The 70,095-nt window shown below is 58.8% G+C and overlaps 1 long non-coding RNA gene across 1 annotated transcript; it reads right to left on the bottom strand.

The window, feature by feature from the left end:
• Nucleotides 1–25,602: 25,602 nt before the first annotated feature.
• LOC138063560 (uncharacterized) lies at nucleotides 25,603–28,232 on the bottom strand. The gene is made up of 3 exons (XR_011137090.1): nucleotides 28,179–28,232; nucleotides 27,437–27,514; nucleotides 25,603–25,900 (listed from the first exon to the last, which is right to left on the bottom strand). It is a non-coding gene; the product is annotated as an uncharacterized lncRNA (long non-coding RNA).
• Nucleotides 28,233–70,095: the final 41,863 nt, after the last annotated feature.

The following is a 70,095-nucleotide window of genomic DNA, read 5'->3' as shown; positions in this document are numbered from 1 at the left end:
CACAGTGGCTATAACGGCCACCATTGATTACAATAAGTAAGTAATTGTCTACAATTCCACAAACCAGGCACACCTCATTACTACACAGCCGACACTTCATACAGTTTGAGCTACAGTTATCAGGACATTTTACAACTCCATTCAGTCATCCTCTTTCCCATTGGTTCCTGCTACGTCTCATCTTCGTTTAACGTTACAGTATCCTCCTTTTCTGCTACGCATGCTCCATGGGGAAGGGGCTTTGGTTGTTAGGGGGGGCTTCCCTGCTCCTGGATGGGTGCTTTACTATGCTAATTAGGAAAGTTCACCCATAGTTCAAGCAGTTTTCTTTGGTTTATCAGCTGTCTTTGTTCTCTTCAAGCTCATGTGAATGGATACTCCCTTATCTGGCCGACTTACTTATGGTGTCATCTTGCTGCTTTCTTCAAGGCCTTGTTTTGTTAACTCTCTGTGAAAGACTGAGTAATGAGCTTCTTCCTGGAGCTGTGGGTGCTCAGCCAAGCATTATCTACAACAATAATTACACCTAGTTACATCCTCAGGTCTTTGAAATGGCATTTCTCACACAGATGCATCACTGGGAAGCCAAGCTCCAGTTGCTGCCTCGTGGCTTGCTCCGTGTTTGGAGGGTTCTGGATGTGGCAGTGGAGAAGGCTGCGAGGCCTCTCTGGTCGACCGCTGCCTGGGGGGGTTTGGCTGCTGCTAGAGCAATGCCTTGTGGTGCCCCGCTCTGCAGTGGGGTCTTTGGCGTTGCCCTTGCTGATCCCTTGGGCTCACAGGCAGTCCCAGGAGACAAAGTGTGACGCAAAGTGGCTGTTCTCTCTGTGGTGGAAAGCACTCGTGTTGGTGCCGGTTACGTGTGGGCAGCCTGCAAGGGGTTTGTGGAGTGCTTTTGGCCTGTGCAGGTGAGAGAGAAGCGTGGAGGGCAGGGGGAGATGTTCCTTGCCTGCACCATCACTCGGAGCCTCGCAGCAGTCGAGGGTCAGGTCAAGCCATGGTGTACGTGATGTGCCTGCCTGCTTGCAGAGCTCCTCGGGTTCTCTTCACAGTTTCACTGAACAGAGCAGGGGTTTGGGACCGAGGTCGTGCCCATGTGTGGCCAAGGCAAGGCGAGCTGCAGGTGCTCGACCTTTAGAGCTCTCGGCTCTTGCCTGGGGTGTGCAGACTTTGCTTCAGAGATGCCGGCATCTTCCTTAAGGTTTTTTTTCTGGGGGGGGAGGGGCAGGGTTGAGGGGTTGGGGGGTGAAAAGAGTGAAAATACCATTTCTTCCCAGCCTGCATGTTTCTGGTGAGTGCTGCAGCAGAGGGCTGGAAGGGAGCCAGGGGATTTTGTTCCTGCTAGTTTGTTGCAGGGCTGCATTGTGCCCCTTGCCTTTGTCTCCCTAAAGAAATGACAGGCCCACGTGGTAAAGAACCAGGGCTGCTTCTTTGTGGAAAGCACAAAAGGCAAGGGGTGAAGGGGGAGCTTGGTGATGGGGCGGGATGTGCCTGCGGCATGCCGCTGTCCTGTGGGCAGGGCGAGATGCCAGCCAGGAGCCAGTGTGCCCAGCACAGGGAGCCAGTGTGTCCCAGCGGGCAGCAGCAGGGCATCAGGAGCGTTGCTCTGGCTCTGCTCAGGCAGAGCCATCTCCCGCAGAACGGTGCCACCTGTCCCACCCTCTCTGCATCCAGGAGCGCAGGGCTTGCAGCTTGGATCCTGATGGGGACTTTTTCCCTGGAGATGTCAGGATCAGGATGGTCTGTGTCACCAGGGAACGCATCGCGGGTTGGCTGTCGTTCTCGAGGGGCTGGAGGACTGAGAGAGAAAGCCACGGAGCAGAGCTCAGCCACCTGTCTCTGCAGAGAGCTCAGCCAGCCCCTCCATGCAGGGTCAGCCCCAGCCAGCTCTTCCCATGGGGAGGAGGGAGCAGGTGGCACAAGTGGTTCAGCTGGAAGTTGCTGGGCAGGAATGCCCCAAATGCCCCCCAAATGCCCCTGCCCCCTCCACCCAGGCAGCCCAAGCCTTCCTTGCTTGGGGCAGGCCAGGGAATTGGAGCTCACTGCCCAGGCTCCTTCCTCCTCCCCGCCAGCCCCAGCTGATGCACCACTGTCCACGCTCACCCTTGCACATGTTCTGCAGCTTCTCCTCGCTCCAGGTCTTCACTTGCCTCCCGGTGAGCCCTGAGGGTGGTGCAACAGAGACAGAGCTTGACCCTGCCGGGCCCTGGGAAACCCCTGCTGGCCGCCTCCAGCTGCCAAGACCTCCAGAAGCCCCTTCCCACCCCAGCTGCTCTCTGACTCTGTGACTGCTTCAACGGGTTTCTCTCCAGACCTGCCTGGCTTCGTTGCCACTGCCTGCACTAGTCTTGCTATGGAGATTTGCCTGCAACAAGTAACACAGGGGGAAAAAAAGCTTCCGAGGGTTTTATTCAAAGCAGGAAAAAGGCTGTCACCAACAAGGGTTGGTGTGGGCCCATGGGTGCTACGGGACACGATGGGGCAGCATTTCTGTAGCAGCCGGGACAGTCTCCGTCACTCTGCCTCTCTGCTCTGTGCCAGCCCCCATCTCAGGGGACCTGCCTGGCACTGGCCTCCTGGCGCCGTTGCTCTCACTGCCCCGTGGCACAGCTGCAGCAGAAAGCTCTGCGCAGAGCCCGAAGCACCGTCCTGAGCAGCGAGGGCCGTCGCCTGGGAGCTGCGGTGTCCGGGAGGGTGGTGATGCCTGTGGGGGAAGGAGAGGCGTGGGCGAGGGGCTGTGGGGGTGCAGGACCTGCCTGTCGCCACCACCAAGGCCTTTCCCGAGGGGTCATGGCCTCAGCACGGCCAGCCCCCGAGCGCTTGCTGCTGCCGGCCCCGGTGCCGCTCGCTGTGCTGGCACGGGCCCGCCGTGCCCAGAAGGGCTCTTGACTTGGGTGCGTACCTGGGTCCACCTCTGGTGCTTGTCTGAAGATAGGGGATGACTTCTCCTCTTTGGGCTCAGAGGCAACCTGCACGGGGAGAGCAAGCACACACACCACGTGCCATCAGCTGGTGATGCTCAGGACACTGGTGCCCCGGGATGGATGTGCGGAAGGGTTTGGGGTTGTGGGATGCTGCCAAGAGCTGTGAGTCCCAAGGCAAGGGACTTGCGGGTGGCACAGAGACGGGACAAGGCTTGTCGTGGGGCTGTAGCAGCAGGGCTGGGCTGGGGGCTGTGACGGGCAGGGGGGAAGAGAGGTGGCCAGGTGGGTGGCAGAAGGGGGCTGGCTCGCTGGGTGTGGGAGGGGGCTGCTGCTGGGGTCACCCCTTCCCTCCTCGCTCTGCATCCAGGCCCCAGGGCTGACCGCAGTGCAGGCGTTGGAGGGGACCTCAGCCCTGGGCCTTGGGCACTTGGAAATGGAGAGCACCAGGCAGCTCCCCCATGGCAGATATCGCAGAGGGCAAAGGCCTCAGGGGGACAGCTTGGCACCATGGGCAGGGGGGTCCCACAGGACGGGGCAGCTCTCTGCCCCCACCCTGCACACCCCAGACACAGCTCACACAGCAGACCCCTTTGATGGTGGACACCAATGATGTGCTCCTTGCTCACCTGGGGAGGAGGGCCTCCACACAAGGCAGAAGCCACTGCTTTTCTTCCCTCGGGCAGTGGTGCTTTGAGAGGCAGGCTGTTGCTCTCCTCGCAAGGGCCTCCAGCCAAGAGACGGGCCTCCGGCACAGCTTCTGCTGCAGAGGCAGGCACTTTTTCCTCTGCCTCCTGAGGGTCTCGGGCTGCAGGACAGGCCTCTGGCTTTGTTTCTGGTCTCTCTGATGGCGCCAGAGACACGCTGTCCCCTGCCTCCTGAAAGCCATCCCCCAAAGCACATGCCCCTGCTTCGGCTCCTCCAAGCACTGCTGGGTCCAGAGGCATGTTCTCCATGTCACCGGCTGCCTCCCTGGCAGTGCCTCCAGCCTTGACGCTGGGTGAGCAAGGCACCTTCTGGGGGCACGTTTCCTCGTCTGCTAAGAGGCTCCTGAGGCTAGGTCTGACCCAGATCTCGCGCAAGGACGTGTTTTCCTCCAGCTCCTCGCTTTGCAGAAGTTCTTCATCTGCGTCCGCCTCCTCTTCCTCAGTGCTCCAGTCCCCTTGCTCTTCCTGCGCCGCTCCCAGCACTCTCTTCCTGGCTCCCACCTCCCACTCCCTCCTGGGGGCATGGGCATACAGCCGCTCCAGCACCTCCCACTTGCACCTGGCATCCTTCAGCAGCTCCACTCGCGTTAGCTCTGGTTTCCACAAATTATAGAAAGAATTTCTGGCCAGCAGCTAAAAGAAGAGAGGCACATTTGTGAAGGGTGCTGCTTTTCCCACCACGAAAGGCCTCCCGGGGCCCTGCTCCCACTGGGAGAGTCACGCTGCTGCAGTGTGGCGCAGCGGCTGGCCCCAGCGCAGGCAGGGTTGCCACCTGGCCCAGCCCATCCTTGGCACTCACCTCCTTGCGTTTGACGTTGAGGGATCCTGACGCTGTCAGGGAGAAACGTTTCCCCTTGGCCTCCTCGCCCTCGCTCTCCTGCAGGCTCAGCTTCTTCCTTTGGAAACAGGCTTCTCGCAGCTGCGCCAAGGTGTGCCCGGTGCGCGCCAGGCTGCTCCTCTCGAGCTCCTCCAGCGGCTCTGTTTTGATGGAGAGCACTGCGAGATACTGCGAGGTGTTGTCGGGGTGCACGCGCAGAGGCTGTCCTTGCACATGGCAGATGATGCCCAAAGGCTGCTGTTTTGGGCCCTGCCCTGCCCGGGGGCATCGTGGGGTCCCATGCGCACCGCCCTTGCCTGGGGAAGCGGGTGCACCGGCCCCGCTGACCTCCCTTTTGCCCCCACCAGCACGGGCATCAGGCCCTTGCTGAGCTGCAGGGACTGTGCTTTTGTCCTGCTCTGTGGGCTCGTCCTGGCCTGGGCTTGCTGGTACTGCTAGACTGCTGGTTTGTGCTGATGATGTCCTTTTGGGCACGGCTGCACTGAGCTCCGTCGTGGCTTCGTTCACATCAGGCTGTGCTGGATGCCGGCCAGGTCCAGGGCTCATGTCATCAGGACGGCTCAAGGCAGCAGACTCCAGCCCCAGGCCTGCACCCTGCACAGCCCCAGCAGGCGGGGCAGGGCCCTGTGGGGCAGGGCCCTGGCTCTCAGCCATCATTTCCAGGCCAACTCCTCCAAGGATGTTCTGCACAAGGCTGGCAGGCTCAGGCACGGAAGGCGATGGTGGGGCCATGTCACTGTGGGAGATGGCAGGGATGTCTTCTTCAAAGCCAGCTGACACCTCTGCACAGCAGGGCATGGGGAGTCCAGCTTCCTCTGAAACACCTGTGGCTGTTGTCGCACACTGCAGGGCATCATCCGGGGCAGAAGAGGCTATTTCTCCCTGGCACGTCTCAGCAGGGGGCACTTGCAGTTCACGAGGCTGCAGGTCTGCACCTTGGGACACTGAGGACTTGCTTAGCACCAAGTCCTGCCTCTGCACCAGCGTGCCTGAACAGTGTGCCTTGACCTCCTGCCCACAGGCATCTCCGGGAGCAGAAAGCAGCTCATCCTGCTCCTTGTATGCTGGCGTGCTTCGCATCTCCCTTTCAGGAATGGCCTGTGCTGCTGGGACAAAGGAGGAGCTTCCGGAGAGTTGCTGGCTTGTCAGGGGAAGAGTTGTCCTGGTACTGTTGTCTAGCAAGAGCCTTGCTTTTCCCAGGGCTGATGCACAAGAGCCAGGCCTGGGCTCAGGCAAGCAGTGGACGAGCTCTTGCATTGCCCGGGTGGGACCGTGAGCTTCCTGCTTGCGTTTTGGAAGGGGAGGCAAGGAAAGAGGGCATGGCTTTAGCTCTTCTTCTGCCAGGCTCTTCCCTGAGTCCACAGCCTTCCCAGCAGCACTACCAGGTGGGAAGGGTTCCCTGGCAGCAGCTGTGCTGGAATTCACTGCCAGCTTCTCTAATCCTTTGGTCTCTCTCTCCAGGGTTCTCCTGGCCACCCCTTTGGTGTCCATGGCATTGGCCCTGCCTCGGGGAGAAGACCTGCCGGATGTTTCGAGAGCAGGCAGCTTGGCTTGCCTTGTAGATCCTGCAGTTTTAGCTGCAGAGGTCTCCAGGCCTCCATGGGCCTGCCGAGCTGCCTTGGTTGGGAGAGGTGGTAAGCCAGGCAGATGTGGTGGCCCTGCTCTTGCGCGAGTCCTGCCAGGCGCTGTCTCCCTGTGCCCCAGAGGAGCCTTCCTTACAGGGCTGGTGGAGGGATGCAGAGCTTGTGCCACAATGGGAACGTCCCTGGCAGTCTCCTCCACCACCTGCAATCAAAGCCCATGAGAAAGGCTAAGTTCCTGCCATCCTCCCCCCTGCCCTCCATCCTTCCCACATGGAAACTTCCTGTGGCCCCGATGGCCTCGCCAATGGCTGCACTCTCCCATGTGGGCGGCTGCTGCTCTGCTCCCAAAGGCCGGGTGGGGAGAGGGTTTGTCACCGTGGGGCAAGAGACAGGCAAAGGCAGCTCTCTCGGACACCCCAAGGCATGTCCTTGCAGACTGCTGTGCAGAGCAGGCAGTCAGCCTGCTGGGGGCAGAGACCTCCCGGTCTCTCCCAGCACTTCCCACCCGCTTCTTGGCACCTCCGGGGAGTCAGGCAGAGGCTTTGCCACCATCGCCGCTCAGCTCTGTACCTTTGCAACGATGCCGTGTTCAGAGGCCCACGAGCTCTGTGGGCCGGGGAGCGAAGGCAGCCTGTCCCTTTGGTGGGACGAAGCCGGGGTCCGGCTGCGCCGCATCACTGCGTGCAGCTCCTGCTGGCCCACCTGCGGGAAGAAGGGGGCACATGATGGAGGTGGTTGTGTTGGTACGAGCAGCCCCTGCAGCACAGGAAACCCCAGCCCCATGTCAAAGGGAACCTCATGGCCACGCATGGCCCAGCTGCGCTTGGCCCACAGCTTCTCCCTGTCCCTCAGTGCAGAGCTCACGGGCTCCCTGTGGGCCTTGGAGTATCCAGGCTGGTGTGTGCTTTACCTGAGAGAAAATCCCCAGGGCCACGAATAAATGCCCCCTCACTGGGCGAGCTCATGCCTGGCTGTCTTGCCCCACCTCCCCTTCCCCACCATCCTCGTGCTCTGCACGCAGGTCCCAGCCCTGCTGCCTGCCTCTCCCTCCAGACCCACCACTCACCTTCCTCCTGCACTCCTGCGTGCCTGGGTGCCCGTCCGTGGACTGGGAGCAGGCGTTCGCCTGCCGCTCCTTGTCCATGTCTGGGATCCACTCGTGAGGACCTGCTACTCTGGCACCAAGGGGGAGCTGCTCCCTCCTGGTCGAGCTGCTCTCCTCAGAGTGGGGACCCCTGGGGGCTCTGGTCCCAGTAGGGATACGGTCACCATGGCAACCGCCCCATCACAATGGCCTTGTGGCCATGATGCCACCTCCATCACAAAGCCCTGGTGGCCGCCGTGGGGACCCCATCACAGTGCTTTGGTGGTCCCCCTGGGGACACACAGCACCATGCTATTGCCTCCATGCCTCTGGTCTCAGCTTTTGAGCCTAGCTGAGAGCTGCTATCTAGGTAGCAGGAAGAGTTTTCTTCTCCTCAACTCTACACTCCTCAGGCCTTGCAGAGGCTGCCCTTCTTCAGGCAGTCCATAGCACACATCCACTACAAGGCCACCCCTCTTGGTCTGCCTGCTAATCCTCACTCATAGCTCTCGACAGGCCCATCCTCCATCCCTAGGCAGAGCTCCCTGCATTCCCACTACTTTCTCTCTGGGGTTTCTCTTGTCCACATCTCCCTGCACCTTTTTCTTGCCAGCCCAGGCCAGCACTTCCTCCCTCTTTTTTGACTCACCCTCTCCCCGCAGTTGCTCCCACTTTAAGGCTTTCCTCACCAGCTCAGCCACCTGGTTGACCATCAGGTCAGCAGATGGGAACACTCTCCTCCCAAATGAAGTGAGACAACCCGCAGCCTCAGTCCCTTGCTGTGGGCTCGGCTTTCAGCACCTCCTCCAGCTGCTAGAACCCCAGGCCAGATGGGGAGCTGCCCTCTCCTCTCTCTTCCTGCTCGTGGGGCTTTTTTTCAGCTAGAAATCCCTCTCACCACAAAACTGCAAGGACTGGCATGGGCTAGGAGCAGGACTGTAGGCAACAGACCATGCACTGCTGCAGCATGGCTTTACCTCCCCTCAGCCCCATGTGACACCTACCCCTAACCCGACACCATAACAAGAGACAAAAAAGCTCATCTCTAGTGCAGAGGTTCATGGAGCTGTTTCTCCCCACACTCCTTTACTACCCCCAGCCCCCTGCCCTGGGGCTGCACTCAAGAGCCAGCCCAAAGCCCCTTCACTCTGCCCTTTCCCATCGGGCCCCTGGCACACTCCGAATGAAAGTCAGCCCTGGAGTGTGAAGGACGGGGGAATGGACTTAATACCATGAATTAATTGCAATTAATAGGCAACCTATTGACTTTCCTTTCAGAAAAAAAGGTTCTTTTCTGTTCTGCCCCTCAATTTCCTGCTGTGTCCCATAACAAGAAAGCAGAAAATCGGGATCTTTGAACAGGATTCCCCAGTTTTAAATAGCTGCCTTCTGCTCCTTTGAAGCAGCCCCTCTCTCCCCTGCCTCCCACACACACACCAACCCTAGTTTCTTTCCTTTGCTTCAGCAGCATGCTAAGGTTCAGAAAGCATACATATGGGGGGGGGGGGCGTGGGGGGAAAAGAGACACAGGAACGAAGAGCAGAGGGAAGAGAAAGGAACACGATGTAAGACAACGCTTGCAAGCCGTGTCAGACACACACAAGTCAGGAGGCACCTGCTCTGCGGCCAGACCTCCGGCAGAGGAGAGGGGCATCGCTCCTGCCGCGGGCCTGGCTCCCGCCGCCCCAGCACGGGGCTGAGAGCGACGGCCCTCGAGGGCTCCGCGGGCAGCTGGGGGGCGCTGCGGGGGGGGGGGCCCGGCTGTCCCGAGGGCCTGTCTGCCTCTGCCCCGGGCTTCCCCCAGCAGCAGCATCCCAGCGCTTCCCCTCGCTCCTCCCTGGCTCAGCTGCTCTGGGGCTTCCTCTGGAAATCTCTACTGCAAAATACTACCTGCAAATCTCGCCAATCAGGATTATGATTTTCTATTACTGTTTCTAAAACTTTAACTACTTTATCTGGAGCCTCCCTATGGTTTCCTGCCATTTCCTTCCAAGACCCTCAATCCATTGTGGAAAAAGGGACTTTCACATCCCCTGCATTTCCGCTGGGTCCTCCAGCCTGTCTCCGGAGTGCTAGCAGAACCGCACCTCCTCTCCGAGGACGCCTTGCTACAGGGCTAGACAAATCATCCTCCCCATCAGGATCACTCTTCTCTGCAGGAGGGCGGTGGCGCCGCTTCCTCCTCTTCCTTTTCTCCACCATCCCCGGCTCTGCCCCTTCTTCTCGGAGCTACCAGGAATTCAACATCCTCTTCCTCCTCGGGATGGTCTTTCAGCTTTTTACACCTTTTCCCAATACTGCATGCAGAACAACAACGCTTTGCCATTCCTCTGTCTCCTTCGTTCTCTAAAACTAACACATTCGTCTCTTTTGCCATTAATCCACATTTTTTCCTGCTCTTGTAATCATTTTGGAACTCAAAGAACATATCAACATACGGTACTTCATCCCATTTTCCTCTCTTGTCTATAGAACAACATCAACTGTAAAATGGTATTATAAGTCCAAGCTCCATTTTTAGGCCATTTTCCTGATCTTCCACAGTGGCTATAACGGCCACCATTGATTACAATAAGTAAGTAATTGTCTACAATTCCACAAACCAGGCACACCTCATTACTACACAGCCGACACTTCATACAGTTTGAGCTACAGTTATCAGGACATTTTACAACTCCATTCAGTCATCCTCTTTCCCATTGGTTCCTGCTACGTCTCATCTTCGTTTAACGTTACAGTATCCTCCTTTTCTGCTACGCATGCTCCATGGGGAAGGGGCTTTGGTTGTTAGGGGGGGCTTCCCTGCTCCTGGATGGGTGCTTTACTATGCTAATTAGGAAAGTTCACCCATAGTTCAAGCAGTTTTCTTTGGTTTATCAGCTGTCTTTGTTCTCTTCAAGCTCATGTGAATGGATACTCCCTTATCTGGCCGACTTACTTATGGTGTCATCTTGCTGCTTTCTTCAAGGCCTTGTTTTGTTAACTCTCTGTGAAAGACTGAGTAATGAGCTTCTTCCTGGAGCTGTGGGTGCTCAGCCAAGCATTATCTACAACAATAATTACACCTAGTTACATCCTCAGGTCTTTGAAATGGCATTTCTCACACAGATGCATCACTGGGAAGCCAAGCTCCAGTTGCTGCCTCGTGGCTTGCTCCGTGTTTGGAGGGTTCTGGATGTGGCAGTGGAGAAGGCTGCGAGGCCTCTCTGGTCGACCGCTGCCTGGGGGGGTTTGGCTGCTGCTAGAGCAATGCCTTGTGGTGCCCCGCTCTGCAGTGGGGTCTTTGGCGTTGCCCTTGCTGATCCCTTGGGCTCACAGGCAGTCCCAGGAGACAAAGTGTGACGCAAAGTGGCTGTTCTCTCTGTGGTGGAAAGCACTCGTGTTGGTGCCGGTTACGTGTGGGCAGCCTGCAAGGGGTTTGTGGAGTGCTTTTGGCCTGTGCAGGTGAGAGAGAAGCGTGGAGGGCAGGGGGAGATGTTCCTTGCCTGCACCATCACTCGGAGCCTCGCAGCAGTCGAGGGTCAGGTCAAGCCATGGTGTACGTGATGTGCCTGCCTGCTTGCAGAGCTCCTCGGGTTCTCTTCACAGTTTCACTGAACAGAGCAGGGGTTTGGGACCGAGGTCGTGCCCATGTGTGGCCAAGGCAAGGCGAGCTGCAGGTGCTCGACCTTTAGAGCTCTCGGCTCTTGCCTGGGGTGTGCAGACTTTGCTTCAGAGATGCCGGCATCTTCCTTAAGGTTTTTTTTCTGGGGGGGGAGGGGCAGGGTTGAGGGGTTGGGGGGTGAAAAGAGTGAAAATACCATTTCTTCCCAGCCTGCATGTTTCTGGTGAGTGCTGCAGCAGAGGGCTGGAAGGGAGCCAGGGGATTTTGTTCCTGCTAGTTTGTTGCAGGGCTGCATTGTGCCCCTTGCCTTTGTCTCCCTAAAGAAATGACAGGCCCACGTGGTAAAGAACCAGGGCTGCTTCTTTGTGGAAAGCACAAAAGGCAAGGGGTGAAGGGGGAGCTTGGTGATGGGGCGGGATGTGCCTGCGGCATGCCGCTGTCCTGTGGGCAGGGCGAGATGCCAGCCAGGAGCCAGTGTGCCCAGCACAGGGAGCCAGTGTGTCCCAGCGGGCAGCAGCAGGGCATCAGGAGCGTTGCTCTGGCTCTGCTCAGGCAGAGCCATCTCCCGCAGAACGGTGCCACCTGTCCCACCCTCTCTGCATCCAGGAGCGCAGGGCTTGCAGCTTGGATCCTGATGGGGACTTTTTCCCTGGAGATGTCAGGATCAGGATGGTCTGTGTCACCAGGGAACGCATCGCGGGTTGGCTGTCGTTCTCGAGGGGCTGGAGGACTGAGAGAGAAAGCCACGGAGCAGAGCTCAGCCACCTGTCTCTGCAGAGAGCTCAGCCAGCCCCTCCATGCAGGGTCAGCCCCAGCCAGCTCTTCCCATGGGGAGGAGGGAGCAGGTGGCACAAGTGGTTCAGCTGGAAGTTGCTGGGCAGGAATGCCCCAAATGCCCCCCAAATGCCCCTGCCCCCTCCACCCAGGCAGCCCAAGCCTTCCTTGCTTGGGGCAGGCCAGGGAATTGGAGCTCACTGCCCAGGCTCCTTCCTCCTCCCCGCCAGCCCCAGCTGATGCACCACTGTCCACGCTCACCCTTGCACATGTTCTGCAGCTTCTCCTCGCTCCAGGTCTTCACTTGCCTCCCGGTGAGCCCTAAGCGCACACCGCGAAGGGGAGGGTGGGGAGAGGATGGAGCCAGACCCTTCCCGAGGTGCCTGGGGACAGGACGAGGGGCCACGACACAAGGGGCAGCAGGGAAAATTCCCCTGAGAGAGGGCCAAGAGCCTGTGAAGCCTGAGGGTGGTGCAACAGAGACAGAGCTTGACCCTGCCGGGCCCTGGGAAACCCCTGCTGGCCGCCTCCAGCTGCCAAGACCTCCAGAAGCCCCTTCCCACCCCAGCTGCTCTCTGACTCTGTGACTGCTTCAACGGGTTTCTCTCCAGACCTGCCTGGCTTCGTTGCCACTGCCTGCACTAGTCTTGCTATGGAGATTTGCCTGCAACAAGTAACACAGGGGGGAAAAAAGCTTCCGAGGGTTTTATTCAAAGCAGGAAAAAGGCTGTCACCAACAAGGGTTGGTGTGGGCCCATGGGTGCTACGGGACACGATGGGGCAGCATTTCTGTAGCAGCCGGGACAGTCTCCGTCACTCTGCCTCTCTGCTCTGTGCCAGCCCCCATCTCAGGGGACCTGCCTGGCACTGGCCTCCTGGCGCCGTTGTTCTCACTGCCCCGTGGCACAGCTGCAGCAGAAAGCTCTGCGCAGAGCCCGAAGCACCGTCCTGAGCAGCGAGGGCCGTCGCCTGGGAGCTGCGGCGTCCGGGAGGGTGGTGATGCCTGTGGGGGAAGGAGAGGCGTGGGCGAGGGGCTGTGGGGGTGCAGGACCTGCCTGTCCCCACCACCAAGGCCTTTCCCGAAGGGTCATGGCCTCAGCACGGCCAGCCCCCGAGCGCTTACTGCTGCCGGCCCCGGTGCCGCTCGCTGTGCTGGCACGGGCCCGCCGTGCCCAGAAGGGCTCTTGACTTGGGTACGTACCTGGGTCCACCTCTGGTGCTTGTCTGAAGATAGGGGATGACTTCTCCTCTTTGGGCTCAGAGGCAACCTGCACGGGGAGAGCAAGCACACACACCACGTGCCATCAGCTGGTGATGCTCAGGACACTGGTGCCCCGGGATGGATGTGCGGAAGGGTTTGGGGTTGTGGGATGGTGCCAAGAGCTGTGAGTCCCAAGGCAAGGGACTTGCGGGTGGCACAGAGACGGGACAAGGCTTGTCGTGGGGCTGTAGCAGCAGGGCTGGGCTGGGGGCTGTGACGGGCAGGGGGGAAGAGAGGTGGCCAGGTGGGTGGCAGAAGGGGGCTGGCTCGCTGGGTGTGGGAGGGGGCTGCTGCTGGGGTCACCCCTTCCCTCCTCGCTCTGCATCCAGGCCCCAGGGCTGACCGCAGTGCAGGCGTTGGAGGGGATGTCAGCCCTGGGCCTTGGGCACTTGGAAACGGAGAGCACCAGGCAGCTCCCCCATGGCAGATATCGCAGAGGGCAAAGGCCTCAGGGGGACAGCTTGGCACCATGGGCAGGGGGGTCCCACAGGACGGGGCAGCTCTCTGCCCCCACCCTGCACACCCCAGACACAGCTCACACAGCAGACCCCTTTGATGGTGGACACCAATGATGTGCTCCTTGCTCACCTGGGGAGGAGGGCCTCCACACAAGGCAGAAGCCACTGCTTTTCTTCCCTCGGGCAGTGGTGCTTCGAGAGGCAGGCTGATGCTCTCCTCGCAAGGGCCTCCAGCCAAGAGACGGGCCTCCGGCACAGCTTCTGCTGCAGAGGCAGGCACTTTTTCCTCTGCCTCCTGAGGGTCTCGGGCTGCAGGACAGGCCTCTGGCTTTGTTTCTGGTCTCTCTGATGGCGCCAGAGACACGCTGTCCCCTGCCTCCTGAAAGCCATCCCCCAAAGCACATGCCCCTGCTTCGGCTCCTCCGAGCACTGCTGGCTCCAGAGGCATGTTCTCCATGTCACCGGCTGCCTCCCTGGCAGTGCCTCCAGCCTTGACGCTGGGCGAGCAAGGCACCTTCTGGGGGCACGTTTCCTCGTCTGCTAAGAGGCTCCTGAGGCTAGGTCTGACCCAGATCTCACGCAAGGACGTGTTTTCCTCCAGCTCCTCACTTTGCAGAAGTTCTTCATCTGCGTCCGCCTCCTCTTCCTCAGTGCTCCAGTCCCCTTGCTCTTCCTGCGCCGCTCCCAGCACTCTCTTCCTGGCTCCCACCTCCCACTCCCTCCTGGGGGCATGGGCATACAGCCGCTCCAGCACCTCCCACTTGCACCTGGCATCCTTCAGCAGCTCCACTCGTGTTATCTCTGGTTTCCACAAATTATAGAAAGAATTTCTGGCCAGCAGCTAAAAGAAGAGAGGCACATTTGTGAAGGGCGCTGCTTTTCCCACCACGAAAGGCCTCCCGGGGCCCTGCTCCCACTGGGAGAGTCACGCTGCTGCAGTGTGGCGCAGCGGCTGGCCCCAGCGCAGGCAGGGTTGCCACCTGGCCCAGCCCATCCTTGGCACTCACCTCCTTGCGTTTGACGTTGAGGGATCCTGACGCTGTCAGGGAGAAATGTTTCCCCTTGGCCTCCTCGCCCTCGCTCTCCTGCAGGCTCAGCTTCTTCCTTTGGAAACAGGCTTCTCGCAGCTGCGCCAAGGTGTGCCCGGTGCGCGCCAGGCTGCTCCTCTCGAGCTCCTCCAGCGGCTCTGTTTTGATGGAGAGCACTGCGAGATACTGCGAGGTGTTGTCGGGGTGCACGCGCAGAGGCTGTCCTTGCACATGGCAGATGATGCCCAAAGGCTGCTGTTTTGGGCCCTGCCCTGCCCGGGGGCATCGTGGGGTCCCATGCGCACCGCCCTTGCCTGGGGAAGCGGGTGCACCGGCCCCGCTGACCTCCCTTCTGCCCCCACCAGCACGGGCATCAGGCCCTTGCTGAGCTGCAGGGACTGTGCTTTTGTCCTGCTCTGTGGGCTCGTCCTGGCCTGGGCTTGCTGGTACTGCTAGACTGCTGGTTTGTGCCGATGATGTCCTTTTGGGCACGGCTGCACTGAGCTCCTTCGTGGCTTCGTTCACATCAGGCTGTGCTGGATGCCGGCCAGGTCCAGGGCTCATGTCATCAGGACGGCTCAAGGCAGCAGACTCCAGCCCCAGGCCTGCACCCTGCACAGCCCCAGCAGGCGGGCAGGGCCCTGTGGGGCAGGGTCCTGGCTCTCAGCCATCATTTCCAGGCCAACTCCTCCAAGGATGTTCTGCACAAGGTTGGCAGGCTCAGGCACGGAAGGCGATGGTGGGGCCATGTCACTGTGGGAGATGGCAGGGATGTCTTCTTCAAAGCCAGCTGACACCTCTGCACAGCAGGGCATGGGGAGTCCAGCTTCCTCTGAAACACCTGTGGCTGTTGTCGCACACTGCAGGGCATCATCCGGGGCAGAAGAGGCTGTTTCTCCCTGGCACGTCTCAGCAGGGGGCACTTGCAGTTCACGAGGCTGCAGGTCTGCACCTTGGGACACTGAGGACTTGCTTAGCACCAAGTCCTGCCTCTGCACCAGCGTGCCTGAACAGTCTGCCTTGACCTCCTGCCCACAGGCATCTCCGGGAGCAGAAAGCAGCTCATCCTGCTCCTTGTATGCTGGCGTGCTTCGCATCTCCCTTTCAGGAATGGCCTGTGCTGCTGGGACAAAGGAGGAGCTTCCGGAGAGTTGCTGGCTTGTCAGGGGAAGAGTTGTCCTGGTACTGTTGTCTAGCAAGAGCCTTGCTTTTCCCAGGGCTGATGCACAAGAGCCAGGCCTGGGCTCAGGCAAGCAGTGGACGAGCTCTTGCATTGCCCGGGTGGGACCGTGAGCTTCCTGCTTGCGTTTTGGAAGGGGAGGCAAGGAAAGAGGGCATGGCTTTAGCTCTTCTTCTGCCAGGCTCTTCCCTGAGTCCACAGCCTTCCCAGCAGCACTACCAGGTGGGAAGGGTTCCCTGGCAGCAGCTGTGCTGGAATTCACTGCCAGCTTCTCTAATCCTTTGGTCTCTCTCTCCAGGGTTCTCCTGGCCACCCCTTTGGTGTCCATGGCATTGGCCCTGCCTCGGGGAGAAGACCTGCAGGATGTTTCGAGAGCAGGCAGCTTGGCTTGCCTTGTAGATCCTGCAGTTTTAGCTGCAGAGGTCTCCAGGCCTCCATGGGCCTGCCGAGCTGCCTTGGTTGGGAGAGGTGGTAAGCCAGGCAGATGTGGTGGCCCTGCTCTTGCGCGAGTCCTGCCAGGCGCTGTCTCCCTGTGCCCCAGAGGAGCCTTCCTTACAAGGCCGGCGGAGGGATGCAGAGCTTGTGCCACAATGGGAACGTCCCTGGCAGTCTCCTCCACCACCTGCAATCAAAGCCCATGAGAAAGGCTAAGTTCCTGCCATCCTCCCCCCTGCCCTCCATCCTTCCCACATGGAAACTTCCTGTGGCCCCGATGGCCTCGCCAATGGCTGCACTCTCCCATGTGGGCGGCTGCTGCTCTGCTCCCAAAGGCCGGGTGGGGAGAGGGTTTGTCACCGTGGGGCAAGAGACAGGCAAAGGCAGCTCTCTCGGACACCCCAAGGCATGTCCTTGCAGACTGCTGTGCAGAGCAGGCAGTCAGCCTGCTGGGGGCAGAGACCTCCCGGTCTCTCCCAGCACTTCCCACCCGCTTCTTGGCACCTCCGGGGAGTCAGGCAGAGGCTTTGCCACCATCGCTGCTCAGCTCTGTACCTTTGCAACGATGCCGCGTTCAGAGGCCCACGAGCTCTGTGGGCCGGGGAGCGAAGGCAGCCTGTCCCTTTGGTGGGACGAAGCCGGGGTCCGGCTGCGCTGCACCACTGCGTGCAGCTCCTGCTGGCCCACCTGCGGGAAGAAGGGGGCACATGATGGAGGTGGTTGTGTTGGTACGAGCAGCCCCTGAAGCACAGGAAACCCCAGCCCCATGTCAAAGGGAACCTCATGGGCACGCATGGCCCAGCTGCACTTAGCCCACAGCTGCTCTCTGCCCCTCAGTGCAGAGCTCACGGGCTCCCTGTGGGCCTTGGAGTATCCAGGTCGGTGTGTGCTTTATCTGAGAGAAAATCTCCAGGGCCACGAATAAATGCCCCCTCACTGGGCGAGCTCATGCCTGGCTGTCTTGCCCCACCTCCCCTTCCCCACCATCCTCGTGCTCTGCACGCAGGTCCCAGCCCTGCTGCCTGCCTCTCCCTCCAGACCCACCACTCACCTTCCTCCTGCACTCCTGTGTGCCTGGGTGCCCGTCCGTGGACTGGGAGCAGGCGTTCGCCTGCCACTCCTTGTCCATGTCTGGGATCCACTCGTGAGGACCTGCTACTCTGGCACCAAGGGGGAGCTGCTCCCTCCTGGTCGAGCTGCTCTCCTCAGAGTGGGGACCCCTGGGGGCTCTGGCCCCAGTAGGGATACGGTCACCATGGCGACCGCCCCATCACAATGGCCTTGTGGCCATGATGCCACCTCCATCACAAAGCCCTGGTGGCCGCCGTGGGGACCCCATCACAGTGCTTTGGTGGTCCCCCTGGGGACACACAGCACCATGCTATTGCCTCCATGCCTCTGGTCTCAGCTTTTGAGCCTAGCTGAGAGCTGCTATCTAGGTAGCAGGAAGAGTTTTCTTCTCCTCAACTCTACACTCCTCAGGCCTTGCAGAGGCTGCCCTTCTTCAGGCAGTCCATAGCACACATCCACTACAAGGCCACCCCTCTTGGTCTGCCTGCTAATCCTCACTCATAGCTCTCGACAGGCCCATCCTCCATCCCTAGGCAGAGCTCCCTGCATTCCCACTACTTTCTCTCTGGGGTTTCTCTTGTCCACATCTCCCTGCACCTTTTTCTTGCCAGCCCAGGCCAGCACTTCCTCCCTCTTTTTTGACTCACCCTCTCCCCGCAGTTGCTCCCACTTTAAGGCTTTCCTCACCAGCTCAGCCACCTGGTTGACCATCAGGTCAGCAGATGGGAACACTCTCCTCCCAAATGAAGTGAGACAACCCGCAGCCTCAGTCCCTTGCTGTGGGCTCGGCTTTCAGCACCTCCTCCAGCTGCTGGAATCCCAGGCCAGATGGGGAGCTGCCCTCTCCTCTCTCTTCCTGCTCGTGGGGCTTTTTTTCAGCTAGAAATCCCTCTCACCACAAAACTGCAAGGACTGGCATGGGCTAGGAGCAGGACTGTAGGCAACAGACCATGCACTGCTGCAGCATGGCTTTACCTCCCCTCAGCCCCATGTGACACCTACCCCTAACCCGACACCATAACAAGAGACAAAAAAGCTCATCTCTAGTGCAGAGGTTCATGGAGCTGTTTCTCCCCACACTCCTTTACTACCCCCAGCCCCCTGCCCTGGGGCTGCACTCAAGAGCCAGCCCAAAGCCCCTTCACTCTGCCCTTTCCCATCGGGCCCCCGGCACACTCAGAATGAAAGTCAGCCCTGGAGCGTGAAGGGTGCGGGAATGGACTTAATACCATGAATTAATTGCAATTAATAGGCAACCTATTGACTTTCCTTTCAGAAAAAAAAGGTTCTTTTCTGTTCTGCCCCTCAATTTCCTGCTTTTTCCCATTACAGGAAAGTATAGCATATGGATTTTTAACAGGGTTCCCTAGTTTTAAATACCTGCCTTCTGCTCCTTTTAAACACTTCCCCCTGCAACAGACACATACACACACACAACACACACACCCTAGCCTGCAGCAGACAACTTCCAGGACCAGCACAGAGCAAGGCAGGTAGCTTTATTGTGCTTCCCTTCTTATCTTAGCCCGCTGCCACTTTTCAGAAACACTTTTCCCATCAAGCTTTACAGGGAGTGAACTACAAGGAGAGTAAAACAAGAGAAATCATCACTTGTGCGCTTTCAGTTCGAAGCAACACACATGAGGGAAGGGAGAGTCATGAACAAACTGCTATCAGGGTACATGAATGCAATATGAATTACAGTATCCAAAATGTAGACTTAAAACCTGAATCCTCAGGACAGATTTCTTCCTCTTGCATCAGTGCACGCTCAGACCTGCATGGCTGCACCTGCTGGAAGCTTGTCATGGGCATCACTGTGGCGGGGCAAAGGCCACCCCCTGGGCACTGGCTGAAGCCCCCAGTCCCTCTTGCACTGACCCTCTCGTGCTCCACGGGGAAGCGGCACCATTGCAAAACGGTGCTCTTGTGCCAGCGGGCTGCTGGCCAGCGGCCCAAGCGTTGCTTGTGTCAGATGTACAAAACGTCCCCAGAACAAAGCTCTTCTCCTGAACTGCACCTTGCCTATCACACGCAGAACATTGGCTCTCAATAGGGTACTAAAGTCAAGCAGAAAAAATTGGGGAGGGGGGATTTTAAATGCAATCCCATCCCAATAAAAATACATTCTCAGTCAGCACAAGCTGCTATTTCGGAAGGTCAAACTCAAGGCGGCACGAAACGCCTGCGTCCTCCCGTCTAGCTCTCAGCCGGAGACACATTTCGTGCTGACCCGTCAGTCCCAGCTCCCCAGCATCGGTCTCCCAGCAGACACCAAGCACCACCCAGCCTTCGCCAGGCGACAGCCAGGGATCACCACAAACGGCCGGACGCGGGCTGGGGAAGCTCCGGGGAAGGAGCGGCCCCGGCAGGGCAGAGGGGCTGCGTGGGGCAGGGCTGCTCCCGGCTCCGCTGCCCCCAGCGCACTTCCCCCGGGGCTTCTCCGCAGGCAGCTCCAGGCAGGGCCGGCCCTGGAGGGAAGGAGCTTCCCTCGCTCGCGGCTTTCAGCTCCCGCCGCCGGGCTGGGGCCGAGGCAGAAGGGGCCGCCGGCAGAAGGGGCGCCGACGCGGGCGGCTCCCGGGCCGCAGGGGCCCCGGCCGGGCCGGGCCTTCCCCAGCAGCTGCTGGCAGACAGCCGGGCCGGGCCGGGCTCCGGCTGCCCCCGCGCCCGCCCCCCGCTGCTCGCTCTCCCCAGCCCCGGCCCCGGCCCGCGGCCCTCGGCCCCGGCGCGGCAGCTCCCGCCGCTCCGGCTCCAGGCTCCGGGCGACCCCGGCCCCGCCAGACGCTGCCCCGCGCGGCACCACCCGCCTCTCGGCCCCGCCCTGCCCGCAGGCCCCGCCCACCCCTCCACCCCTCCTCTGCACCAGCACGCATGCTCCGATCTGACCCCGCCCCCTCAGGCCCCACCCCACCCCTCCTTTCAGGGCCCCGCACTCAGCTCCCCTCCCTTCCCAGCCCCTCAGCTCCCTTGCAGAGCATGCGCACTGCCACCCCCTGCCTCTCCCGTCCCACCCCAGGAGGCCCCGCCCCACCAGCCAGGAGCCAATGGGGGAGCGCGGGGTGGGCGGGACTTTGGGGCTGGAGGCGTCACTTCCGGAGTGGGGGGCGGGGCTGGGGGTGCTGCAGCTGCCGGTGCTGGAGGCTGAGGAGCTGCCGTGTGCGGGGCCGGGGACAGAGGGCTGGGGACAGAGCAGGGCCTCGGCGGAGGGAAGTGTGTGTGGAGCGAGACACCTCGTGTGGGAGCTGCCGTTCTTGCGGCGGGTGTGAGGGGGAAAGGGAAGGGGCGGCCCCGAGCGGGCGCTGTCCTCGCCGGGCCGAGGAGCAGGCCGGGAGCGCGGCCTGGCGGGGGGAGCGTTGTCAGGGGACTCACGGGTCAGGGCCCGGGTTTCCCGTGTGTTTCCAGTATTCCTCGACACCGCTGTCCTTATTGCTTTCTCCCAGGCCCTTGGCGAAACCCCAGTTGTAAAGGCAGAGCGTCACCCTCTCATCGAGGTGGGTGTTGCTGTTGGAGATGGAAGCATCTAAGCATAGCTGCATTTGGGTTTGAGAAAGGACAGGAGAGCACTCTTGCAGATGGTGAGTGCTCTCCTGAACCTGGAGCAGGATGTGCTTCTGTTCAAGAGCAGGTGTTGTTACTGTAGCCAGGTATTTAAGCGGTAGTTATCCCTGAAGGTCACATTGGGAAGGTTGAGTTGTACTTTGTGTCTGCTGGAAGGCTGCTGCTGGCAAGTTGTGCCTGAAGACGGCTCCACTGAAACTAACGTTGTGCTAAAGGTTGACCTGGAGGACAGAGATGTTTTGCCTTCTTGAGTTTTACCTTCTGAAATATGAGCAAGTACTGAATGAGAATGCTTTTTTACAGGAATAGATTTGCATTTGCCATCTCCCCCCCTCCCAATATTTTGTGCTTGATTTTGGTCGTATATTGCGAGCAAACATCGTGTGCTCTGTGAAGGATATCATTTCTGTTGTAGGAAGTTTGGGTGTACCTGACACAAAAGGGGAGATGGTCCAATAGCGGTGGTACTAGCTTGGTGGGAGGATGAGAGTTGAGAAGAAGGGATTTGGTTGAAGAAAGACTGAAGAATCCTTCCAGTGTTTTCTAATTACTTTCGAAAAGACTAGGAAGGAACCTTAGAAACCACCTTCAGTTTCTGTTCCTGAAGCAGGAGTATTTGCCAGACTCCCTCTTTGTACCAGCTGACAAACTCTGTCCCCTGACTGTTGTCTTCTGTGCAGCTGAGAGTTGGTTGTGAGACCTAGTTCCTGAGCGTTGCTTTAGCCGGATGTTATTTAAGTGGGTGCCTGTGAGTTGCTTTTCTGTCTTTTATTCCGTGACCTGTGTGGGCTTGTCTTTTTCTGGAGCTTCCAGAAGGTAGTGATTTGTGTGTTTGCTTCTGACCTTAGATGGCTTAGTACTCTTTAGTCTCTTTGTTTCCTTGAGGAAGGAGGCAGGCTTTACGTCTAGGCCGGGGTGGTATGTTGTTGCTGGTAACAGCCAGAAACGTTGGGTGCGAGAAGGGGGTGTTAGTGGGAGGCATGTGAGAAAGAGGCCAAAGTCGCAGTGGTGGGAGTCACAGCTGTGTGTGAGCAGTCTGCTGCCTGGTTGAGGTGTGTGGGGTGTTGCTGAGATGCTGCCGTAGTGGCAGGAGGTGCTGCTGGAGAGACTCTGCCATGTGTGTGGGGGAGATGATCGGCGAGGTGCTGGGAGGGGAGAACTCAGGACCTGACGTGTAGCGTTGGGAGTCTGGGCGCTGCGCAGGGAAGTCGGTCTGTGCGAGACGTGTGTGTGGCTGCCCAGCCCTGTTCTGCCTGTTCTTTCCTCAGCATCGAGGCACGGGTGGAGGACCCTGGGCAGACTGAGGCAAGGGAGAGAACATCAGGAGTTGTACGTTTTCCAAGGAATTAGTATGCCTTATTGTTTTTGGGTGTTGTGTCCCGAGGAAAACTCTGGTTCTTCTCCTAAGTCATTGTTACTGAAATGGTGAGGCTTTTCATTCATGATGTTGTCTGTGCTGAGTGACTGTGACAGGATACACTATTTCTCCTGCCAGTGGTTGAGGTCCCATGTCAGCAGAGTGACCTGGACTCCAGGTGGTGTTCTCTGGTTGTGTGCCTCTGCCCATGGGCAGCAGCGAGAACATTTCAGCTGAAAGTCTCCAGTCTTTTGGTTGAGGATGTCTAAATCAGCTGGAGCTTTTTTGCTAATATAGCTTGTTATGGGAACAGTTTGACCCGAGGTTTCCAAGGAGCAGAGTCTCACACACGTATAGCAGCAAAATGAATGATTCATGTAAATGACAGTACAGCATAGTGACAGCTCGAGCTGGGTGCCTCTGGGAAGGGACCCCGAACAAAGAAATTCTGGGGTAATTATACCCTTTACAGTTTTATTTCCCTGCCTGCCAGGGAAGGTCTCCTCCAGTCGTCTTTACTGAGTCAGTTGTCTCTCTCCTTCTGACTGGTGTCTCTCTCCTTCTGACTGGTGTCTCTCTCCTTCTGACTGGTGTCTCTCTCCTTCTGTCTGATCTAGGCCTTTATCCCAGGCTGGCTGCCATGTCCTTGTTTCCCACAGTGCCTTCCCTTCTGGAAGGTCAACCACAACCCAGGTGCATCCCATCTTGTCCCCTGCATTCTACTTTGTATCCTCACTAGCTAGTTTTGTATTTGTATTAGCTGACTGTAATCTGTTTTGCAGTTACCTGGTGGGCAAAGTCACATCATCAGCAATGTTTCTGGAGTTCACTGACAGTTGGGCCTTGAGGCCTGCCGGCTTCATCTACTTCAGGCACTAATACTAAGCAAGAGTCAGACTTGGGCTAAGCTGAAGCTAAATCAGCTACAGTTCTCTTCTCTAACAAGCTTCTGTCAGGATCTATGGAATTAAGCAAGCTCCTTCTGGAAAGAATGACAACAAACCCCAAAACCCTGTTGGCTAGTTCTTGGCTGAAGTGGCTTTGTAAGGTTTTTGTGAAAGTGAAGCTGCATGTTACAAGTGAATGAGAGAGCCTTTGGTGTGCCAGTGACTTTCTGAGGTGTAGGCTGAAGTCTGTTCTCCTAGGGGTGACCACGCAGTGCTTGGATAGAGCAAAGAAATAGGTAAGAACTCAGTTTTGCAAAGCCAAAAGCTTGGGCCAAATTGTTCCGTTCTTGCTCAGAAATGCAGCAGCTCCCCTCTCATCCTGGGCATCATCTTGTTCTGGTTCCAAGTGTGGTTAACATACTGCGCGTTGCCCACACAGGAGAGACAGTTTAGTACTCCTCCTCAGTGCATCATAGGGAGTGTGATCTCCTTGTAGTTCCATGCGCTTATTGGAGAGTCACACTGCTCTCTGCTCATACGGGACACTTGAGGAACAATACTGCAACTCCAAAAGTGCCTGGCAGGTCCTGCCTCTGGCTCCTGCCTGCTGCACAGTGTAAGCCTTGGCAGGTAACTCAGTGTTCTCTCACGCGTCAGTTGTGTGGCATTCGGGGAAAAAGCCAGAAGTGGCTGCCTTCGAAAAGACTGGAAGGATCAAGTAGGTGGGTGTGGGATATGAAGGTCCTGATGCCCCCAGAAAGAAGGAAATAGGAATTCAGAGCTACAAAGGTGAATATGTTCCACCTAATTGCAGTTGTCAGAGCGTCTAAAGCTTAGGTGTGAGCTTAATCTAAGCTGAGGTCTGAGCTGAGACCTAATCTCTGAATCAGGCAGCTAATTCCCCTGCACTAGGCCCCTGGCTGTACGCAAGCTTTGAAGACTGTTGTCTGTTTTAAGCTTTGTTTTCTTAATCATAGACCAGGACTATGGCTGGGAAGTCAATGGTTGGAGCTTTGCTGTGGGAGCTAAGAAGATTGTTCCTACTTTCCATCAAGCTGGAGAGGAGTGGTGAACAGCCTCTCTGCGAAGGATAGTGCCATGTCATACCCAGCAGCACAGTTTCAAAGGTAGCTTCCCTTTGATGTTTTTACCATCTGTGCAGGTATTGTACTTCTGCCAGCCCCAGGTCTCACTCGCCTGAGTGCTCCGGGGGCCTCACCTGCTCTACGACAAAGTCTGAGTTGTGTTTGGTGGCAAATCCTGGGGCTGTCATTGCTGGGCAGTATGATGTAAAAAACACTGTCCTCTCTCCTTTTATTTCCCCCAGCTCCAAGCCCAAAAGCTAGACGTGCAGACTTGGGAGGCTTTTGGGCAACTGATAAATTGCTGGACCAGCCGTGCCACTTTACCAGCAGCTGTTTCTTTCTTCCTTTACAGGAATGATCTTCTCAATTTTGTAGATTCTGCTGTCTTCAGGGCTCATGTTTTGAAGTTCTTCAGGGTAAAATGTCTCCTTGATGGTTTTGTGACTATAGTCTATTAAACAGGACACGGGTATCTGAGCCCTTCTCTCAGCTCCTACCGTACAGCTCACAAGCTACATTTCCTTACTCCACCATGTCCCTGCCCTTGCCTGCTAGCTGGGGAGGTGGCTCTGTGGGAGGAAGTTCATGTGTCTGTGGCAGAATCTGAAGCCCTCACAGCAAAGCATTTTCTCCAGCTCTAAAATCTTGTTTCTTTTTTTCTTCTTTTTTTTTTTTTTTTGGCAGCGAGGTGGAGGTTTTGGGCAGAAAAGGTGTTCTGTGTCCTTGGAAAAATGAAGACCCCAGGAAGAGGCTCTGCCTTGGCTAAACTGAGGTGTTTGAAGTGCAGAGAGCCACAGGTTGGTGTACCCTTGCCATCACCGAAGAGAATAAGTTGGTTTTCCAGTGGGATGCAATTCATCCCGAGGAAGATGCCTAGGAGGAGATTCAGTGCAGAGAACTGGACACCTAACTGTGGGTGCTGGTGCGGAGGTACCTCCCTGTGAGCTGGGTAGTTAATCTCACCTGGAAATGTACTCAGTTCAGAGGAGTGGGGAGTAATTCCAGAGACCAGCCTTCCATTGCTTCAGCAGCTATCGAGTGCCATTTTACATTTCCTAGGATGTCCAACCTGTTATCTAGCTGTTGCAGCAGGTGGTGAACCTGCTTCCGTTCAGGGATAAGGGGAGCAGGAGTTGTGTAGTGTTGCTTGTGATTTATGCTGAAGAGGCACCACTGAAACAGTGGGACTTGGGGGCTGGGGATCAGTTTTTTGCTCTCACATGGGGTTTCTGGTGAAGATGTTGGGTCCCAACAAATGGGGTCAGGTTTCAGGGGTCCTGCAGGCTAGGCCTGAGGAATATGTATGTCAGCACTGCGAGGCAGTGCTTGAGGATGGAGGATGACGTGGGGAGAGTTACGCAGGGCTGGGGCAGCAGGGATGTGTCGACTGCACTGAAGCAAACCATTAAAGCTGTGTGTGTCTGTGTGTGTCATTAATGGAAGAGCCGCCACATATCAAAGGTGCTACTTGAGGGCAGAGCCGTTTGTCCCTTTCATCTTCCTGCAAGCGATGCCTGTGATGCTTTGGTCTAATCAGTGCCTGGGGAGGGACATGGATTTCCGGCACCAGCTCTATCTCTAACAGCCCTCAGCAAGCCCCGTTAAACCTCCAAGACACTTTATTCCCGTGATTTCACTTCACACTGTGTGACTTTCCCCTGGGAGCTTGTAAGAGTGTGGGAACCACAGTGAGCTTGTCATTGCCTCTAATCTGCAGGGTGGCTAGTAGGAGAACTTAAGAGTGTTGTGAAGTACAAAGTTTTTAATGAGCACGTGATGTAATCTGGTTTCATTTGTTTCTCATGTTTAAGCCTAACAAAGTTATGCTAATGTGTTTCAAATGAACTTCATGAATGTCCTTTTCCAGTGGCGATCTAGTGCTATCCCATGTAATATGTGTGGGACAGTGGGACGTCTGTTATGAAATGTAGCCTTCCAGGGTGCACTGATGTCCCAGAATTTCAGGCCTTCCTCTTCCTGCTGGTTCTAGTTATCTGCATGATGATTCTCCTTGGGAATATCCACGTTTTTGTGCTGGTGACTGCGGAGCAGCATTCCTGGTCCTTTCAATCCTGCCAGGGATAGGGTGTGTTAGTATGCTATTCATGAGATTGGGAACCCCTTCTGCCACAGAAAGACAGAAGGCTTTCTCAGCCATCTCCTTCCACCTCACTGTAGTAAAAATTTTCTGCAGCAGCCTGGTCACTGTGTATCTCTTACCAAAACCCAGCACCCTGACAAACCCTAGCAAAGGGTTTTCTGTCTTTTACACAGCCCTGCCTCTTCTAATCAAGATGCTCAGGTTGCCATTGGTAATCCCATCCCCAGCCGGCTCTTTTTAATCTTTCATATCATAATGGAAAAGATGCATTTAAACATGCATGCACGCATTTGTCTGAATGTGTGTCTTCAGTCCAAGAAAGATAAGGTTAAGTGATCTGCACAAAGTAGATGCATTCAGGAGATAGACTCCCAACCTGAGCAGATTGCTGTCACCTGATCTGAGAAATAGCAAGCTGAGATGTAATATTTTCCTGTTGCAATGTAGCTTTGGAACAAATACTGTGTTTAGGCTAGCTGGGAAGCAGGTACATGAAGTGTATTCACAATTACAGCAGAAACAAATCAGCGCCAGGTGCGTCACAAGTGCTGGGCTCAGCACTGGGGAAGGAGCCTAGCGTGATCCCCCCATGTCCCTCTGAGGCCCACTGCCACCACGCAGGCAGCAGCACAGCCTTGGTGCCAGGAGCTGGGCGAGCACAGCCAGGCTTCTATGTGACATGGCCCTTTGGAGAAGGAGCAACCTGGAGTGTGCCAGTGCTGGGCCTGTCTCACTGCAGGCTGCATAGGGGCTAGTCCCTGCCCTCACAGTGCTTGCTTACCAGGGGACCTGTGTCGCCGGTAACTGCCAACCCTGGTCCATCCCTGTCCTGTGAGCAGTGTAGGGGATTGACAGGCTCGGGAAAGGGACAGGAGTGTCTGGGAAGCTCTCACAGCCCTGTGTACACTTGATGGCTGCAATATGCAGGCTCTCACCTTCTTGGCTTCCTTGGTCAGGTAGTGACCTCTCAGTTTTCTCCTTTTTTCTCCTACTTCAGGGCAGTAGCCCATTGCCCCAAAGGGAGCCCAAAGGAGGGAGGCTGCAAAAGCCTACAAGGGCAACAGATGCCTTGGCTGTGGGGTTCCCCACCTCAGATGTGAGCTGGCTGGCACGCGGGGCTGAAGACCACGCTGGCGCACAGCCTTTGTGGCCCAGCCTTTTCCCAGAGTGTCGTGGGGCCCCAGCTGAAAAGGCAGGCGCTCCTTTTGGGAAGGGCTGCATGCAGCACACGCCTGCCCCAAGCCTTAGGTGAAGGGGGCATCTCCGTGAGGCGGTGGGGAAGTGGAGGAAGGATGGGTCTGGTTGGTGGGGCTGTGAGAGAAGCAAAGATGGTCTCCTCCTCTTCCCATGCCATGGCTGCTCTGATGAGCATTTTCGGGGGCAGGAGCTCAACCCTCAACCTCACACTGTGCTCCCCCTGGAGCCCACCACCTATGCCCATGAGCAGAGCCCTGACAAAGCCCTTCCCGCCAACGTCTGTGGTCTCAGCTGTGTGCTTAGCTGGTACCTGAGCACCGATGCCACTGCTTGCTGTGTCCTACTCTGTGTGGGCGTCCGACAGGGCTCTCCTGGCCCTCTTCTGAGCCTGAAAAAGAAAAGGAATTATTTGCAGGGCAAGGGATGAAGCCAGCCCTAGTCCTGGAGAAGGGGTGAGGATCCCCCCTGCCCGGCCTACTCCTCCATGCAAGACTCTGGGGATCAATCGCATCAACAATCGCAATCGTGTTGGGTTGAAGGGAACCTCTTTCTCAGCTCCCAGTCTGTTGCTTCCAGAACTGCAGGCATCCAGCGGAACATGCTGCATACTGAGCCATGCTCTGCCTTGTCCTGTCTCTTGGTTAGCAAGGTCTAAAAAGGCCTAAGCCCAGATTTGGCCTACAGATACTCAGAGGCTCCTTCCGGAAAGACCTCCCTGACCCTGACCAGGAGCAGTGCACAGCATCTTTCCTGGGAAATGCACAGGCACTTTGCCATCCCTGCCCATCACATCTCACTGACTGGGCTACTGTTAAGGTGCTGTGAGTCCCGCAGAGCCTTCTGTGCCTCCAACACCCTGACACAGGCTCCTAGATGTCGGTGCAAGCACTAGCTCTGAGTCCCATCAGGCTGGAAGCATTGTGGGACCCACTGTGCCTTGATTTGGGCGCCCCTTGTTCAGCTCCACCAGGAAAGAGGCCCTGGTGCCATTTCCTGGGCCAGGAGTGCGGCAGAGCTGCCAGCATGCTGTGCTGCCCTGCCTGAGGCCTCACCGGCTCTGTATCCTCCTCTGCAAACGGCCATCTACGCTGCTTGTGCCTAGGAAGCCTCCATGGCGTCCTCATGGCTGTACTGGCAGGTTGTCTGTGCACTGCCTGCAAAGAGAGGAAGGCCAAATTATCAGGGAGAATCACCAGCTGTCAAGCTGCTGTGGCAACCGCACAGCCTTATGGGCCTCCAACACCCCCACACAGACTTCTACATGTCCCTGCACACACTAGCTCCAAGCTCCAGCACGCTGCCAATGTGCTGGCACCCTCTGCACCCAGCTTGGCCACCTCTCCTTCAGATCCACAGCAAAGGGGCCCTGCTCCCACTTCCTGCCACAGCAGTGGCACGCAGCTGCCACCACACTCTGCCGCCCTGGCCCAAGCCCTCACCAGCTCTGCTCTCTCCCGGGCAGAAGGCCTTCCCGGGCGCTGCTTTTTCAGGACCCTCCGTGCTTTCTCCCTGGCCACGCACCCAGCTTGCTTCTGCGCCACCTGCCAAAGCACCAAGGGCACATTGTCACCGAGCATCACCAGCAGATCGAGGGCAAGGGGCTGCTGCATCCTCAGCACCACTGTGGGCACATGACAAGCCCCACACAGGAAGTGCCACACCTTCGGGACAGGCGCTTGCTGCTCAGGCTGCATGCCTTTTCCACAGGCCGGCCCATTTTTCCTGTGTGCCTGGAAAACCTGCACCGAGGAACCCATGGTCACAACCTGCACAAGCTCCGTGTGCACACAGACCAGCACACGGCTGAGCATGTGGGGGTTAGGAATGGCACTTACGTCCTTGCTGCTGGGTGCGGAGACCGGGACCAAATGTGGGACACTTTCCAGGCTCTACAAGAGAAGACATTGGTGGGACAGGCGCTCAAAAGGAGCCTTCTTTGGCCCTTTGGCATGCAGCTGCCACGCACAACATGCCTAGCCCACCTCAAGGCACCCAAATCCTTCAGGCAAGAGTCACAAGCCAAGAGCCCAAGAGCCCCGACCCCTTTGCCCTGACTCCCACCACAAAGGGCTCCCACCCACCGCCCTGCTAGGCCCTCACCTCGGGCCTCTGCCGCCTGCCTGCTCCCAAGTAGCCCCCCTGCAAAGCCTTGCGAGCACAACAGATGCCTTGCCTGAGGGGCTCCCTGCATCACAGGGCAGCTGGCTGGCAGCACGCGGGGCTGGAGACCATGCTGGCGCACAGCCTTGGCACCACCTTTCCCCAGAGTGCCTAATGGGGGCCCCAGCTGCACGGCCAGGCCCCAGCTGCAAAGGCAGCTGCTCCTTTCAGGAAGGCCTTCATGCACCACACGCCTGCCCCAAGCCTGCGGCCAAGCTGCCGTCTCGGCGAGCCAGTGGCCAAGCGGGGGAATCATGGGTCTGCCTGGTGGAGCCGGGAGAGAAGCAAACATGGGCTCCTTCTCTGCCCACACCAGGGCCGCTCTGCTCAGGAGCATTTTCAGGGGCAGCAGCTCAACCTCACACCGTCCTCCCCCAGCAGACCACCACCTCTGCCCACCAACAGAGCCCCAACAAAGCCCTTCCTCACAACCTCTCGCGCCTCAGCTCCCTCCTTAGCTCATACCTGAGCACCGAGGACGCCACTGCTGCTCGCCGCCTCCTGCTCTCTAGGCGGGTCCGAGGCGGCCGTGCTGGCCCTCTCCACAGCCTGACAAAGCAAAGGAGGCCTTTGCAGCGCAAGACAGCACGCCAGCCCTACTCCTGGCCCACGTGGTGCCAAGCAGCAACAGCGCCCCTCTGCCCAGCAGCCTCCCACCTCGCCTCACTCCCTTTCCAAGGGGCCCACAAGGGACCACGCACCACAGCCAGCCCACCTCTCTGCTCCCACGCCAACTACAGCCTCTCTCTCTTCCCTTCCCTCCACACCAACTTGGCAGCTTTTGCCCTGCACCCTCCCACCACAAGCAGTGTCTTCCCCGCGGTGCCGAGCGCCCTCGCAGGTGCCAGGCACCTGGCGCTGCCACCGCCACTGCCGCCCCTGGCCCACCCATCGGGCCCACCTCCCCGCAACCCACTCGCCCTCCTTTCCCCACACACCCATACACCAGCCTCGCTCCCGCCTGCCTCCTCCCACCATGGCACCCATGCCCCCGCCGACACTGCCGCTCCCTCCTCCTGCTGCCTGCCACCCACCACCACTTCCAGCACCGCCCGCTTGCCCACCGCACACCAACGTGCCCCAGTGCCCTTAGCAGCCTCCTGCCCCTACTCCTCCAGGCAACACCCCTCCTGGCCATCAAGTGCTTCCAGGGAAAAAGGGGCCATCGGTGGTGCTGCGCTCAAGGCAGCCCCGCTCTCACCTCCCAGCCTCTTCCCTCCACAACTCCACTAGCAACACCTCAGCCCACATTTGCCCTACGCCTACTCAAAGCCTCCTCTCTCAAAGACCTCCCGCACCCCCACCACCACCACTTGCCCCACCTGGCAAACTCCTACAGCCGCTGCCCCAGCCTTGCCTCTCCCAGACCCTCCCACTGCCCCGGCACAGCCCTCAAGGTGCTGTGGCCACCGCACAGCCTTCTGGGCCTCCAGCACCCCCACACGGCCTTCTACAGCTCCCTGCACACACTAGCTCCGAGCCCCAGCACGCTGCCAATGTGCTGGCACCCACTGGGCCCGCCTTCTGCACCTCTCCTTCACACCCCACAGCAAAGGGGCCCTGCTCCCACCTCCTGCCACAGCAGGGGCACACAGCTGCCACCACACTCTGCCCTGCCCTGGCCCCAGCCCTCACCAGCTCTGCTGGCTCCGGTGTCGTGGAAGGCCTTCCCAGGCGCTGCTTTCTCAGCAGCCGCTGCGCTTTCTCCCTCGCCATGCCTACAGCTTTCTTCTGTGCAGCCTGCAAAGCCACCAAGGACACATTGTCATGGAGCATTAGCAGCAGAGCGACAGCAACGTGCTCCTGCATCCCCAGCATCACTGCCGCCACACGACCAGCCCCGCACAGCAGATGGATGCTCAGGACGGGCACTTGCTGATCAGCCTGCATGCGTGGCCCCTCCCTACCTGCCTACGCCTCATGCTCCTCCTGACAACGGGTCCCACCATGGCCACCCAACAAGGCCGCCCTCCTACACTCACCACCATGCCCACCTCTCCCCACACACATACCCTTTGCCACCACCTGACAGCAAACCTCCTCTTCCCCTACCCGCTCCAACACTCCCACCCGCCCACCACCAACTCCTCCTCGCCCACTTGCCGCCACCCACCACAACACGACCCTACTCCCACCTCCACCCTCCCAGCCTCACCCTCCAAACGCCTCACACCCCGCATCACCAACGGCCTCGCCACTTCACCCCCAAACACAGCCCTTCCCCACGCCCATGCAGCACTCGCCCACTGCCATCTCTACTCTTGCCTCCTGCCCGCCCTCTCACACGCACACCAGGGGCCCACAGCCTGCACTTTTCACCCTCTTTTCCACAGGCCGGCCTCTTTTTTCTGTGGGCCTAGAAATCCTGCACCGAGCAACCCGTGGGCACACCCTGGACAAGCTCCGTGTGCAAAGACAGCAGCACCCGGGTGAGCATATGGGGCTTAGGAGTGGCACTTACGTCCTTGCTGCTGGGTGCGGAGACCGGGACCGGACGTGGGATGCTCTCCAGGCTCTACAAGAGAAGAAATTGGTGGGACAGGCACTCAGAAGGAGCCTTCCGCGGCTCTTTGGCAGGCAGCTCCAACGCACAACATGCCTTGCCCACCTCCAGGCACCCAAATCCTCCAGGCAAGAGTCACAAGCCAAGAGCCCAAGAGCCCCGACTCCTTTGCCCTGACTCCCACCACAAAGGGCTCCCACCCACGGCCCTGCTAGGCCCTGGCCTCGGGCCTCTGCCGCCTGCCTGCTCCCAAGTAGCCCCCCTGCAAAGCCTTGCGAACACAACAGATGCCTTGCCTGAGGGGCTCCCTGCATCACAGGGCAGCTGCCTGGCAGCACGTGGGGCTGAAGAGCATGCTGGCACACTGCCTTTGCGCCACCTTTCCCCAGAGTGCCTAATGGGGGCCCCAGCTGCACGGCCAGGCCCCAGCTGCAAAGGCAGCTGCTCCTTTCAGGAAGGCCTCCATGCACCACACGCCTGCCCCAAGCCTGCGGCCAAGCTGCCGTCTCGGGGAGCCAGTGGCCAAGCGGGGGAATCATGGGCCTGCTTGGTGGAGCCGGGAGAGAAGCAAACATGGGCTCCTTCTCTGCCCACGCCAGGGCTGCTGGGCTCAGGAGCATTTTCGGGGGCAGCAGCTCAACCTCACACCGTCCTCCCCCAGCAGACCACCACCTCTGCCCACCAACAGAGCCCCAACAAAGCCCTTCCTCACAACCTCTCGCGCCTCAGATCGCTCCTTAGCTCATACCTGAGCACCGAGGACACCGCTGCTGCTCGCCGCCTCCTGCTGTCTCCCGGGCTCCGAGGCAGCTGTGCTGGCCCTCTCCACAGCCTGACAAAGCAAAGGAGGCCTTTGCAGCCCAACGCAGCATGCCAGCCCTACTCCTGGCCAACGTGGTGCCAAGCAGCAACAGCGCCCCTCCGCTCAGCAGCCTCCCACCTCACCTCGCTCCCTTCGCAAGGGCCCACAAGGGAGCCCGCACCACAGCCAGCCCACCTCTCTGCTCCCATGCCAACTACAGCCTCTCTCTCTTCCCTTCGCTCCACACCAACTTGGCAGCTTTTGCCCTGCACCCTCCCACCGCATGCAAGTGTCTTCCCCGCGGTGCCGAGCACTCTCGCAGGTGCCAGGCACCTGGTGCTGCCACCGCCACTGCCGCCCCTGGCCCACCCATCGGGCCCACCTCCCCGCAACCCACTCGCCCTCCTTTCCCCACACACCCATACACCAGCCTCGCTCCCGCCTGCCTCCTCCCACCATGGCACCCATGCCCCCGCCGACACTGCCGCTCCCTCCTCCTGCTGCCTGCCACCCACCACCACTTCCAGCACCGCCTGCTTGCCCACCACACACCAACGTGCCCCAGTGCCCTTAGCAGCCCCCCGCCCCTACTCCTCCAGGCAACACCCCTCCTGGCCATCAAGCACACCGAGGGGCAAAGAGGGGCTTGGCGGTGCTGCGCTCAAGGCAGCCCCGCTCTCACCTCCCAGCCTCTTCCCTCCACAACTCCACTAGCAGCGCCTCAGCCCACATTTGCCCTACGCCTACTCAAAGCCTCCTCTCTCAAAGACCTCCCGCACCCCCACCACCACCACTTGCCCCACCTGGCAAACTCCTACAGCTGCTGCCCCAGCCTTGCCTCTCCCAGCCCCTCCGACTACCGCAGCACAGCCCTCAAGGTGCTGTGGCCACCGTACAGCCTTCTGGGCCTCCAGCACCCCCACACAGCCTTCTACAGTTCCCTGCACACACTAGCTCCGAGCCCCAGCACACTGGTGGGCTGGGAGCACCCACTGGGCCCGCCTTCTGCACCTCTCCTTCCGATCCAACAGGAGAGGGGCCCTGCTCCCACTTCCTGCCACAGTAGTGGCACACAGCTGCCACCACACTCTGCCGCCCTGGCCCCAGCCCTCACCAGCTCTCGTGGCTCCGGGGTCGCGGAAGGCCTTCCCAGGCGCTGCTTTCTCAGGACTCGCCGCGCCTTCTCCCTCACCATGCACGCAGCTTGCTTCTCCTGCAAAGCCACCAAGGACACATTGTCATGGAGCATCACCAGCAGAGCGACAGCAACGTGCTCCTGCATCCCCAGCACCACCGCCGCCACACGACCAGCCCCGCACAGCGGATGGACGCTCAGGACGGGCACTTGCTGCTCAGCCTGCATGCGTGGCCCCTCCCTACCTGCCTACGCCTCATGCTCCTCCTGCCAACGGGTCCCACCACGGCCACCCAACACAGCCGCCCTCCTACGCTCACCACCATGCCCACCTCTCCCCACACACATACCCTTTGCCACCACCTGACAGCAAACCTCCTCTTCCCCTACCCGCTCCAACACTCCCACCCGCCCACCACCAACTCCTCCTCGCCCACTTGCCGCCACCCACCACAACACGACCCTACTCCCACCTCCACCCTCCCAGCCTCACCCTCCAAACGGCTGAGTCCCCACAGCACCAACAGCCTCGCCACTTCACCCCCAAACACAGCCCTTCCCCACGCCCATGCAGCACTCGCCCACTGCCATCTCTACTCTTGCCTCCTGCCCGCCCTCTCACACGCACACCAGGGGCCCACAGCCTGCACTTTTCACCCTCTTTTCCACAGGCCGGCCTCTTTTTTCTGTGGGCCTAGAAATCCTGCACCGAGCAACCCATGGGCACACCCTGGACAAGCTCCGTGTGCAAAGACAGCAGCACCCGGGTGAGCATATGGGGCTTAGGAGTGGCACTTACGTCCTTGCTGCTGGGTGCGGAGACTGGGACCGGTGGTGTGACAGTTTCCAAGCTCTACAAGAGAAGAAATTGGCGGCACAGGCACTCAGAAGGAGCCTTCTGCAGCCCTTTGGGCGACATTGGCACGCAGCTCCCATGCACAACAGGCCTCAAGGCACGCAAATCCTTCAGGCAAGAGTCACAAGCCAAGAGCCCGAGAGCCCCGACTCCTTTGCCCTGACTCCCACCACAAAGGGCTCCCACCCACTGCCCTGCTTGGCCCTCGCCTCGGGCCTCTGCCACCTGCCTGCTCCCAAGTAGCCCCCCGCAAAGCCTTACAAGGACAACAGATGCCTTGGCTGGGAGGCTCCCTGCATCACAGGGCAGCTGCCTGGCAGCACGCGGGCTGAAGAGCACGCTGGCACACTGCCTTGGCACCACCTTTCCCCAGAGTGCCTAATGGGGGCCCCAGCTGCACGGCCAGGCCCCAGCTGCAAAGGCAGCTGCTCCTTTCAGGAAGGCCTGCATGCACCACACGCCTGCCCCAAGCCTGCGGCCAAGCTGCCGTCTCGGGGAGCCAGTGGCCAAGCGGGGGAATCATGGGCCTGCTTGGTGGAGCCGGGAGAGAAGCAAACATGGGCTCCTTCTCTGCCCACGCCAGGGCTGCTGGGCTCAGGAGCATTTTCGGGGGCAGCAGCTCAACTTCACACCGTCCTCCCCCAGCAGACCACCACCTCTGCCCACCAACAGAGCCCCAACAAAGCCCTTCCTCACAACCTCTCGCGCCTCAGATCGCTCCTTAGCTCATACCTGAGCACCGATGCCGCCGCTGCTGCTCGCCGCCTCCTGCTGTCTCCCGGGCTCCGAGGCGGCCGTGCTGGCCCTCTCCACAGCCTGACAAAGCAAAGGAGGCCTTTGCAGCGCAAGACAGCACGCCAGCCCTACTCCTGGCCAACGTGGTGCCAAGCAGCAACAGCGCCCCTCTGCTCAGCAGCCTCCCACCTCACCTCGCTCCCTTCGCAAGGGCCCACAAGGGAGCACGCACCACAGCCAGCCCACCCCTCTGCTCCCACGCCAACTACAGCCTCTCTCTCTTCCCTTCGCTCCACACCAACTTGGCAGCTTTTGCCCTGCACCTTCCCACCACAAGCAGTGTCTTCCCCTCGGTGCCGAGCACTCTCGCAGGTGCCAGGCACCTGGCGCTGCCACCGCCACTGCCGCCCCTGGCCCACCCATCGGGCCCACCTCCCCGCAACCCACTCGCCCTCCTTTCCCCACACACCCATACACCAGCCTCGCTCCCGCCTGCCTCCTCCCACCATGGCACCCATGCCCCCGCCGACACTGCCGCTCCCTCCTCCTGCTGCCTGCCACCCACCACCACTTCCAGCACCGCCTGCTTGCCCACCGCACAACAACCCGCCCCAGTGCCCTTAGCAGCCCCCCGCCCCTACTCCTCCAGGCAACACCCCTCCTGGCCATCAAGCACACCGAGGGGCAAAGAGGGGCTTGGCGGTGCTGCGCTCAAGGCAGCCCCGCTCTCACCTCCCAGCCTCTTCCCTCCACAACTCCACTAGCAGCGCCTCAGCCCACATTTGCCCTACGCCTACTCAAAGCCTCCTCTCTCAAAGACCTCCCGCACCCCCACCACCACCACTTGCCCCACCTGGCAAACTCCTACAGCCGCTGCCCCAGCCTTGCCTCTCCCAGCCCCTCCGACTACCGCAGCACAGCCCTCAAGGTGCTGTGGCCACCGTACAGCCTTCTGGGCCTCCAGCACCCCCACACAGCCTTTTACAGCTCCCTGCACACACTAGCTCCGAGCCCCAGCACACTGGTGGGCTGGGAGCACCCACTGGGCCCGCCTTCTGCACCTCTCCTTCCGATCCAACAGGAGAGGGGCCCTGCTCCCACTTCCTGCCACAGTAGTGGCACACAGCTGCCACCACACTCTGCCGCCCTGGCCCCAGCCCTCACCAGCTCTCGTGGCTCCGGGGTCGCGGAAGGCCTTCCCAGGCGCTGCTTTCTCAGGACTCGCCGCGCCTTCTCCCTCACCATGCACGCAGCTTGCTTCTCCTGCAAAGCCACCAAGGACACATTGTCATGGAGCATCACCAGCAGAGCGACAGCAACGTGCTCCTGCATCCCCAGCACCACCGCCGCCACACGACCAGCCCCGCACAGCGGATGGACGCTCAGGACGGGCACTTCCTGATCAGCCTGCATGCGTGGCCCCTCCCTACCTGCCTACGCCTCATGCTCCTCCTGCCAACGGGTCCCACCACGGCCACCCAACACAGCCGCCCTCCTACGCTCACCACCATGCCCACCTCTCCCCACACACATACCCTTTGCCACCACCTGACAGCAAACCTCCTCTTCCCCTACCCGCTCCAACACTCCCACCCGCCCACCACCAACTCCTCCTCGCCCACTTGCCGCCACCCACCACAACACGACCCTACTCCCACCTCCACCCTCCCAGCCTCACCCTCCAAACGGCTGAGTCCCCACAGCACCAACAGCCTCGCCACTTCACCCCCAAACACAGCCCTTCCCCACGCCCATGCAGCACTCGCCCACTGCCATCTCTACTCTTGCCTCCTGCCCGCCCTCTCACACGCACACCAGGGGCCCACAGCCTGCACTTTTCACCCTCTTTTCCACAGGCCGGCCTCTTTTTTCTGTGGGCCTAGAAATCCTGCACCGAGCAACCCATGGGCACACCCTGGACAAGCTCCGTGTGCAAAGACAGCAGCACCCGGGTGAGCATATGGGGCTTAGGAGTGGCACTTACGTCCTTGCTGCTGGGTGCGGAGACTGGGACCGGTGGTGTGACAGTTTCCAAGCTCTACAAGAGAAGAAATTGGCGGCACAGGCACTCAGAAGGAGCCTTCTGCAGCCCTTTGGGCGACATTGGCACGCAGCTCCCATGCACAACAGGCCTCAAGGCACGCAAATCCTTCAGGCAAGAGTCACAAGCCAAGAGCCCGAGAGCCCCGACTCCTTTGCCCTGACTCCCACCACAAAGGGCTCCCACCCACTGCCCTGCTTGGCCCTCGCCTCGGGCCTCTGCCACCTGCCTGCTCCCAAGTAGCCCCCCGCAAAGCCTTACAAGGACAACAGATGCCTTGGCTGGGAGGCTCCCTGCATCACAGGGCAGCTGCCTGGCAGCACGCGGGCTGAAGAGCACGCTGGCACACTGCCTTGGCACCACCTTTCCCCAGAGTGCCTAATGGGGGCCCCAGCTGCACGGCCAGGCCCCAGCTGCAAAGGCAGCTGCTCCTTTCAGGAAGGCCTGCATGCACCACACGCCTGCCCCAAGCCTGCGGCCAAGCTGCCGTCTCGGGGAGCCAGTGGCCAAGCGGGGGAATCATGGGCCTGCTTGGTGGAGCCGGGAGAGAAGCAAACATGGGCTCCTTCTCTGCCCACGCCAGGGCTGCTGGGCTCAGGAGCATTTTCGGGGGCAGCAGCTCAACTTCACACCGTCCTCCCCCAGCAGACCACCACCTCTGCCCACCAACAGAGCCCCAACAAAGCCCTTCCTCACAACCTCTCGCGCCTCAGATCGCTCCTTAGCTCATACCTGAGCACCGATGCCGCCGCTGCTGCTCGCCGCCTCCTGCTGTCTCCCGGGCTCCGAGGCGGCCGTGCTGGCCCTCTCCACAGCCTGACAAAGCAAAGGAGGCCTTTGCAGCGCAACGCAGCACGCCAGCCCTACTCCTGGCCAACGTGGTGCCAAGCAGCAACAGCGCCCCTCTGCTCAGCAGCCTCCCACCTCACCTCGCTCCCTTCGCAAGGGCCCACAAGGGAGCACGCACCACAGCCAGCCCACCCCTCTGCTCCCACGCCAACTACAGCCTCTCTCTCTTCCCTTCGCTCCACACCAACTTGGCAGCTTTTGCCCTGCACCTTCCCACCACAAGCAGTGTCTTCCCCTCGGTGCCGAGCACTCTCGCAGGTGCCAGGCACCTGGCGCTGCCACCGCCACTGCCGCCCCTGGCCCACCCATCGGGCCCACCTCCCCGCAACCCACTCGCCCTCCTTTCCCCACACACCCATACACCAGCCTCGCTCCCGCCTGCCTCCTCCCACCATGGCACCCATGCCCCCGCCGACACTGCCGCTCCCTCCTCCTGCTGCCTGCCACCCACCACCACTTCCAGCACCGCCTGCTTGCCCACCGCACAACAACCCGCCCCAGTGCCCTTAGCAGCCCCCCGCCCCTACTCCTCCAGGCAACACCCCTCCTGGCCATCAAGCACACCGAGGGGCAAAGAGGGGCTTGGCGGTGCTGCGCTCAAGGCAGCCCCGCTCTCACCTCCCAGCCTCTTCCCTCCACAACTCCACTAGCAGCGCCTCAGCCCACATTTGCCCTACGCCTACTCAAAGCCTCCTCTCTCAAAGACCTCCCGCACCCCCACCACCACCACTTGCCCCACCTGGCAAACTCCTACAGCTGCTGCCCCAGCCTTGCCTCTCCCAGCCCCTCCGACTACCGCAGCACAGCCCTCAAGGTGCTGTGGCCACCGTACAGCCTTCTGGGCCTCCAGCACCCCCACACAGCCTTCTACAGTTCCCTGCACACACTAGCTCCGAGCCCCAGCACACTGGTGGGCTGGGAGCACCCACTGGGCCCGCCTTCTGCACCTCTCCTTCCGATCCAACAGGAGAGGGGCCCTGCTCCCACTTCCTGCCACAGTAGTGGCACACAGCTGCCACCACACTCTGCCGCCCTGGCCCCAGCCCTCACCAGCTCTCGTGGCTCCGGGGTCGCGGAAGGCCTTCCCAGGCGCTGCTTTCTCAGGACTCGCCGCGCCTTCTCCCTCACCATGCACGCAGCTTGCTTCTCCTGCAAAGCCACCAAGGACACATTGTCATGGAGCATCACCAGCAGAGCGACAGCAACGTGCTCCTGCATCCCCAGCACCACCGCCGCCACACGACCAGCCCCGCACAGCGGATGGACGCTCAGGACGGGCACTTCCTGATCAGCCTGCATGCGTGGCCCCTCCCTACCTGCCTACGCCTCATGCTCCTCCTGCCAACGGGTCCCACCACGGCCACCCAACACAGCCGCCCTCCTACGCTCACCACCATGCCCACCTCTCCCCACACACATACCCTTTGCCACCACCTGACAGCAAACCTCCTCTTCCCCTACCCGCTCCAACACTCCCACCCGCCCACCACCAACTCCTCCTCGCCCACTTGCCGCCACCCACCACAACACGACCCTACTCCCACCTCCACCCTCCCAGCCTCACCCTCCAAACGGCTGAGTCCCCACAGCACCAACAGCCTCGCCACTTCACCCCCAAACACAGCCCTTCCCCACGCCCATGCAGCACTCGCCCACTGCCATCTCTACTCTTGCCTCCTGCCCGCCCTCTCACACGCACACCAGGGGCCCACAGCCTGCACTTTTCACCCTCTTTTCCACAGGCCGGCCTCTTTTTTCTGTGGGCCTAGAAATCCTGCACCGAGCAACCCATGGGCACACCCTGGACAAGCTCCGTGTGCAAAGACAGCAGCACCCGGGTGAGCATATGGGGCTTAGGAGTGGCACTTACGTCCTTGCTGCTGGGTGCGGAGACTGGGACCGGTGGTGTGACAGTTTCCAAGCTCTACAAGAGAAGAAATTGGCGGCACAGGCACTCAGAAGGAGCCTTCTGCAGCCCTTTGGGCGACATTGGCACGCAGCTCCCATGCACAACAGGCCTCAAGGCACGCAAATCCTTCAGGCAAGAGTCACAAGCCAAGAGCCCGAGAGCCCCGACTCCTTTGCCCTGACTCCCACCACAAAGGGCTCCCACCCACTGCCCTGCTTGGCCCTCGCCTCGGGCCTCTGCCACCTGCCTGCTCCCAAGTAGCCCCCCGCAAAGCCTTACAAGGACAACAGATGCCTTGGCTGGGAGGCTCCCTGCATCACAGGGCAGCTGCCTGGCAGCACGCGGGCTGAAGAGCACGCTGGCACACTGCCTTTGCGCCACCTTTCCCCAGAGTGCCTAATGGGGGCCCCAGCTGCACGGCCAGGCCCCAGCTGCAAAGGCAGCTGCTCCTTTCAGGAAGGCCTGCATGCACCACACGCCTGCCCCAAGCCTGCGGCCAAGCTGCCGTCTCGGGGAGCCAGTGGCCAAGCGGGGGAATCATGGGCCTGCTTGGTGGAGCCGGGAGAGAAGCAAACATGGGCTCCTTCTCTGCCCACGCCAGGGCTGCTGGGCTCAGGAGCATTTTCGGGGGCAGCAGCTCAACTTCACACCGTCCTCCCCCAGCAGACCACCACCTCTGCCCACCAACAGAGCCCCAACAAAGCCCTTCCTCACAACCTCTCGCGCCTCAGATCGCTCCTTAGCTCATACCTGAGCACCGATGCCGCCGCTGCTGCTCGCCGCCTCCTGCTGTCTCCCGGGCTCCGAGGCGGCCGTGCTGGCCCTCTCCACAGCCTGACAAAGCAAAGGAGGCCTTTGCAGCCCAACGCAGCATGCCAGCCCTACTCCTGGCCAACGTGGTGCCAAGCAGCAACAGCACCCCTCTGCTCAGCAGCCTCCCACCTCACCTCGCTCCCTTCGCAAGGGCCCACAAGGGAGCCCGCACCACAGCCAGCCCACCTCTCTGCTCCCACGCCAACTACAGCCTCTCTCTCTTCCCTTCGCTCCACACCAACTTGGCAGCTTTTGCCCTGCACCCTCCCACCGCATGCAAGTATCTTCCCCGCGGTGCCGAGCACTCTCGCAGGTGCCAGGCACCTGGCGCTGCCACCGCCACTGCCGCCCCTGGCCCACCCATCGGGCCCACCTCCCCGCAACCCACTCGCCCTCCTTTCCCCACACACCCATACACCAGCCTCGCTCCCGCCTGCCTCCTCCCACCATGGCACCCATGCCCCCGCCGACACTGCCGCTCCCTCCTCCTGCTGCCTGCCACCCACCACCACTTCCAGCACCGCCTGCTTGCCCACCACACACCAACGTGCCCCAGTGCCCTTAGCAGCCCCCCGCCCCTACTCCTCCAGGCAACACCCCTCCTGGCCATCAAGCACACCGAGGGGCAAAGAGGGGCTTGGCGGTGCTGCGCTCAAGGCAGCCCCGCTCTCACCTCCCAGCCTCTTCCCTCCACAACTCCACTAGCAGCGCCTCAGCCCACATTTGCCCTACGCCTACTCAAAGCCTCCTCTCTCAAAGACCTCCCGCACCCCCACCACCACCACTTGCCCCACCTGGCAAACTCCTACAGCTGCTGCCCCAGCCTTGCCTCTCCCAGCCCCTCCGACTACCGCAGCACAGCCCTCAAGGTGCTGTGGCCACCGTACAGCCTTCTGGGCCTCCAGCACCCCCACACAGCCTTCTACAGTTCCCTGCACACACTAGCTCCGAGCCCCAGCACACTGGTGGGCTGGGAGCACCCACTGGGCCCGCCTTCTGCACCTCTCCTTCCGATCCAACAGGAGAGGGGCCCTGCTCCCACTTCCTGCCACAGTAGTGGCACACAGCTGCCACCACACTCTGCCGCCCTGGCCCCAGCCCTCACCAGCTCTCGTGGCTCCGGGGTCGCGGAAGGCCTTCCCAGGCGCTGCTTTCTCAGGACTCGCCGCGCCTTCTCCCTCACCATGCACGCAGCTTGCTTCTCCTGCAAAGACACCAAGGACACATTGTCATGGAGCATCACCAGCAGAGCGACAGCAACGTGCTCCTGCATCCCCAGCACCACCGCCGCCACACGACCAGCCCCGCACAGCGGATGGACGCTCAGGACGGGCACTTCCTGATCAGCCTGCATGCGTGGCCCCTCCCTACCTGCCTACGCCTCATGCTCCTCCTGCCAACGGGTCCCACCACGGCCACCCAACACAGCCGCCCTCCTACGCTCACCACCATGCCCACCTCTCCCCACACACATACCCTTTGCCACCACCTGACAGCAAACCTCCTCTTCCCCTACCCGCTCCAACACTCCCACCCGCCCACCACCAACTCCTCCTCGCCCACTTGCCGCCACCCACCACAACACGACCCTACTCCCACCTCCACCCTCCCAGCCTCACCCTCCAAACGGCTGAGTCCCCACAGCACCAACAGCCTCGCCACTTCACCCCCAAACACAGCCCTTCCCCACGCCCATGCAGCACTCGCCCACTGCCATCTCTACTCTTGCCTCCTGCCCGCCCTCTCACACGCACACCAGGGGCCCACAGCCTGCACTTTTCACCCTCTTTTCCACAGGCCGGCCTCTTTTTTCTGTGGGCCTAGAAATCCTGCACCGAGCAACCCATGGGCACACCCTGGACAAGCTCCGTGTGCAAAGACAGCAGCACCCGGGTGAGCATATGGGGCTTAGGAGTGGCACTTACGTCCTTGCTGCTGGGTGCGGAGACTGGGACCGGTGGTGTGACAGTTTCCAAGCTCTACAAGAGAAGAAATTGGCGGCACAGGCACTCAGAAGGAGCCTTCTGCAGCCCTTTGGGCGACATTGGCACGCAGCTCCCATGCACAACAGGCCTCAAGGCACGCAAATCCTTCAGGCAAGAGTCACAAGCCAAGAGCCCGAGAGCCCCGACTCCTTTGCCCTGACTCCCACCACAAAGGGCTCCCACCCACTGCCCTGCTTGGCCCTCGCCTCGGGCCTCTGCCACCTGCCTGCTCCCAAGTAGCCCCCCGCAAAGCCTTACAAGGACAACAGATGCCTTGGCTGGGAGGCTCCCTGCATCACAGGGCAGCTGCCTGGCAGCACGCGGGCTGAAGAGCACGCTGGCACACTGCCTTGGCACCACCTTTCCCCAGAGTGCCTAATGGGGGCCCCAGCTGCACGGCCAGGCCCCAGCTGCAAAGGCAGCTGCTCCTTTCAGGAAGGCCTGCATGCACCACACGCCTGCCCCAAGCCTGCGGCCAAGCTGCCGTCTCGGGGAGCCAGTGGCCAAGCGGGGGAATCATGGGCCTGCTTGGTGGAGCCGGGAGAGAAGCAAACATGGGCTCCTTCTCTGCCCACGCCAGGGCTGCTGGGCTCAGGAGCATTTTCGGGGGCAGCAGCTCAACTTCACACCGTCCTCCCCCAGCAGACCACCACCTCTGCCCACCAACAGAGCCCCAACAAAGCCCTTCCTCACAACCTCTCGCGCCTCAGATCGCTCCTTAGCTCATACCTGAGCACCGATGCCGCCGCTGCTGCTCGCCGCCTCCTGCTGTCTCCCGGGCTCCGAGGCGGCCGTGCTGGCCCTCTCCACAGCCTGACAAAGCAAAGGAGGCCTTTGCAGCGCAACGCAGCACGCCAGCCCTACTCCTGGCCAACGTGGTGCCAAGCAGCAACAGCGCCCCTCTGCTCAGCAGCCTCCCACCTCACCTCGCTCCCTTCGCAAGGGCCCACAAGGGAGCCCGCACCACAGCCAGCCCACCTCTCTGCTCCCACGCCAACTACAGCCTCTCTCTCTTCCCTTCGCTCCACACCAACTTGGCAGCTTTTGCCCTGCACCCTCCCACCGCATGCAAGTATCTTCCCCGCGGTGCCGAGCACTCTCGCAGGTGCCAGGCACCTGGCGCTGCCACCGCCACTGCCGCCCCTGGCCCACCCATCGGGCCCACCTCCCCGCAACCCACTCGCCCTCCTTTCCCCACACACCCATACACCAGCCTCGCTCCCGCCTGCCTCCTCCCACCATGGCACCCATGCCCCCGCCGACACTGCCGCTCCCTCCTCCTGCTGCCTGCCACCCACCACCACTTCCAGCACCGCCTGCTTGCCCACCACACACCAACGTGCCCCAGTGCCCTTAGCAGCCCCCCGCCCCTACTCCTCCAGGCAACACCCCTCCTGGCCATCAAGTGCTTCCAGGGACAAAGGGACCATCGGTGGTGCTGCGCTCAAGGCAGCCCCGCTCTCACCTCCCAGCCCTCCTGCTTCGGGCTGCTGGAGCCTGGCCTTTCCTCTATGTCCCAATCCCTTCCACACACTGCTGCCCACCACCTGTCCCATCCAGGCAGGCGAACCCCTTCACCTGCAGCGAGGCTGAAGGCTTCTCCAGGCTCTGGCTCATGTCCTGGGTCCAGCACCGAATGGTATCCCAAGCATCGCCTGTCCCTCGTGCGTCGTCAACGACGATCGGCTCGGGCGAGCAGGCCTGTGGCTCAGGGCTCCTTGTCCACTCTGCAGTCGGCTCTGGGATCCTGGCTCGACTCGGTAAAGCTGCTGGTCTGGGGCGCGTGGTCATGTCCCTCGTCTTCCTCGCATCTCTCTGGCAGGCCCCACCAAAATTAAGGCTTTTACCTACCCCTGCACTGCACACGAACGAGGCACGGGACCAGCACCCTGCACATAACATCCCCCACCCACCTCTGGGGAAACCTCCCCTGACCCTGGATTTCTGAAGGACTTGCCTGGGCACATTCATCCCTGGCGTGCCAGTGGGCTGCTTGCCAGCAGGCGAGAAGGGAGTGAAACCCTCCCTTTCTATTACCTATTGACCTCTCTGCCCATGGGGAAGGCTGCACAAAACCTGCTCACCAACCAAAGCAGCAGGGGCGAGAACCATCCCGAAAACCTTTGCTCTAGGATTGCGTCCAGACCTATCAGTAACCCCCCATCTTCCACCAACACCCACTACCATTCCTCCCACCCCACATGGCTGGGGCTCACACGTCCATCACCCCCCAACCCCCAGTGCCTCCCTTCCCTCCACTCTCCAAACCCTTCCTCCATTGCAGCGGGGAACCAGCTGTCCCGATGCCTTGTTCCCCTAGCCCGCTCCTCTTACGTAGACACAATGTCGCTTCAAGCAGCGACACCTCGGTGCCCCACACGTGTCCCCCAGGGCCACCGTCTCTGCAGAGACAAGCTCTGGACAGTCTCTGCCTGGCAGGAGAGCAGGCCCGAGCTGAGCACTCGGGAAGCTGTGAGCAGCGCTTACGTTCTTCACGCTGGCTTGGTGGACTGGGAGCCACAGCCTGCGTGGCTCCACACTCTGCAAAAGGAGAAACTGTCAGGTCAGTCAGTCAGAAGTAGCCTTCTGTGGCGCTTTCACAGGAGCAAGAGAATTACACTCTCGGCACATGGGGAAGGCTGGAAATCCACCTGCTCACTGCCCCAAAGCACTGGCCAGGCTTCACCCTCAAGCACCCTGATTGAGCCCACTCCTTTGCTCCACACAGAACAGCCTGACTTAACCCTCCCCTTAGTTCCACAAGTGGGCAGACACTCACCACTTTCTCCCATTTTCTGCAGCGCCCAGCACTGGGCCTCCCGCCCCGTGCAGCTAGGTACCCACACTCTCTCCTCAGGGCTCTCCTCGGTCCACAAACCCTCCCATTTCACTACTCCCACAGCCCTTCCTCAGCACAGTGGCACATGCTGCCACTGAGCCTGGCCCCAGAGTGCTCCTCTTACACAGACGGGATGAGGCAGCGCTTTGGTGCTCAACACCATGGTACCCCCCAGGTTTCCCCATCGGCCTCTTGTCCTCCTGGGCTTCGGCGTCTCGCTGCTCGCTGTCAGGGACTGCAATGACACACGGTTCCCCACCCTGAGCAAAGGGGGAAGTGGGGAGGCAGAGGGATAGGGCTCCCTCCAAGCAGGGCCCCACATGCGGGGGTTGCAGGACATGCTGCCCTAAGGGGACAGCATGGCAGCCCTGGCAACGCCCACAACCCTCTCATTCCCCAGGCGGCACCACACAGCTCTCACTCCACATGCTGCCCCATGACAGCCCTCTCATCCCACACAGCTTCTCACAAGGGGCCCCGGTGCTCTGCATGCTGCCCCACGGCAGCCCCAGGCCTTCCCACAGACACAGGCAGCAGCTTCCTGGGCCCCCTTTTCCCTTCCAGTGAAAGCACCCACCTTATTTCCACTTTCAATGCAATGGTGTTGAGCCACCCACCCAAAAGGTTCCTTTGTGAGGGACGATTCAGGACTTTTTAGGAAGAGACACATATTTCCCGAGCTCCTAGTTTTGTACTTATACCCCACATCACGCTGTGCATGCCTGGGCTCTCCTCCCCTGACTCCACGGACAAGCAGCCTGTCCTGCCCCAGGGGGCTGCCCTTACTCCAGCCTCCCCTGCTGCACCAGAGGGGGGAGATTGTCCCTAACTGCTGCTGTCAGGCTGCCCTCAGCACCTCATCCCACTCTCCAGCCTCCTCACAATCTTCAGCCTGCTCCCCATCTCCTCCTGGTCCCTGTCCTGCTCCAACGGGCCTTCAGCAGTACAGTCCTCATCCCACACATGCCTGGGCAGAGCCTGCTCTTTCCTGCCCATGACGGCTCCAGAGAGAGCCCCTTTGCCCACGCTCTTCTCAGACTGTTACACTGCACTGTCCCCCTCCTCTCCGATACCACCACTGCCCCAAGATGAACTCCCTGGAGACATCCCAAGGAGCCCCACTCTCGCCTGGCCTTCGACCAGCACCTTTCTCTCAAACCCTGCTGCTTGCAGAGCCTCCAGCTTGCCTCTCCTCTGACTTAGCCCACAGGCTGCCAGTGGGCCAGTGCTAGATCTAGGATGGGGCACGGAGGGGAGGCACGGAGGGGAGAGTCAAGGCCCCAAGATGGAGGAACAAGGGCACAAAACAGCCTTTTCCCCTACCTCACAGGGAACACGGGTATCTGGCGGTCTTCGCCACAGGATGCCAAAAGCCTGTGTGCGTTTTTGCCTCTGAGCAGAGGCAGGAGCCCAGGTCTGTGGGAAACCAAGTGAGCTGGCATCAGTGACACGACACTGGTGGGGCACCAGAGCCCACACGAGGCCGGCACTCACCAAGGCGGAGATGACTTGTGCCACGAAGGAGCCTGTCCCTTTCTTGTAGGAGAGAGCAGCTCTTGGTCTCTTGATGAGGGGCTGCACACGGCGGTCGGATGTGGCTCCTGCAAGACACACCAGGGTGCTATGTGATGAGGCTGCCATGGCTCCCAGCTGCCACACCTGGCTTTCCCCACAAGGGTCTGTCCTTGTGGGAGGAGCAGGGCCATGTTGGAGACAATGGAACAGGCCCGTGTCCCCAAGGGCCATGCCACAGTCTGACCCCAGACCCTGTGTCAGGAACCTGGAGGGCACCTTCCCCATTGCCTCCGCTGCCAGAAGCTGAGGGTACTTCTGGCCACAAGGTTCTTACCCAGTTGAGTACACTGGAGCCTTCTTCTTTCTCGGCTGCCTTGCTGCTCGCCTCTCCCCCACGTCTTCAGCTGGATAAAACACCACAGCCACAAGTTCCACAGGATGGTCCCCACGAAGGTGAGAAACCGTCTCACGATGCCCTGCTGGGAAACGGCACAGGGCAGAACTGAGTGTCCCCATGCCTCGGCTGTGGCCTTGCTCTGTGCATGTGCGGTGGCCTTGCTCAAGGACAGGGGACGCACTGATCCAGGTGAGCAGGACAAGAGCCCCTTGCGCAATGGAGCTGTCAGCCCCAAGTGTGCAGCCACCAGGGAGGGAACCCTGTCCCGTGACCCCCAGCCCCCCAAAGGGGCTGGTGCCATGCGAGGGACTGTGTGCCTGGAGCTCTAGCCCCTGTGCTGTCCCAGCCCTGGCGGCTGCAACTTGTGCCAGGGCTCTTGGCAGTGGTCTGCACCCCCCGCCCCTTCACCATTGTGTCAGCCTTGTTGTCACCCAGAGGCTTTGTGTGCCTGAGGCCAGGCAGTTTCTGGGATTTTAGGACTGAAGGAAAAGCTCTTCCTCTTTTGATACAGACAGCTCCTGCCCTAAGGGTACCCTTGCCACTTGCCTGGACCCAAAGGGGCTGTTTGGATTTGAAAGAGCATCAGCTTTGTGTGTGTGCCACAGGGACCCTGGCCAGCAGGAGTGTAAAAACCCTTCCCCGAGAGCTCTCCCAGGATGGGGATGGGGAGGGGACAGGGAGGGGACAGGGAGGGGATGTCTGTGGCTGTCAGCTCTGAAGAGCTGTGGGGACCCAGCACGGGACGGCTGTCGTGGCAACACCATCCAAGGTACCACTTTGGTCCCTGCCTACCACCCCGTCGGGGGTCTGGGGACACTGCGAGGACCGACCCCGGCCCCCAGCCCCACGGCCCTGACCTGCCTCCCATCCCACCCAGCGCCTCCTACCGGCTGCGGCTGCGGCACCCAACTCTGCACTCTGACTCGCCTCCCCATGGCTCACGCCGAGGGGTGGTGGGATCCTGTGCCTGCTCTGGGGAGAGCCCAGATCCTCCTGCTGCCCCGCGCAGTGCTGGGCAACACGTCTGGAGCCCGCTGCATCCGCGTTCCCACGGCGATAACTGCCGCACCGGGATGGAATCGGGGCCGGGCTGAACCACGGGCCCAGGGGGACCCAGCGCCTCCCCTCGGGGACAGGACGGGGGCTCCCCATGCTGTCCAGCCTCCAAAATGGGCAGAGACCCCTCCCTGATGGTGCCCGACCTCAGCCCTGCTGCCACCGTCCTCCCGGGACGCCTCTGTGGGGGGAGGCCGGGACCCCCTGACGGGGGGCACCGCAGCCCCGCTCGACCCCCGTCGCAGCCTGCCCCGTGGGAGATGCTGCCCTGGCCTGGTCCCCACGCGGGATGGGGGGCTGTTACAGGCTTCTCATGGGGTTGTGCTTCCCAGGGAGCTCCTCCTTGGTTCAAAATGCATTTAAAGTTGGAATTGGAGAAGATCTTCACCTGCTTTCTGTTTGGATGCCAGAGGGTTAAGAGCTGCATTTTAAAGAAACTCTTCCAAAATTTTTATCTCTCTTGCCTTATTAGACAACAGGGCATTAAAACTTCTCTGCGATTATTAATCATCAATGAATAAGTCTAGTACCTAAGCTGTGAGGAGGTTAAAACACACAAAAAAGTCAGTCCTAGAAGAGCATATAAATAAGTACCCTTCCAAATGAAGCTAAATAATCATCTGAAGAACAGAGAAAAGAGGGCAAGTTAACGTCTTGGTTTTTGAAGGTGAGAGTTTCCTAAGTCTGCAGGGCTATTCAAAATGCCTCCTTCTCAAACACCTCCAGAATTAAAGCTCACTCAAGTGATCCTAAGAGGGACAGAGAAAGGGGTGGCCTTGACCAGCTCTTACTTTGCCTGCTTTGCATTTACTCTCCCGGCTGCCCTCTACTTTCCACCTGGAAGGCAACTCCCAAGGCAACAGGCAGGCTGCAGCAGAACACACAGCGCTTTGGGGGGCAGCTTCTGTTTTCACATCTAACTAATGTCTCCGCAGTTGCATGCACAGTGCTCGCACTACCCTGCTGGCAGGGAAAAGCTGCCTTCCTCCTCTGGCCATAACTGGAGAGAAAGTGCTGACCTTTCCCAGCGAGCTCACAGTGAGCGTCTGTGCCGGGCGTCCCAGTACCTGCCTTCCCAAAAAGGGCAGGCAGGAGCCTCGCGCACAGGAGCGGTGCCTGTAGCTGCCTTGTGATGTGCTCCAACAAGCAATCCCTTCTGACCCCTACAACTAGCCACAAGGGGCTCAGGCCTGCATTGCTCTTGCCTAAGCAGCTCTGCTGATGTGCACACACCAGCCCCACACAGCACTTGGACAGACCCACAGCTCGGCATTTCCCCCTCTGGCCTTTGCACCTCCTTCCCCAGAGCCCTCCCCAGCCTGCTACCCATAACATACACGACTGCTGCCTGGTCCACATTTACCTCAGCACCAGGCTGATTCTCCTCCAGGGACTGCCCGTGTCTCTCCTTTGGGGACTGGGTGTGAGTCTGCTGAGTGGCACTCTTCACATCTGTCAGCAAGAAGCAGCCTGCGACCTCCTTGCCGGTGGCCAGGGAGATGTTTACTTTCTTTGGGGCTACAGTAGTGTGGAACAAATTCCTAGCTTTCTTCTTCATCCCATGTGGTCTCTCTACATTTATGACATTGCAAGACATTTCCAGCATTTTGTAGCAGTGATAGTTCTTTCCTATGTGCCCAAGATGGCAAGACACTTTCCTCGGAGCCTGAGGTGCATTTGGAACACTCTCCTGAAGACACGTGTTGTGCGCCCTTGCGTCTGGTTTGGGAGTGAGGGAGGGGCAAGAGCAGGCATCCTTTGCAAGGACTGGGAAAACCAGAGGAAGGTGATGCCATAAAATCCCAGTCACATCATTCATTAGAGCAGGACGTGGACCAGTTCTGCCTTCAGGTACCTCTTGGGTCTGTGTGGGAGCACAGCTGAATGGAGGCAGTCCAGGAAGGATCCTGGAAGCAATGTAGCAAACCTTGGTTAAGATCTTCATTCATGACCTGGATGATGGGGCCAAAGGAATCCGAGGCAAGCTGGCGGATGACAGAAAATTGGGAGGAGTGGCTGATTCAGCACGTGATTGTGCTGCCACTCAGAGGGACCTGAGAAGTGGGCAGACAGGAACCTCATGACAGTCAGCAAACGAAAGCGCCAAGTCCTGCACATGGGAAGAAATATCCCCATGCACCACAACAGGCTGGGGACTGACCGGCTGAGGAGCAGCTTTCCAGAGAAGCACCTGCGGGTCCTGGTGGACAAGCTGGTCATCAGCCAGCAATGCACCCTCATGGCAAAGGAGGCCAACAGTATCCTGGGCTGCAGTAGCAAGAGCCTTGCCAGCAGGTCAAGGGAGGAGCTCCTTCCCTCCTGCTCAGCACTGGTGAGGCTGCACCTGGAGGGCTGTGTCCAAATGTGGGCTCTCCTGTACAAGAAAGACATGGGCCTGCTGCACAGACTCCAGGAAAGGGCCATAAAGATGACTACGGCTCTGGAGCATCTCTCATAGAAGGGCACACTGAGAGAGGTGGGACCGGAGGCAGGAACTGATGGCAGCGCATTGATTGCTGGGAGCCAAGGATTTGGCCAACATGGCCCTGTAGAGAGAAAGGTCCACCACTATCAGATGAGGTGTCCAAAGGAGGAAAAGGAAGTACCAAGGGCCATTGAATCTGGCCACACAGAAACAGAAATGCTAAATGAGTAAGGAAGGCGCAGAACAGACTCATGGACATCCATTCTATGCCACTTCTAGTCTAGGACTAGTCTTTGCTTCCTCACATGAGGAAATTGTTCTCTCAAAAGAAAGAAAACCACCCTCCCAATGCATCCAGTTCTTCGACCAGACCAAGCGAGAGCCCCCAGCACTCAGTGCTCAGCATCTCAGCTCAGAAACTCCTTTTCCCAGGCTCTCCCACTCAGCAGAGAGGGCGAGAGCCTTTCCCCAGGGAAGTCCTGGCCACCAGCACTTGGATAAATTCAGCTGCAGGAGGCAGATAAGGCGGCTGCTGCCTCCAGGCCCCTCCCCTGTAGTCCTTCCACCTCCCAGCAGCAACATCACAGCTGCCTCCATCCTGAAAGCCCAACTCATGAGTTTTTTTTCCTTTTTCTTAATGAGTATGATATGAAGACCTTGAATCGAAAATCCTATTTCTTTTCCCTCCTCCCATCCACAAGCACTGAAAACAGTGTAGCCAGTCTAGCTGCTGCTAATAACTTTCTGGCTACTCATTTTTCCTCAAAAAGTTGCTTTTGTTCTGAGTTTTGTTGTTTTCGCAGAGTGACAGAATAGATGATGTTGGCAGGGACCTCTGGAGATCCCCTTCTCCCACCCCCTGCTCAACCAGGGGCACCTACAGCAGGTTGCCCAGGACCAGGTCAGGACGGTTTGCAGTATCTCACACAGTCGAGACCCTACAGACACTCGGGGAACCTGCTCCACTCTCTGACCACCCTCACAGTGAACAAGGTGGAATTTCCTGCTTGGCCACTTGGTGCCCATTCCCTCTCCTCCTCTCACTCCACACCACTGACAACCACTCCGAACCACGGTCTCCGTCCCCCTTACACCCTCCCTACATCACCTGTTTGGACACCCGGAAAACATCCCACCACCACTCTGGTTTCCAGGTGAAACACTCCCGGCTCCCTCAGCCTCTCTCCGACGGGAGACGCTCCAGCCCTTCAGCCATCCTTGTGACCCACCACACCAACCTCCTTGACACCCACCACCACCACAGCCATCCCCCCGCGGGTGCCCCGCGGACACCGCGGTGGGGCTGGACCTGCACGTCCAGGACAAACCGCTCCTCGGGGCTCGGCACCGAGAGACGATCCCTCTGGGCGAGCCCCAGCCCCGAGCACGCCGGAGCCGGCGGTGCCCCAAAGCCTCCGGCCTTCGCGCCCAGAGCTCCCGCCCGGCAGCTGCCTCGGCGGGGCACCAGCACGGCCCCGCGACGCCTCCCTCCCCGCGGCCGAGACCTTCGGGCCGGGCAGCTGCAGAGCCAGGACTTCGCCCGCGGCAGCACCAAACTCCCGGGCCGGGGCCGAGGCCCGGCGGGGGGGCGGGCAGACGGGCTGCGCCACGGCCAGGCGCGGCGGCCATTGGGCGGCCTGCGTGTCGCTCACGGCTCACCCCGGCCCTGCCGTTGGCCCGCGGCCTGCCCTCGCCAGCTGATTGGCCCGCCAGCGCAGAGGGCGGGGCAGGCGGGGCGCAGGCGGAGCGCTGCTGTCAGGCCCGGCCCGGCCTGGCGCCGCCGCCCTGGAGCCCGGCCCCGGCCGCAGCCCGACCCGCCCCCAGCCCTGCCCCGGCCCGGCCCTGCCCGGCCGCGGAGCCGCCCCGCAGCTGGCCCCCTTCCCGCTCGCCCCGGCCCTCGGCCCGGCCCTCGCCCTCAGCCCCGCCGGCCCGGCCCGGCCCCTGCCGCAGGGCCAAGAAGGGGGATGCTGCCCTGGGTCGGGAAGCTGGAGACGGGGAGGAACTGAGCAGGGCTGGCAGAGTCAGCCTTGTCTACAGCAGGGACCGTGAAATAATGGAGTCCCGGATCCTGGAGGCACTGAGGAAGGGCAGGAGCAGAGTCCAGACCTTGGACTTCAGAGGGGCAGACTTGGGCCTCTCCAGGGCACTGCTGGGGGGTCCCGTGGGAGGGAGCTCTGAAGGGTCCAGGAGCTCGGGAAAGCCGACAGGTCTTTAAGGGCAGCACCCGCCAAGCACAAAAATGATTCATACCAGTACTCGGTAAAACTAGTAGACATCACCGGGACTTGACATTTTTCTTTTAAATGAATACTCTTCAATATAGGCATGGTCTTTTCCTCCTTACCATGTTCTTTTCAGTTTTCCTTAAAGGAAAGGTCTGAACACATCGCTTGCCATCATGCATTACGGAGCAAACTTGTTGGAAACATTCCATACAGCAATTAAGCTGTGGTTGTTAGGTGTGTAGGAGCATCCTTTATACTTACCTCTACCATCTTCCATAAAAATATTACTGGTATTGTGGTTCAGTATTATTCTAGTGTTCAGTATTCTCTCTCAAACCTTCATATATGCTTGCTTAAGCCTTCATTCTGTCAGTTTTTATCCAGCTGAAGTAGTGAGAGCCCTTAATTTACTTCCCTCTGTTTCAGACTTCCTCCGAGATGACTGAAATGACTGACTGGATGACTAGGTCTTGCTGCTTCTCTTCCAGTTATCCTCCTTCCAAGGGTTACCATGCAAAACAGTCCCAAAGAACTGTTGAGGCCATGAAGCTTTCAGAAGTGCAGAGCACTTCTCCAGAGCTCTAAGTGTGACTCATGGAACCGTTCCTCAAAGCTCATTGCTCAAAGCTACATTAAAATGTTTCTTTTTCAGGTTTAGGTTTTGTGTTTTAACTTGCCAAATGCTCCATAATCTGCTACCCAAAGAGCAAGACATCTGCCGTCCTTTCTGCTTTTGCAACACTTTGGTCATGAAAAGTAGTATTGAATAGCACTCGTTGTCCTATGGGCTGGAGCAATGCTTTTCTCCTTCCCTGAGGACATGCTTACAAGCTGTGCTGTTTCCTGCAGCAGGGCTGGGGCTTCACCAGAGCCCTTCAGTGTCCTCTCCAACTTTTCCTGAGGCTTTCATTTCTGCAGCCGGAAATTGTATCTTCATGGCCTCATTAACCATTGTGCCCAGTGCAATCATCCCAGAGCAGCCCCATTTAGGGAGGTGTCTTGCATGTCCAGAAGGTTCTGAGAAATGGTTCAAAAGCAAAGGAGAAAAGTCTTCTTGTCACCTGGGTGCCCACTAATCAACCTAGTCCACCAAAAGATGCTGTAAACTCCCTTTTCTGCCAAAGGAGACCGAGTCAAAGGGGAGAAACAGATCACAGCCACTATTTACTAGAACACCTTTTCTACCTTAATGTATTGGTACAATCAAGGGGCCATTAACACTAGCAGATAACTCCCCCCCAGTACATGTTGGGTTGGGAGCTTTGGGAGAAGATGTGGGGGCCCTGGGGTGTAATGGTATCCTAGGAGAGGGTTTGGGGGTGCTGGGGCAGGGTTTGGGGGTGTTTTGGGCCCGTGCACCTCAGCATCCAGCTGTGCTGGTGTGGGAGGCATGCAGGGTGTGGGGCTTCCAGGCTGGGCCCCCATGTTTTCTCTAATTGAGTCTAGTGACATGTGTGTTAATTGAGACTAAAGTGTATTCAAGGACTAGCTTGCTGCTGTTGGGGCAGGGTTTGTGGGCAGTTTGGGTGTGTTTGGGGCTTTGGCATAGGGTTTGGGGAGGTTCTGGAGTTGAGGATGGTGTTGGGTCAGAGCTTGGAGGCATGTGGGGGCTAACTGGTGTGTTGGGGCAGGGTCTGGGGGCTGTGAAGGGCTTTTGGGCAGGATTTGTGGCTTTGAGGCTTGTTTGTGGGGGAGGGGACATCTGCAGGGCCCTCAGCAGGGGAGGGTTTTTTTCGGGTGGATGGAGGGGGTCCACCCCCAAGGGGTGCTGCGTGTTTATGGGGGCTGGTGCTACACCTGGCTCTGGGCATGACAGGGGGGACCTCAGAGGAGGAGGCACCGAGGAACCTGTGGGGAACCCCAGAGGAAGCATCATGGACCTCGCCAAGGACCCCATGTCCCAGGAGAGCTGTGGGGAACCCCTACGACCCAGAGGAGGAGGAGGAGGAGAAGGCACCAGTCTGCTGCGGCACTGCTAGAGACATCCAGAGCCCCATGTCATCTGTGGGTGTCTGGCGAGATGCCAGAGGAGACATGGGACCCAGTGCCATGTGCAGGACTGGGGAGCCCTGTGGCTCAGGGGCAACTGTGCAGGAGGAGCAGGGCTTGGGGAGGCTCTGTAGGGGTTCAAGCAGGCCATTCTTGGGGTTCTAAGGAGCTCCAAAAGGTGCACAGAGGGACCTGGGATGTACTACAAGGCACACAGATGTGTCCTGATGGGACTGCAGGGCAATTCACGTGCCTTGAGATGCCTCAGAGGTGGCTGTGAGTTGCTTTGCCTTTGGGTTCACCACAGGGCCCCACAAAGCACGCACACTCCCATGCCCTCCATCACCTCCTGCTCTCCAGCTGTATCAGCCACCTCTCCATGGCATCTGTGCTCCTCCTCCCGCACTCACCCTGCAGCCCTCACCAGCCCCATCTGGCCCAGCCTTCCAGGTGAACACAAGACAAAGCTTTTTAATATGGGTGTGGGCAAACACAGCAACAGGATTTCCCAGGCAGACTGTGGTGTCTTCATTCTTGTGCAAGCCCAGTGGGACACGGCCCAGAGCCACCTGCTTTGCTGAACGTGCTCTGCGCAGGGAGTGGACTGGCAATTGGGGGATGCCGAATTATGGGCTGCTCAGTCCACACCGGCACCTGGGCCTGGGTGCCACCACTGCCAGGCTCTCCGCAGGCGGGCGCACAGGGCTCGGATGGTGAAGCCTGACGGGGATGCTTTCCGGGGCGCTTGGAGGATGAAGATTGTGGATATCCCCAGGCAGCGGACTGTGGGGCTGCTGTCATTGTCCAAGCGCTGAAGGACTGAGATGGGAGGAAAGAGAGCAGCAATCAAGCTCTGTATCAGCAGAGACCCCAGGCCCCTGCTCAAGAGACAGCCAAGGGGGAGCAGGGCACAAGGGGATCTGTCTGGGCTCAGTGATCCCCCAAATGCCCCCAGATTCCCTTCAGGAAAGGTATGCAAGAGCCCTCTGGCCTGGCGCATGGCCTAGGTGTCCTCTGCATAGTCAAAAACACCGTCCCTCAAATACCCAAGAAACTCCCTCCGTCTCCAGCCCCAGCCTCCTCCCGCCAGCCCCGGCCGACCCCGCGTGCCCTACGCACGGCTGCACATCTCCTCCAGTTTCTCCTCGCGCCAGTCCAGGAGCCGCCCAGCAAGCCCTAGGCACACACAGCCGATCACAAGGTGAGATCCGGTCAGGGGAGAGGGATTTGGGTCCTGGGCATTGGGATAGGAACCTAGTGCTGGGGTGAGGGACTGGGGGTCTGGGGAGAGGGACTCGAGGGCTGGGGAGAAGGACCTAGGGACTGGGAAGAGGGTCCCAGGTGTTGGGGAGAGGGCTCCAAGCATTAAGGAGTTGGTCCCTGGGGCTGGGGAGGGGGACCCAGGGGCTGGGGAGAGGGACCTGGTGCTGGGGAGAGGGTCAGAGACACTGAGGAGAGGGACCTAGGCACCTGGGAGAGGGACATGGGGGCTGGGAAGGACTCAGGCATTAAGGAGAAGGACCTAGGGACTGTGAAGAGGGTCCCAGATGTTGGGGAGAGGGATCTAAGCATTAAGGAGTTAGTGTTGGGGGCTGGGAAGGGGTACCCAGGGGCTGGGGAGAGGGATCCAGTGCTGGGGAGAGGGTCAGAGACACTGAGGAGAGGAACATGGGCACTTGGGAGAGGGACGTGGGGCCTGAGGAGAAGGACCTCGGGGCTGGGGAGAGGGTTGGGGGTGTCTGGGCGGGGGGGCTCACCAATGAAGCGCACAGCCTGCTCGCGCAGAGGGGCCCGGGGGTCCTCCAGGTACCGGCAGCTGCAGCTCATGTACTCGCTGGCTACCGGCCCAGCCTCCTGCAGCTGCAGAGACCCATGGTACAGGTGCGGGCACCGCCAGGCCTGTCCCCCTCCCTGAGACACCCGTCCCCCTCTAGGACAGGTGTTGGCAACACTGGGCCCATCTCCCCTCCCAGGACAGGCACAGGCACAACTGGGACAGGGGCTAACACAGCCAGGACAGGTGGTGTCACTACTGGAAAAGGTGTTGGCACAGAAGGGACAGTGGCTGGCATCACCAGGACGGGGGCTGGCACTGCCAGGAGAGGTGCTGGCACCTGCAGGGCAGGGCCTGGTACAGCTGGGATAGAGGCCGGCACCTCCAGGAAAGATGCCGGCACTGCTGGGACAAGGGCTGGCACTGCTGGGAGAGGGGCTGACTCCACCAGCAGAGGTGCTGGCACCACTGGCACAGGGGCCAGCACCACCAGGACAGGCCTGGCACTGCTGGGGCCTCCTCACCAGGCACTCGCCGATGCGCCAGGTCTGCACCGTCTTGGCCAGCTTCCGGAGCTGCTTCCACCTGAGGAGCTTTGCAGCCTCCACGAGGGCTGCTTGGGCAGCCTGGGGAGGAGTGGGGAGATGGGCGATGGCACCACGGCCAGGCCAGAGCCCCCCCACAGCCACTGCCTGAGGTGCCTACTGGGGTGGCCTCACAGCTCACCACGGTGCCCTGTACCTGTGCTGCACCGAGGTGTGGGGTCACTCAGATGGAAGAAGAGGGGCAGCAGCCCCTGGCGTGCCAGCTGCTTCATGCGCTGCCTCTCGCCGCCTACTGCCCGGCCCAGCAGCTCCCCAAAGAGCCGCATGGCCAGTTCCCGCACCGTGCTGACCTCCTGCCAGGGCAAGCACAGCAACCTCAGCAGCGGTGGTTGGGGGGAACCACAAAGGGCCTCCTAGCAGCTCCCCGCCACCGTCCTCACATTGGGGAAGAGGGACAGGAGGTCGTGGGCCAGCTGCACAGCCAGGCGGCTGGTTTGCCGTGGGTTGACGTGGTGCAGCACGTTGCGCAGCACCGCCAGCGCCTTGGCATCCATCTCCCCATCGGCATCCTGCAGGCGCTGCAGCACATCTGGGATCACCTTCTGCATCTTCCTTGCCTGCAGGGAGACACGCAGCATTTTCGTCATTCCACTGGTGCTGGAAATGCCCTGGACACAGGCACCAGCAGCAAGTGCTCACTCACTGTGGAGGGTCTTTCGGAGAGGGTGAGGAGGCCACGGAGTGCCAGCCAGCGCATGACCTGGCGCTCATTGCCCAGCCGCTCCTGGCAGAGGTTCAGCGCCACCTCATTGGCCAGCACACACAGATCAGGGCACCGCAGCAGCTGCAACGGCACAGGGCCGGGGTGGCACGAGGACTCATGGCCACCCCCAGGACCAGGACCCCAGCACATGGTATGGCATCCCTGCTGCCACCTCCCACTTGGCCCAGTCTCAGCCCCATCGGCAGCCCTGCATCCTCAGCCCTAGCCCCTACGCTTGTCTTCCTCCTCATCCCCTGGCCCCGGCCCTGGTCCCAAGTCCCCAGCCTGGGCCGCAGCCCCTTATCTCCAGCCCCATCTGAATCCCCTCATCATTGTTCCCTCGTCCACAACCCCTCCACCTTGTCCCTATTCCTGCATCCTACCTCGATGAGGAAGGCCATAGAGGGGATCTCCTGGCACTTGTCCTTGTGCCTCAGGGCCAGGCTCAGGTTCAAGAAGATCTTGGCACGCTCGGCCAGAGGGTTCCCCTGCATCTGCCTGGCAATGGACAGGAGAGGCACCATGGCAGCCAAGACAGATGGCAAACTGCACCAGGACCCCGTGGGGCTCCCAAGGTGGGATGAGGGGCCAAGGAGAGCAGGCGGCTTACCTGGCCAGCAAGGCAACCCCTGTGAGGTGGGTCTCGGGCCGGCTGATCATCTCCCAGCCACCCCGCTGCTGTATGGCAGTGACCTGCTCCCTGTAGCCAGTGCAGCACAGTAGTGCCTGCATGGCTTGCACCACCATCCTGCCCAGGGAGAAGAGCCCTGGTTTGTCCCCCCATACTCTGGCGTGGGCAGAGGGGCTGGACTGGAGGGACATGGTACCTGACAGGCCTGGGAGGCATGAGTTTGCCTTCGTGGCTGAAGGCAGGGATGTCCTCTTGCGCATGGATGAGGCTAAAGGACATCTGGAACAGGAGGGCCAGGAAGAGGCGGGGGAAGAGTGCCTTCACCTCCTGCTTGCAAGCGTGCTGCAGGAGGATGACGTTCAGTGCCCGGGTCGCCTGCAAAGACAGCAGTGACAGCCCCCGCTAGTGCCACAGCTGCATGCATGGGGAGGCCTTCCTCACCCAGTGAGCCTGTGGGGCAACTCACGGTCAGCGGGAGGAGGCAGGTGAGGTCCTGCATGGTGGTGCCCAGCTTGCAGAGGGGCCGGTCCTGCAGCACACAGAGCAGCTCCTGCAGCACCTTCTTAGCTACAAAAGACTGGGAAACCATCACCTCCCACATGGCCACGGCAACACTGTGAACCCGAGCCAGAAAGGGTCAGGTCAGCATCCTGGCATCCTGCTGACCTTTTCCAGGCCTGGCTGACCCAGTGGCTCTGTGGGGCTTAGAGAGAGCCCAGCTCCAGCCCTGGGGCTGCTGCACTCAGGCTGGCAACGTGGCAGGTGTACCTGTCACAGGTTGGGGAGCAGCTCAGCAGGCCACTGACCACCTCACTTGGGTAGTGGCATGTCAGGAGGAGAAGGAAGGTCTTGAGGATGTCCTGGGCTGCGGCCTCCTGGAGGCGTGGCAGGTTCTCATAGATATGTGCCACAGTCAGCTGCAGCTGGAAGGGATACAGGTTGGCACCAGCATGCTGCCACAGGGAAACCTCGGCCAGACTCAAATTGTGCTTGATAGCCCTGGGTTTGGGGACCAGTGCCAGCGGGCTGGAGGCTTACGTGCTCTGGCTTGGCGGCGCAGTATCCCATCATGTCCTCCAGCATATGGGTTGCTGCTGTGGTGTCGAAGGCACTCATGTTTTTCATGCCCTTGATGGGCACCCCCCTCCCCCAGCCATGGTACAGCCCGGCTGTCACCCCCATCCCCAGCGGTGGTACGTCCCGGCTGTCACCCCCATCCCCACCTATGGTACAGCCCGGCTGTCGCCCCCATCCCCAGCCGTGGTACGTCCCGGCTGCCACCCTCCTCCCCAGCCGTGGTACGTCCCGGGTGTCACCCCCATCCCCACCTATGGTACAGCCCGGCTGTCATCCCCCTCCCCAGCTGTGGTACAGCCCAGCTGTCACCCCCCTCCCCAGCCGTGGTACAGCCTGGCTGTCACCCGCATCCTCAGCCGTGGTACATCCCATCTGTCACCCCCATCCCCAGCCGTGGTACGTCCCAGCTGTCACCCCCATCCCCAGCCGTGGTACAGCCCGGCTTTCACCCCCATCCCCAGCCGTGGTACGTCCCGGCTGTCACCCCCATCCCCAGCCGTGGTATGTCCCGGCTGTCACCCCCTCCCCAGCGGTGGTACGTCCCGGCTGTCACCCCCTCCCCAGCGGTGGTACGTCCCGGCTGTCACCCCCCTCCCCAGCCGTGGTACAGCCCGGCTGTCCCTGTCCCCTGTGCTGGGGCTGGCAGAGGCCTCCTCAAATGGGGAAAAAGCAGCAAACTCCGGCTGCTCCCAGAGCTTGGCCGAGCAGGAGCAGCCATGTGAGCTGTCCAGCAATGGCCCTGCAGGAAGCTCCTGGGGAAAATCCTCCCGTCTCGCTCATTTACGTCCCCAGGGAAGGGGATCAGCTGAAGGCAGAATAACCCCCTCCAGCCGGACCAGAAGAGGCCACAAGACGTTCACAAACGGTTTAAATGAGCTCGAAGATGGGAGCGATTTCATCGGACCTCAGAAATCGGGTCCGACCGAGAGCTAAACCCACCGGCCGGGGGCTGGCGTGACCCAGCAGAGAGCAAAGGACTTTTCTCGGCAGGGTGGTGGGGCAGCGGCACGTCCTGGCCACGAGGACGTGTCCTTCTCGGTCGGGACGGGGTCTCTGTCCTCCGTGTGTCCACATGGAGACACATCTGGGGCCGAAACAGGCCTGAGGTCTCCGGTTTCTGCCCAGCAGTGTCCCGAGTGGAGAAGGGTGCCCGGGCTCTGGGAGGGGACGGAGGTCCAGCTGGTGGACAGTTACTAGTGGTATCCCCCAGTGATCAACACTTGGGGCAACACGGTTGGACTTCTTCATCAGTGGCCTGGACCGTGGGATGGAGCGCACTCTGAGCGCCTTTGTGGACAATGTGTAGTTGGGGCGAGCCCCTGAGCAACCTCCTCTAGTTCCCTCTGCATTGAGCGGCGGGGTTGGACAAGGTGGTGCTCAGAGGTCTCGTCCACCCTCAGCGCTGTGGTTCAGTGAACCTTTCCCTGGAGAGCTCTGGGGAGAGAGACTAGGCAGAGGAAGAAGAAAGGCCAGAGAGGCAGAAGAAGAGTTGGAAATGTCCGTTTAAATATAGTAGTTCCTCGGAAGACAGTTTCTCTATTCAGAGGGTCGGTAGGAAATGTACTGGGATGAATTCCTGTATGTGTGTATATAGGTATGGATATTCCCATAGGGTGAGACCAGTCTCATCCCTTTTGTGCCCCTTAAAATGGAGTCACACTTCATTGCCCGTGCAAGGACTGAAAAGGGGTCATGGCTAGAGTGTTTAGGGACTGCTTTAAGATGTCTCTGTAGCCCAGATATGCTGAGATTGCACAAATGTGGCCTTCCAAAACCAGAGTATTTCCCTGAAGCTGGTTACCCTCCTTTCCACTGTGATTTGGGAGAGCTGAACATCTCAGTGTGATGTGCTCTGCGCAAGGAGGAATGGCATGGGCATCCCTGGGCAGGGAGTGTTTTAGGTGGTGCTGGGCTCTGTGTGAGGCCCAGAATATCTTTTCTGATGGTGTGGGCCCAATTCTAATGGAAATGTTCAGAAAATGTCAGTAAACGGGACCCAGAAGCTATGGGATAAAGGCCCAAGAATACATGACCCAGAACCTCCGGGAACCTTTCTGGAGCATTAGGTGGCCAGCAGAAGTCATCTATGAAGCCTTACCAGTGAGAAAACCTATTTCTCTCCCCTGACTAGAAAGGGAAAACCAGGCAACTGGGTTAGAGAGAAACCTCTGCGCGGAAGGGATCTGGCATTTGGTGAGAGCAGTCTCATCCCTGTTGTTGCCTAAAATGGAGTCACGCTTCATTGACCATGCAGGGAACGAAAAGGCAGTGTGGCTAGATGTTTAGGGACTCTTTTAAGATGTCACTATAAAACAAGTACATTGAGATGTGTGCAAATTAGGCCGTCAATAAACAGAGCGTTTGATTGGAGCTGATGACCCTGCTTTCCTCCATCAGCTGCAAGAGTCTGACACCTCAGCATGTGACTCGCTCTGGGCAAAGAGTGAGAGGTGGCATGGACAGCCCTGGGCAGGGACTGGTTTTGGAGCCCTGGGCTCCGTGTGAGACACAAAAATATCTTTTTTGGTGGTGTAGGATGTATTATAAGAGAACTGTTTAGAACTGTCAATGAAAATGAAACAACTAAGTCATTAAGAAAACGATCTAAGGTGAAGAAATGTTTTGTTACACTTTTCAGCTTTTAGGATACTTTGTGTTCTTATCATGCTTCCTGTGTTTCCTTTTCGTATAGTCGTCTTTGTGGGGGAGGAGATTTTGTGTTATGTTTTTGGTTGAAAAGAGAAGTAATTTTCAGAAGTGGGGTGGGATGCAGTCTCAGGGTCATGGATGTCTGGTGCCGCTGTAGGTGCCCCGGTCCCCTCTGCCCAGCCTCCATCTGCAGCTCCAAGGGCCTCCAGTCTCCCACAGGTGCCCTGGGAGAGCTGCCAGGCCCAGGCAGGGACCTCAGAGACACTGGGGCCTCTTCAAGTGCCACTGGATGCTTGTGGGTAGACACGTGATCTCTGCCTGGAAAGGTGAAGAACTGTTTTCAACATTTAAAAAATACGAACACACTCTCATCAGCTCAAAATGCTGGACTAATTTTCCTATCAATCTATTTGCATGATGAACCTGGAAATTTGGAGGAAGAGTATGAATCTCAGGCGAAGAAATATTGATCTGCCCCTCAATTTGTGTTACCGCTGCTCTGTCTGTTATGCTCTGGGTGTTATCTCAGTCATCTTTCACTTCTTTTTGCATGTCCTCATTAAATTGATCCTTTCTGAAGTTCTCTTTGCACCAGACTACCTGGGCGTATGCACTTCCCATAGTTTCCCTCCACCCCTTGCTCTTTACCCATTCAGATATGGTGAAAGTTTCCAGTTGCTGCTCTGAGCTTCAGGGAGCCTGAAGCTTGCCTCGTCTTTCAGGAGTCTAATTTTGTCTTTCGCCAGCTCCTTAGGTGTGTTTCTATCTCTCAGTGTCAAACACGTCAAGGAAGGTTATTCCTTGTGGAAAGTGGACCTCAGTGGAGGCAGCTTGGACTTCACAGGCAGTTGAGAAGTGTATTTTTTTTTAATAAACTGTATCATGTTTTATTTTGCTTTATTTGTAATTAAGACAAATCCTGCTGTGTCTGCAGCTAGTTCTCTAAGGAAAGGAGGTGGGAATTGGTGCATAGGAGCTGTACCATTCAGCTACCGACTTGAGTGGAAAAAAGTTTTTTATTTTTTAACAAGAGTGACGTTAAGTCCCCAGTGGCTGAAGAGAGAAAGGGCAGAGTTGGGGAGGTGAGGAGGAAGGTCGTCCACCCACGTCTGCTACCAAAAATTCAACTTTTCTTACACATCAGGACTTCATTAGGAGACCCTCTGGGTCAACGTCAGTTGAAGAATGTGGATCTGACTTATTCTGTAAGTGGAAAAATTAAGGAAATTTTAAAAAAGAAAAATCCTTTTTTTGTTTAGGTGCTCATTGAAGTCGTGCTCTTGTAAATACACTCCTGAAATGTCTCCAGTGAGCCCCCCAAGGACTGAAGAACTAGGAAAGTTATGGGGAGTGGCATGGCTTGTTAGGGGTTTTGGCATTGTAATGGCCCCTCTGATGTCTTTGGTGCTGAGTCCATGAATCTGAGCTACTGAGAGGAGATGGAACAAACCTCGCAAGAAGTCAAAGTCAGAAGTAAATCCCAAAGTTTCTTCTGAAGCTCTACTGAGGGCCATTATGCACAAGGCTTCCCTAGGGGCTGATGAGAGCAGCGAATTGGAGGCCCTGATTGCAGGTAGGCAGAGGAAATGTGTGGGTGGCTCTGATGCCAAGTAACCCTTGGTGTGTTTTATCAAGCAAATCAGCCAGGCACCGACCGCCAGCCCCTGGGTAGGGTGATGCTTTCCGTAATGCTTTGCTCAGGGCTCTTTGCAGGGGCAGTGAGATGATGTGCAACTCCGAGTGCAGGGCAATGTACCGGCACCTCCTGGGCTCCCTGGGGACGACGAGGCAGCAAGGCAGCACTGTGTTTTAAGGACACGGTGTCTTTTCAGATACCTTGCTGGCAGAGACAGCAGCAATAGGGAAGAGGACAAAGGCCTCAGTTCTGTTGGATGCTTTGAGCCTTGGCAGTGCCCTTGGCTGCCTCCACCACAAGCTGTCCTACAGTGTCCCACACCTGTGCCTGTTTCCCTGCAGACTGTAGACACCCAGACTGCCTCCCCACCTTGCTGTCACCCTGGAATCTCCCCACCACTGCTGATGTCTCTCTGTCCTCACTTGCTCTTCCTTGGAACACAAAGCCAGGGGCTGATCACAGACTCCCTCTGGGTGCTTTGAGGAGCTCCCTCCGATGGCTGGGAGCACACTGAAAATACACATTGTGGGGAGGTGGTGTGAGCACAGCGCGAGTTTGGTCTCCACTCTGCGCTCCCAAGCTGGGCACCTGCTTCTGCAGCAGAAGGCAGTCCCGCAGCAGAATGATGTGGGGTCGACTGCCTGTGTTCACATCCACAGACACAGAGATCACCCCCAGCTGAAGCACCCAGGGCTCCATGATGTGCCTGGAGGAACGCTCAGGATGCCCAGGCACAGGCTCTCTCTCGAGGCAGCAAGGAGAGGAGCAGGGGCCTTTACAAAGACAGGCTCTGTGAGACACACTTACCCCATCCTGGCAAATGTATTAAACACTCCTCGATGGTCCCAGCTACCTTGCGCTTAGGTATGGAAAACTGATTCTTCCTGGAGACCCAGGGTCAAAGAAGGAGAAAGTGATCAGGGGTGTAAAGGCAGTCCTGCCATCGTGGGATCAGGAGTTACTGTGCCATGTGAGAAAAGGCATTCAGAGCTGCTCTAAACCTTGTGTCCACAGGAAACATCTCACTCAAAAAAGCACAAGGCTGCAGGATCACCCTCCTCCATGCCTCCAAGTGTCTCACCTGCCACGAGACGCTTTGACCTCAGCTTTCTTCTCCTTTCCTTTCTGCATATTGGTAGCTGTTATTCTGGGTGGAGGATGCCTCTCCCTGAAGAGGAGACGCTTGGCAGGAAGAGTTCCTGCAAGCAGGAGGCAAGAAAACACTTCAGGACAGCATTGTGGAGACCTTTGGAACAGGAAGGATAGGCAGATCTGCTCAAGCCTGGATCTGCTCAAAGCTTGCTTCCTGGGTGGTCTTTGGTCTTTCCAGACACTGGCTTAGACTATCTGTCTTTTCGTTTTTACTGGGCAATATCTTTTCTTGTGGAATTGGTTCTCTCATGTTCTATCCCATTCACTCGATGGAAAAGGGGGCTTGCTGGGATGTCCTGGTGACCGAACAGAGCCTCTCTGGGGGCCATCATTTCACACAAGGCGAGCCGATCCTTGGATCAGTCTACTGATCTCACATGCCTACAACTCCTCTGTAGACACAGTCAACACAAAGGCACTGTTTTGGGAATGTGTAGGAGAGAGTAGGAAAGAAAGGTTAGAACGCCTTGCTTTGAAAATGAAAGGAAATCTTGGCACAGGCTACCAGACTTTTTAACCATCTGACTTTTCCCATCCTGAGTCACTTGAGAGTTCCCATCTTGGGTAAGCAGCATCACCTCCAGTGCCTCATGCTACCCCTGGGAGCCATTGCACTGGAGCCTTGGCTCCAATGCCCTACCCAGCAGCACAGGAGGAGAAGGCACAAACCCCTGCCAGGAACCAGCTGTTCCATTCCCTTTTTGCCCCTCGCATTGTCTTTTCCCATCTCCTCTTCCTGGCTGGGCTTCACAGGTGCCACAGGTGGTTTTCTAGCTCTCCTCTCAAGCTTGTACCTGGAAACAGGGAAAAAGACACCAGTTCAAATGAAGGACACCACACTTCCTTTGCACCTTGTGTGAATAAGGGGGACACAGGGGCATTTGGGAGCTACTGTCAAGTCCTCCTTTTTGCAAAGCAGAATATACAGAACATGCCAGATTCTGGAGGAGCATCTTAGCAAGCTGAGTGACATCATGAAGACCTCCAGAGCCTGGAGGGGTGTGAGTTTCCTCCTCAGGCTCTTCAAGAACTTCCCTATCCTTCCTTGTAGGAAAGCTCATTCTAACCCAGATCCTCTGGGCTGCCACTGTGACCATCTCCCATCTCCTGTTCATGTTCATGTCCAGGCAGAACAGGCTACTCTCCTTCCCTACAGCTTCCCAGCACCATTTCTAACTCCTCTCTCACCCTCCAAAACACTTGCAGGCCCTCCCAAGCTGATGTTTGTGCATCTGTTAAAAGGAACCTCCATCTCCCAGGCAGGTAATGGAACAAAACACTGAGCACAATGGGAGCCAGCACAAAGCTCTCCACAACCCCACTGGGCACAGGCTTCACTTGGGCCTAGATGGGCCTCCCATCAAAAAAACCTTTGACCCAAGAAAATGCATGCAGGACACGTCATTCACACAGGTCTCTCAGAAGACATGGAAATGTCCCAAGCCAGTGACTAGTATGGACCTGTACTTGAACTCACATTGGAAAGAGTTATTGTCAAATGACTTTCTGAGCAGCCTTCACAAGCGCTGGCAACACAACGCTACCAAACATGCCATGAGAAGCTGCTTGCTTGGCCAGCCAGGGGCTAAGAAGCAACAAACCATACTCACTCAGGAAAGACAATGGCATGACCAGACCAGGTCTGAGAAGCTGCAGTTTCAGTGCCCAAGAGGACTGAATCCCTCATCTCCGGCATCTGCAAAGGTGAGAGACACATGTGAGATGAGGCCAAGGAAAGTATCTCATCGCTCACAGGGGCAGCAAACTTTTCCACTGCTCAGAGAAGGCGCTGCCTCTCTGAAATGTTGAATCTCTCTCTTCCTCACAGCAGCCCCTCAGTTATACAGCAGAGCAGCTGGAGGGAAATACATGAGAAAGACTAAGAACACTGCTTTTTGCAAGAATGCAGAGACTCAGCCCAGACACCAGGTCTTTCCTAATGCAGGAGTCAATGGAGGCAAGCACAGGGGAAGGCATTTCACTAGCCGGGGGTCCTGGCTGCTCCGTTTTTTTTCCCTGCTGGCTTGAGTTGATGCCTCCTGAGCTGAGAACAAAGGGCTCAGACGTGGGGTTAACCCCCACATAGTCTCTCCTAACATTCAGATGGCTGCCTGTGCACCATGGAGGAATAGAGAGACGCAGCCCTTCCTTTCCCTTTGCACAGAGGGTTCCAACTATGAAGGCCAAGTCTCTGGTGTCTTTTTAAGGGGCAGGTGAGGGTCCTGCTCTGGGACCCACTGGGAACAAAGGCTGGAGAAAAGGCCCTGGCCCAGACAACGGACTGAGAAGACACCACGGACTAAGTGAGAAGGAAGAGACAGAGCTGGGAAGCAGGGCTGGGCTACAGCCTGCTTGCATCTCTGGCTTAACCCTCAAGGGGCTCAGCTCAGCCTGCTTCCACACCTCCCCTTTCCCCTTTTTTTCAGCTGCACCTGAAAGCCCAGGCTGAAGCACAGGGCTGCACTAGAGACCTGGGCAAGGACATTGGGCTCCAGTGAGTCTCTCTGTGACATGCTGCGGCCACCACTAGCAGCGGGCAGGTGCCCACATTAGGACAGAAAGTCTCTCCGTGTGCTGGTGAGAGTGTAGGGCCCTGGGAAGAGCAACAGCAGCAACAGGGCTCTGGCCCCACCTGGGCCTTGCTCTGCCTGTGCCTCTGCTTCCTGCCCAGACAGTGGGGTGAGCAGCGTTCCCTGCACAAATAAACCTACACAGACACAGACCTAAAAACACCACTGAGCAAGAGGATGAGAGTGAGGAGATATTCTGGTCAGCTGCCATATGGGAGAGAAGACACATGCTCAGGCCCTCCAACTTCAAAGAGAGAGGACTGAAGTCACCAGAGACTGGCCAGAGATGTCTGACATCACAGATGGCCCAGGCAGGAGGAGGAGGGAAGGAACTCACTGTTCCTTCACCACACCACAGTGCAAGGGCATCCCATGAAGGGCTCAGGCCAAGCTTCCAAAGGGACACACAGAAATATTGTTACCTCGCTTAAGGGGAAGCTCTTGAACTCGCTGCCTTACCGTCTCAGACATGCCCAAAGGACACATGGGTTCAAATGTGAGCCTGACACAAAGGGGCACTAAACCATGGCTGTCTGGAAGATGGGAGGTCTACTGGGAAAAAAAACACACAAGACCTGAACTTTCCTTGGACTTTTTCCCAGAGCACATGCAAACAGTGCATGCGGCTGCATGAATCTTTGGGTGGACCCAGTACAGCCTATTCCCAGGGTCTTCTCTGCTGCCAAATCCTCTGAATGCTCAAGACAAACTGTCCAGGGAGCTGGCATTACTCCAGGCCAGGACTGTCCATGCCCCTAAACAGGTCATGGCAGGCTAATAGAATTGCATTCACTCATGATTTCAAAAGGACCACAGGTAGCACTGCAGAAATGGAAAACTTACCCCAAGAAGAGCTTCTAGCAGCTGCTCGGTCCCATTCAGCCTTCTCAGAAAGTCTCTGTAAAATCTCATTTTCACATCTACCCCTTGAATAACAAGCATGCCAATGTCCTTCAACACAAGGGCAACATTCTTCCCACTCTCAAGGCAACAGGAGAAAAGATGCATGGTCTCTTCTATGCAAGCCTCCACTGCTTTCCAAGGAACAGAGATGTTCGAGGCTATGCAAGCATACTTCAGGGGCTCAGAGAGCTTATGACCTAGGAAGCAGCAAAAGAGCAACAAAGTCACAAGCGCAGCAGGCTAACACAGAGCATGGGCAGCTTTGAGGTCTTCAAGAAAGACCCTGCCACAGAGCTGTCTTCACCCACTCCAAACACAGCTCGGAGCTCCTGCTGCCCCACAGGCATCACCAATGTCCACTACCACTGCAGTGCTGGCAGCACTGACCAGCCATCTCCGCAAAGCTGGCCTCTGATGGCTTTTCATACACACTAGTTTCCCCATCTCCATTTCAAGGCTCTCTACAGCTGCCTTGGACCCACTTCTAAGTAGAAGGAGAGTGCAAGAGCCACCATGAATGCTGGTATTTGCCTTTACAAGGTCTGGTGTGGCAGTAAACACAGACCAATGGTTTTAATGAAATCTGATGAGAAGAAGCATCCCCAATACCTCTGGTGTGTAGCCAGCTGTTAAAGCAAGGCCGAGAGAAAGGGAGTCTACTTGTATTGTACATGAGGATGACAGGATAATTAAAGGAAATGAAGGTGTTCTCAGGACCTGGTGAAGGAACTCTGGCTGTCTAACACTGAACAGCAGTATGCACAGCCCACAGATGTCCCATGGGCAAGCCAAAGTTTCAGCCTGTCTCCTTACCAGGAACATAGGCCTTATCATAGGTGAGGCCGTGAACCTCTGCAATATTCTTCGAAAGACGGAACACGGGTCTGCGAACTGTCAGAAGACCACGCTTCCCACCACCAACTTGCTCAGTCACAATATCGAAGGTCCCAAGACGAATAACTCTGACTCCCTGAACAGAGGAGGAAGAGAAGAATTACGAGACTGTTAGGTGGACAGGCTGGAGACTTGTCAGAG

This window comes from Struthio camelus, chromosome 32 (genome assembly GCF_040807025.1).
Source record: "Struthio camelus isolate bStrCam1 chromosome 32, bStrCam1.hap1, whole genome shotgun sequence".
Lineage (NCBI taxonomy): Eukaryota > Metazoa > Chordata > Aves > Struthioniformes > Struthionidae > Struthio > Struthio camelus.
The sequence above is the reverse complement of the archived record's forward strand: the minus strand, read 5'-3'. Positions and strand labels throughout refer to the sequence as shown.